Here is a 72,089-nt window from a genome sequence, read left to right on the forward strand (position 1 = left end):
AATCTTGATAGTTTACAAAAATGACTCATAATTTCAAATAAAAATACGTTTCTTTTTCTTCTTATTCTTCTACTTTTTTTACTTTATTGGCAATTTTGAGTTGGCATGAGACAAATACAACAAAACAAAGACCCAAACTTTTTGCTCTTAGGTGCAACTGTTGACCATTACACAATCCAATTCTTCTACTTTTTTTTGAGTTTACTGACAATTTTGAGTTGGCATGGGACAAATACAACAAGACACAAACTTTTTTCACTCAGGGGTAACTGCCGACCATTACACAAATAAAAATACGTTTTATTTGACGCTCTGACGTATAAACTGAACCTATGATAGTTAAGATTTCGATACTCTATTTAGAAATGCATAAGCACTTAAGGGGATGGGTACGCAGTTTCGGCTCTAATGCTATTTAAACGGGATTCATTTTTTTCAAATCCAGAGAAAACTAATAAGTACTTTTGAAAAATTTAAACGCAGAATGAAGGACTACGTTCTTACCGATGGCCGAAAGTCCCTGAAAACTTCTGTAATGTTTATTTTAATAAGTTACAGGGGTGAAAAGCTAGGAGAAAATGTAGTGTGATTTTTAATTTCAAATATCTCGTTCAAAAGAAACTTTTTATTTATTCTAAGGGACTTTCAGCCCTCGATAATAATTGATTCTTTCATTCTGCGTTTAAATTTTTTTAAAATATTTATTACTTTTTTTAGGATTTGAAAAAATGGACACCATGTCCGTGGGGATATTTTCCAAATCGAACATTCGCTATCTTTATCACACAACGTGTGTCATCCTTGAGCAGGTGTCATCCATGGTGGTTGTTTATGTTAATAGATGCACCTTGTGAAAAATATATAGTATGTAACTTATATTTTAAGCCGTCATTTGATATTGAACATGTGTTAAATCTGTTCCAATGTACCCTGAATGAGATAATAAATACTTACTCTGAATCTCACTCCCAACAACGCTAAAATCATTGCAGGGTACATATGGAACATTTTAAAACTCAGAGCGTTTATCTTGAATGAATAATTTTTCTCATATAAATTCCATTGTGCAATTCTATATTTATCGTTTATTTATATATATGTTTACATTTTTTGTTTGTTTGTAATTTTTGTATCACTATTATTTGTCTCTTTGTAATGTAATTTTGTCATGTGTGTATTACTTATTTATTACCTATTTATTTTGTCATACTATCTCTGCTTGTCACTATACGTATTTGTTCAAAAATTTTTATTATAGTATTGTCAATCTCTTGCTATGGACTTATTGTACTTCAAGAAGCAATAAATATTATTATTATTTATCATACAACGCACTGAGTCAAATAGAATATGATGACAAGACAGTGACAATTTTAAATATTTGACATGGCATCGGGAATATTTTGAGTTGTTGATTAAATAATATCGATAGTGTATTTGATAAATAATTGATTTAAGACGTGAACTTAATAAAAAGTTAATTGTTTGTTATTTATGGACGATTCAAACAGATAATTGACCAGAATATATTATGTGATCCAAGTATTTTGTTGTTAAAGATGTTCAAAATTGTAAGCCTTATACTGTATATAAATTTTTATAATCACGGAATATATAATTAGTAAAAAAATTATCATATTTATTAACAGAAATAATAATTTGCAATTATGCAAGTAACAGTTTGTTATCCAAGAACATTCAAAAGCCATCTCTTTCAAGTTAATGATGACATTGTCAAGTAGTGATGTTTACATATCCATACCAGTGAGAATTTTACTACACGTAATTTGCCGTGTAAAGACAGAAAAAGTAGGGATAGCCGTAAAATATTTGCGAAATCTGTACCGATGGCCTTAAGTATTTTATGGTAAAAGATTACAATTTTTACATTTTTTTACAACTTCTACATACTTACTTTACATTCTGTATGATGTTGTTTTTATCCATATGCTCAACCGTAGCTAGACACGGTTTTCTTCAACATACAGATCGATAACAATAGATATTAAAAAAAATCGATATTCGAAAATAATTAAAAAATTTTGAAAAGGAAGTATTTATGAAAATTAACTAAATTCTTACACAGTCTCAATGCAGTCTTCTATCTTTCACTTCCAGTTTTTGACTAAAATTTTCTGTTTTATTCTCTTCGTTACCATTTACTCTTCCTTCCGTTTGCAGGATCGCCATGTGGAAGTAGAAGGGTTGATAATGATGCTGGTGATATTCGAAAATAATTTAAAAAATTTGAAAAGGAAGTATTTATGAAAATTAACTAAATTCTTACACATTCTCAATGCTGTCTTCTATCTTCCACTTCCAGTTTTTGACTACAATTTTCTTTGTTTTATTCTCTTCGTTGCTATTTACTCCTCCTTCCGTTTGCAGGATCGCCATGTGGTAGTGTTGATAATGATGCTGGTGTGGCTTTTGTGCTTAATTAGTAGCTGAAGAGTTTATATTACATTACAAATTATTTATATTTATTCTAAGATTTTTAGTTAATGCTTAAGGGTGAATTACCTCAATATACTCACTGCCTGATGGGTGGTGTTTAAGTTTTAACTTTTAACTAGTCTATCACATCATCAAGATAGTTTAATCATGCAGTGCAATGTTAATGTTTAAAGCGGAAGTGTAGCTGAATAAACACCACATCTTTGCGGAATATCCGACTTAGTCTCGTACTCAGTTTAAACTAAAAATACCGCAATAAGTATTCAAAGTACGTCGGCTCCTATCAAATCATAAATTTATCAACGGAATCAAAAAGTCGCATAAATCTAAAGCGTCCTCGAACGATAACGGCCCAATAGTAAGAAACTTTTCGTTCCTTCGATATGAAATTTTTGTCGCGACGACGAGGATCTATATCTTCGCGGAGATGATGAACTGCATATACGATAGCGGTTGCTGACGTTAAATTGCAAATTGATCAAGACGAATGAAGTTTGCAATGAACTTCAATATTACTTGGGTGATTCCGTTCAGGGCCAGCTTTAGCGATGATCATGTGCTGGATTTATGTAACAAATGTGGTTAGTGATTTAAATTTACTCAAAGGTCAATAAAGAACGTGAATTTAACACCCTCCTATAAGAAAACGTATAATAAAATGTAATTAAATGATAGCATTAACAATAATGATCAATTCGAAATAGGTTATAAAAGAGAGCAATTTTTAATGGTAGGGGAGCCCAAGCGGGGATTTTTGCAGTTACTCGAGCGCGTCAGATTATTACATGGGGGGAAACCCTAACAACACAAAACATTCCAGAAATGTACTATCTAAGTTCTATTAATGTTTGAATGTCCTGGACATTCAAGGAACATTCGGTGAACATCTGATTAAATTATTGGTGGAATGTTACCACAAAACATTCTATGAACATACTACCAATGTCCTATATTTTAAGAGAGGCCATTTACTATTCAATTTGCGTTTATTTTCAAATTTGCCGCGCGTGTATCTATGCAATCCAAACCACGTGACTTCTGGTTGGCATACAAAAAGTTACAGAGGTTATATTTCTAATATCTATTTTTCATTGTTTATCGCCGTATTTTGTCTATGTTGGATTCATTTTGATTTCGTTTGCTGTATTTTGTGAACTTTATAAACTTTACCACAATGCAAAGTGATTATTAAAGGAAATTATTATTGGAAACTAAAGATGTTGGACAAAGGTAGGGGAAACAATTTTTATTTACTGTTCATTTTTCCCTGATATTTATCAATATTGATAAATTTTGCAAGCAATAACATTATTTCTTTTATTGTTTTAGATATTTATTGAAGCTGAAAATAATTGGTGATTTAGATCCATATACAATTCAATCAGAATTGGATTTTACAGTAAAGTGAATTCCAACAAATTACTATTATAGATATTTATACATATCTGGTGGACTCTCACAGTTACTACTCTAAGCAGCAGATGAAAGCATACAAAAGCTTTCAGGCACATAAATATTTTACAGCTGGATTTGTTTTTAAAGTTGGAAGTCAGGAGCAACAACTTCATAAGTACATACCTACAAGAATATTGAGGAAATCCAGCTCCTCGATACTAATGGGCAAACTAGAAGATTGAAGAGGACAAAGCCTTTTAAACTAGTTTGAGTGATAGGTGATAGTGAAAAGCAGAGCATAGTGCTTGTGTGCCTGTGTATGTTTAGAATAGTGCACGATCCTGTTAGATTAGATAAGAGACGCTATGGGAAGGGGTAAGCTCTTCATTTTAAGGAACAGCAGTAATTTAGGTTAAATTAAAATTGCCCATTAGTCAGTTATTACCAGATTGTAATTGTAATGTACAATTCAATACAATGAATTATCATCGTAGTGATGATTATGGAAAAAAATATAGGACAAGATTTTGTGCAATAAAAATGTTTTCCACCTACCTCTACCGAAAGTATACTTTTCCGGACCTGATTGGAGGGAGCAAAGTTCTTTTCCTCCCTAGGGAGGAAAATATTTTTCCTCCATAGGGAGGAAAAGTAAAAGTGACGTCATGGTATTTCATTCATGAAATATAACTTATTGACGCCCTGTACAATATCAATTTTCTATTACGTAAGTATCTATACATTTTAACGTTTATTTAAAAACAATCAGAACAGAATGGCGTAGAAAGCTTGAGAAGGTCGAGGCCCTCTAAGGGCTGTATCACCAAGATGATGATGATGATTAAAAACAATCTCTACTTTGCAGAATGGTAAAAAACAGTAAATTGTTGTTCTGATTTAACAATGTTTACATTAATAATTTGACTTATATTTGACAGTTGACAGTTATATTATACCTACTTGTTAGTTTTAGTTCTAATAAATTTTGTTGGTTAGTTACATAAATAAATTAAGTAAAAATGAAAAAATGACTTGTTATTTGAGGAAGGTGGAAAAACCATATTATGTATAACATGGGAGTAAAGTGCCTTTTCCTCCCTTGAATGATTACTGCCCTCCGCTACGCGTCGGGCAGTAAACTTCATTCTCGGGAGGAAAAGTAGCACTTTCCTTCCTTGTTATACAAATAGCTATTACATATTTATCAAGGATGTATTATTTGGTATGGCCACATATACTTCTGGTATATGGTCGGTGATGTGACAATACCTCCTATCTGCTTTTTCATGAATTTTGTAGGAGACGAAAAACCATTTTTAGGGTTATCTCCTGTTTTCACATGTAAATTTTGACTTGTTTTGTAGTAAATAGATAGTTGAATTTACTACAAAACATGTCAAAAAATATATGAAAATAGGAGGTGGCTGTAAAAAAGTTTTTAGTCTCTCTTACAAAACTCGTGAAAAAACAAATCGGAGGTATTATGTCACATCAGCGACTATATCCAGGGAATGTATAAAAAATATACTGTGAATGTCCAAAGAACATTTGTAGACATTCATGGAATGTTCCAACAAGACATTCAAGGAATGTTCAAAAATGCTGACAGAGGACTTTCCTGGGACATTTAGGGGACATTCCTGTGCTTTTGAGGACATTCCAGGAATGTTTTCAATATCCTGTGTGTACATTCTAGGAACATACATGGAATGTTTGGTGTTATTAGCATAGCTCGGATTATAGGCAAAATGCCCTTTTTTGCCTATTTTGCCTATTATAATTGTTTTTTGCACTTTTTGCCTTTTTTCGTAAATTCCGCCTATTTGTGCCTTTTTTAAAATTTCATGGTACTACCCATGATATTATTCTATTACTAAACCATTCTATAATAAAATTTTGGGTCAATAATAAAATATCAATGGTTTGTTTATATAACAGATTTCTAGGAAAATGTACCTGATCGAGACTTGAGGGTTAACTATTTGGAAATCCCTAAGCTTTATTGGTTTATTATCATTTGTACAGTCGGTTACTGTATCAGAGTTTAGTCACAAATTGCTATATCCTAGTTTAGTTTTGTTGCGTATACCGAAAAGCAAAGAACACGTTTTAAAACGTTTTAGACATTTGTGTGAAAAGATGACATCTAAATTAAGGCTATGGATCGCACCTTTTTCGGAACTTTCTCTAGAAGGAGATGGAGCATTTTGTAAACCATGCGGCAAATCGGTAAGTTTTATTTTTTCTCTTTTTTTCTCGTCCCACAACATAACTAAATTCTAAAGCGGTTTTAGAATTCTAATTATTTTTTTTTAATTCTCAGATTTCAAGTAGAAAAAAGTACTTGATTGACCAGCATTGTGGAACCCCACTTCATAAACGTAATTTGGAAAAATTAAATTCCTCTAAGTTAGCCCAAATATCTCTGCGGGATAGTTTAAGCAGTTCAAAAAAAAAGGAGGGAGACGCATTTAAATTTGATTTATGCCAGATGATGATTGCATCCAACATTCCTCTATATAAAGTTAATAACCCTAGTTTTAAATGCTTTTTCGAAAAATATCTTAATAAATCCTTACCGGACGAGAGTACATTGAGAAAACATACTGTGGAAAAATGTTATGTGGAATGTATTTCAAAAATTAAGCGGGAGTTAGAGGACAATTTTTTGTATATTATCGTGGATGAAACGACAGATGTATGCGGCAGGTATATAGCTAATTTAATGATTGGAATTTTGAACGAAAACTTTGCGAGAAAACCTTTATTTAGTTTGCCGTTAAAGAATTGGAAAAAACAAACAATTTAACAATAAGTCGATTTATACAAGATAGTTTAACAAACCTCTTTTTACTCAACCCTATACCAGTGAATAAAATAGTTTTAATGCTTTCAGATGCTGCGGCATATATGTTAAAAGCTGCTGTTAATTTAAAGATTTTTTATCCTAATTTAATTCATTGCACTTGTGTAGCCCACGGGGTAAACAGAATTGCGGTAGAAATAAGAAATCTGTTTCCGTTGGTAAATAATTTTATAAATTTTATGAAAAAAGTTTTTGTAAAGGCTCCGTTGAGGGTGCAAATATATAAAGAAAGACTTCCCGGTGTCCCTTTGCCTCCTAAACCAGTAATTACAAGGTGGGGAACCTGGCTCGAATGAAATAGAATTAGTTATGTCAGAATTTGATGATGATATTTCCGAAGCCATTCGAGAAGCAAAAAAATATTAAAAAATCCCAAATTGAAACAGGAACTCGCTTATATCAATGACAATAATAAATTAATAGTTACCACAATTACCTTATTAGAAATACAAGAGATAAATTTATGTGAGTCAGTAAAATTAATAGATAATTTAAAGACGAAAATTAAATCGGCACCTGGAAGTAACGGTCAATTAATTTTTAAAAAAATGAAATATGTTTTCGACAAGAATGAAGGTTTTTCGTTTTTATCTAATGTTGCTAAAGTTTTGAATGGGACATTTTCCGAGGAATTACAAATTATGCCAGATTTATTATCCGCTCTGAAATATGCTCCAATTACATCTGTCGATGTCGAACGTTCGTTTTCAATGTTCAAATTAATTTTAAGTGATCGAAGACATAGTTTTAAGACCGAAAATATTGAAAAACATTTAGTTGTTTCTATTAATGATAAAATTTTAAGTGGTTACAATGTTTAATTATTAATTAACAGTTATTTAGTTACTAGTTTATTTATACTAATGTGTAAATATACCTGCCTTAAGTTAATATTACGTTAATTCACTTTGTGCCATAAATAATAAGTTATATTCCTTTATTGCCTATATTTTGCCTAAATGTTAATATTCCTGCCTTTTTTAATAAAAATCTTTGCCTATATAGGCGCCCTTTTCTTCAATTTTTGTTGCCTATAAATCCGAGCTTTAGTTATTAGGGAACCTTGTACCGTGAAAATGTACCTCTACCAGGCGCGGATACAGGGGGAAGGTCAACGAGTCCATGGACCCCCTTATTGTATTTAGTCTATAAGTATTTTTTTATATTAATTTTTTTATTATTAATTTTTAAATTGGCTCCTCTAACAAAAATGCAAGCTACGGCCTAACAAATGTAACATTTCAATGGACTATAAAAGTTCTGAAATAACTATAAAAATATCTGATTTTATTATGATTCTTTCTTCAACACAGACAACACCAGGATTGTTACAATTATTCTCAGAATAATATTCCCTTTCAAATTATTTGTTGTTTCTTAAGTTAGTACTTAATTAAAGACTACAAAAAGACTAAAACTTCGTTAAATAAAAAAAAAACTAACAACATTTTCATACTTTTAAGTGAAGCCAACTGCATCACTGCTCTTAAAGAAAATTATGCCATTTTCTTGTAAGCACAATGCAAAATTACAGACCTTTCGCATTTTGCAGCCGTTTTCATTAACTGCAGCTAAATATCATCTTTCACAACGACGTTATCTGAGGTAAGCAGCGTAAATGTAGGTCAAATTTTCTTAGTTGATTAAGATAAAATTTGAAAACAGAAAACCTACGCTAATAAGGGCAATTCCAACTAAAACTTTCCTTCTGTCAGTCCTTGGGTTGCTTTACAAATTCTAGTTGTATGACGTTGAGAAGGAAGGCGAATTCTTGCCTTTGCAAGATGCTTTTTAATTACGTAATTTTACACTACGCGAATGATGTCACTTATTTAAAAAGTCTTTGTTTTAATTATGTTTGTTATTTAACCTAGACGATGTTTAGTTGCTGATTTTTTGTTTTTCTTTACGTTAACCATTTAAACACTTTGAATAATTATTATTTTAAATCAACTGCCTGCTTGTTGTTTTGTTTTGTTCTGTTTTTCTACAGGATCGATTTATGTGTAACTTTATTATTTTAAACTATATTTTTGACACAACAAGAAGTCTAAGACCTGAAAATCTAAAACTTTTATCGTTGAAATCAGAATTCTAATGACAACCTAAATCCGTGCCTTCTAAAATTCGAAAGGCAAAAGAACGATAAATATTGTAGAATAGAGGGAATCTAGAACTAAGACAAATAATGGTTAAAATGCTATCTCCTTCAGAAAGTTAAGTCCACAAGCCTTCGCAATGGTGATCGCTAACGTTGGGTAATTCCGATATGGCACGTGAAGAAGAAGGGGAATCTAAAATTTCATTTCACAACCCATTATCTAGGTAAGATTCCATCGAATTTTGATTTCTTGTACCCAAAATATGAGTAAGACTAAGAGAAAAAATGAAAGACAGTTAGTATTTCATTCTGTTTCAGAGGCAACCACCATCCTTTTACGTACGTTTCAACCTATTGGTATCTTTAGAAAGGCCTGTGTCTGTTTTGAATCAAAACTAAAACCAACTGTTTTAGTGAGCAAAATTATAAGAAATAATTTGCTGTTAGACTCTGTGGCGACATCTATTAAACACAAAGAGAAGTCTAAGACCCAAAAATCCAAAACTTCTATCGTTGGAACCTAGATTATAGTGACAATCCCAATCCGCGCCTTCTAAAATTTGCCAGGCAAACGAACATAGCAACAAACGAACGATCAAGAGCAGACCACAAGCCTCTCTGAAGATTCCAATAGGGTAAAACGTACCTAATAGGATGGTGATTGCCTATGAAAGATAATGAAATATTAACACTCTCTGAAAATTTCATATTGATCGGAGTAAAATTACCAGATATACAGCGTGTTGAATATTCCTACCTTCGACTCGCTTTGGCGTGGTTTCGCGCCAGCACGCTTGAGCGTAGTGAGAAACGTTCAACAACTGTTTACCTCCTCTTTTGTAGATTACTCCGCGATTCAAAAAACATATTCAATGTTAATCACTTTACGACTTGACAAACAAATAAGAATATGAAAATGAATCTGTCAAATCTTTAAACGAGTTTTTCTCAAAACTGATATTTCAAAGGCGGTGGACATCGTAACTCAAAAACTACTCTACCGATCGATCTGAAATTTTGCAAAGATTTTCTTTAGGTATTTCATGAGGTAAGCTATATTTGTTATGCTTATTTTTTGTTTAGAAATAATAAATATATTGATTTTCACCCTTTTTTTTTCAAATAATTTCGTTTTTTTTTACTTTCGAGTTATACCAAGAACTCAAAAATCGTTAAAAATAAAAAACTCGACAATGTTATCTTGAGAAACTCATAAGCTAATAAAATTTTTTTGAATTTTTTGTTTCAAGTAATCGAGTGACGAGTTTTGATGTCCACCGCAAAACCCATTTTTTTTGAGGTGTCTGTAAAATTTTGCCACTGTTGGCTTATTTTTCAATATTTTTTCTTGAATTTTTTTTTTAAATATTCTGTGAATTGTAGCTAATATGCTTATTTAATTCAAAACTAAAATAATTGTATCATAGTTTCAAAAAGAAAAACACAAAAATGTGCTTGAAATATTGATTTCAAACCATACCGTCCCCTTAATGCAGTTTTATGAGATAAGAACCTAACAATCTGCATGAACAGAGAGGATTGTAGCTGAAATGATAGTAGCCGATATATAAATATATGAATTTAGAAATACTGTAAAGAAATTTAGTAGAAATTTTCCTTAGATGTCTGATGAAAATTAAAAAAAAAAATCGGTAACAAGATGATAAAAATAATCAGATTTAAAAAAATAATCGCAATGATCTCACCAGCCCAAAAAGTATATCAGTTTTTAAAATAGGTTTGAGATAAAAAAAAAGTAGTTTCAGTTGACCATTATTTATCATAGCCATAATCCTAGCCAAAAAAAATGTGTAGGATATTTGATTCATAGAAAAACACAATGGTCTATCAAATACAATCTCAGTAAGGGATCGCGTTAATATCAAATAAATATGTCAATAAATCTTATTCCTTTCTCACCAGTAATTATAAAATGAATCATTCATTGTACCATACACGGTCGAGTCTATTAACAAACTTTAATTGCCAATGGAAATTTTTTTTAAACAAATTAGTATTAATAGACTCTCTTTGAAATGAATCCATTTTATTTGTACTATCTTTCCGACCACCATTTCCTTATAAAAGTAATGGATCAATTCACTAACTTATATCCAATCATTAAAACTGGAGTACACCAAGGTAGAGTCCTTGGGCCTGTTCTCAAGTCAAAACATCACCACAGCCACATATACAGACGAGACAGCAATCTTTGCGGCTCACTCAAACCCGTACATCGGCTCGCAACTGCTCCAGAACAATCTCGATAAAATAAAGATTTGGTTACAAACATGGCGAATTAATGTAAATTAAAGCAAGTCAGTACATATAACGTTTTCTAATTGAAAAGGCAGATGCCCAACTGTCTTATTAAATATCCAAGAACTACAACAAAAGGATGATGCAAAATACCTAGGTATGCACTTGGACCGCAGATTAATGTGGAAGGACCACATATGTCTGAAACTCAGTAAAATGTACTGGTTAATAGGAAAAGGATCACAACTGAATTTGTACAATAAAGTTCTAGTATACAAGTCAGTAATAAAACCAGTATAGAGCTACGGAATCCAACTGTGAGGTTCTGCGTCGAGATCCAATATCGATATCCTGGAGAGATTCCAGTCGAAGACCTTCTGCATTATCACAAAAATGTACCATGGTACATGCCCAATGAATAAATTAATCGCGTTATTCAAATGAAGACTGTCAAAGAAGAAATTGCCAGTTACTCCCAAAAATACGACAGACGACTACAGAACTACCCCAAAAGGCTAGCAGCGAAGAACTTTATGAGGCCCGTCTTTAAGGATTTATCATCAGCTATCCCTCAGGATTGACGAAAAGGGATCTCAGGATTGAGAAAAAGGATTCACGCCTTTGAAATGTGGTGCTGGAGAAGAATGCTTCGAATCTCATGGACGGAACACAGAACAAATCACTCAATCCTCCAAGAGCTTAATATTCAGACTCGACTTTTCTCTATTTGCCTCTCCACCGCCTTAAAAATTTTCGGCCATATTGCAAAAAGAAGTGATGATAATCTTGAGAGACTTATAATTTCGGGAAACGTTGAAGGGCGCAGAAGTAGACGTCGCTCACCTACTCGATGGACGGATCAAGTACAGAAAGCCAGTGGAAATACATTCTCTGAATCCATGAGGGAAGCTCAGGACAGAAGCCGATGGAAAGAGATAGTTGCTCGTATTATAGGGAATCACTACACTAAGCAATGAGGAAACGACTGAGGAGGAAGAGGATCCCTCATATAACATTTAGAACTTTCAAAAACCTAGAAACGTCGTCTTTTATAAGATTTCATAAGATTTTTTCAACTAGCATGTATATCATCATCATCCAGCCCTCTGCATCCAAAGTAGAACATAGGCCTCCCCTAATTTCTTGAAGTTTTGTCGGTCTTGAAGTTCCTGCAACCAATTCCTAGCAACCCTTTTGACGTCATCTGTCCGTCGTGTAGGTCGTCTACCTCCACTTCTTCTGTCTGCTCGTAGTCTCCACACTGTAATTTTGGGAAAAATTCGGACAAATAATCCCGGACAAAAAATCCCCACAAATTATCCCTGGACAAAAAATCCTCAGACAAATAATCCCCGGACAAAAGATCCCCACAAAGAATCCCGGACAAATAATTCCCACAAATTTTTTTGGGCAAAATATTCTCACAAAAATTAAGATAAGACCTTAAGATTAATGAACTCATTCGCAAAAGACTTTGCAAATTTTCTTTTCTCTCTCTCTAACTTATGTAGGTCTTAACTTAAGTAAGTTATGTATGTCTCTCTCTAACTCCCTACACAATGATTTAACTTTAGATTTATTTATATCAATTTACTCCGTTATTATAAAAAATTCAAACTTGTCTCAATGATATGAAATGATCGTAATTTAGAGAGGAATCTATTCGTGTAAATTTTATTGCATTTGAGTGACATATTTTCCATAAGGTGTGTGCGGTGTCCTTTACAAAAAGGAACAGGTTTTTTGCCTTACAATCAAGATGATCGTTTTCAGGACCAGCAGTTAGCATCACCAAGAGGCAATGTTTTGCAGAGTAAGCAAAAGAGAATTCAAAGCAGAGTAAGCAAAAGATTTAAGCGATATTACAACATGATTCTCACTGACTTAGCTCATTCCGCATATCTTCCACGATTACTGAAAAAACTCACACTCTTTTGTCATGTAAAATTTGAAGTTTTCGACATGGAATTGGAATTCAAAATTTGATAATCGAAATTACAATTTAGGCTTATGCTTAATATTAACAGCTAATCACTAATTTCGTGCGGTCTCACGGCGATTGCTATAAATCTCATGCACTGAGGCTGAAAAACGTTTGAGTCGATTGCATTCACGGGAAAACTTTTAGAGAACTATTCAGCAGCAAATATTTTTTGGGGATTTTTTGTCCGGAATTTTTTGTGGGGATTTTTTTGTCCGGGGATTATTTGTCCGGGGATTATTTGTCCAGGGATATTTTGTGGGGATTTTTTTGTCCGGGGATTATTTGTCCGGGGATTATTTGTCAGGAGATTTTTTGGCCCGGGATAATTTGTGGAGATGTTTTGTCCGGGATTATTTGTCCGATGAATATTTGTCCTAGCTTAGTAATTTTTTGGGCATATATATACATTTAAAACTATCGTAAAGGAATTTTGAAAAAAATTAAATTTCCATTAAAAATCTGATAATAATATTTAAAAAATCGATAACAAAGTAATAAAAATAATGAACCAGATTTACAAAAATAATCTTAATGATCTCACCAGCCAAAGGAACACCAGGAATTTTGTTTTAAAATAGGTTTGAGATAAAAAAGAGGTTTCAGTTGACCATTATTTATGATGAAAATAATCCTAGTCAAAAACAAAAAATAAATGTGTAGGCTATTCGATTCATAAAAAACACAATGGTCTATCAAATACAATCTCAGTAAAGGATCGCGTTAATATCAAATAAATATGTCAATAAATCTCCTTCCTTTCTCACTAGTAATTATAAAATGAATCATTCATTGTACCATACACGGCCGAGTCTATTAACAAACTTTAATTGCCGTTGGAAAAAAATTCTAAACAAATTAGTATTAATAGACTATCTTTGAAATGAATCCATTTTATTTGCAGCTGGCAGGACGGCCGTTGCCACAAAACAATATTTATTGATTTCGGACATGCTGAGAATATTTCATTTGCCAGTCCGTAGAGCACGTAACTATAAATTTTAATCACAATAAAGCAAGAATACTGGTAATAGCGTAGACGATAAAAAAATTTAGGTTTTATCTTTCGGAATTAGCCATCTATTATACTATTTTAGATGTGAGCACGATGTGACGCAATCCACTGGGATGTGGCTCTGAAATTGTTTACTTGCAGCATTTTCGTTTTTTATTAACTTCCATCTGTTTCATTTAATGGTAAAATATGGATTTTATATTGCTTTTTATTACACACTAGTGGACAATATTAAGGCATGTACATATACATATTCATTAAAATAATTTCAAAGTGTGTGGACAGTATTACAAAGTATGGTTTGTTTATTACCAGAGACAGAATCAGAGCAATTCGTGGTAGTTTAGCACGTGCTAGTATACGGGAAGCGGTATCCCAGAGAGATTTGTTAGCACGCCTGTTGACGTCAAGAGGAGAAAGCAGAGAAAGTGTCGCGACTGTTTACTTTGACACGAGGGAGTAATAATAATATCCCTTAAAATGAGAATATCAACCAATACCCTACACCTTATCCAGGTATACCCTCCTACAACAGCTGCAAAAGAAGAAGACATCATCAGGTTCTATGGTCGTCTAACGGTCGTGAACTCATCATAATTTTAGGAGATTTTAACGCCAAAGTGGGGTCATCTAATGAAAATATTGAAGGAGTGCTGGACAAAAATGGACTGGGACAGAGAAATGAGAATGACGACCGTCTAGTGGAGTTTTGTGTAGAACAACATGTTACAATTACAAACACGTTATATCAACATCATCCACGGAGATTATACACATGGCGCAGCCCAGATGGACGAACAAGGAATCAAATAGACTACATCCTAATAAGATCAAGATGGAAGTCGTCGTCCATCAACTGTAAAACATATCCTGGCGCAGACTGTGGAAGCGGTCATCAACTCCTGGTACTGAACGTTCGACTTCGTTTTAAAGTCACCAAAAGAAGACCCCAGAGAAAAGTCATGTCTCTAAATCCATCAAAAATCAGTGACTTCCAACAAAACCTAGAAGAAGCTCTTTCTTTAGACCAAGTAGATAGTGACCCTGAGAGCACTAGGATATATCTCAAAGATAAGGTAATCGAGGCTGCAAAATACTGTGAGGCAGCGGTTTCCACTGGCCGTAAGCCATGGATATCCGATAATACGTGGACTGCCATTCAACGCAGAAAAGAACATAAAACTAGATACGAACTACAAAAACGATGAATACAGAGCGTTATCGAAAGAAATCAGAAAACAGTGCCGCAAAGACAAAGCTGATTACATCTCTCAAATATGCAGAGAGAGATAGAGGAACATGGCTGTCGAAATGAACCGAGGGATTTATTCCAGAAGATCAAACTCCTTACCAGAGAACTTAAACCTCAAACGTCGTCTGTAATAGATAAGGAAGGTAATCTAAAGACCGATACTGACGAAATATTGAAAACATGGCGAAACTACTGTGGCGAGCTATATAAAAATAACGAGGTATCAGCAGAAAATCAGTGGCCCTCGTCTACCCTAGAGAACCTAGTGTCCTACTCGCTGAAGTCAAAGATGCAATTAAATCACTAAACAGAAATAAATTCCCAGGCATTGATTCAATACCATGTGAAATACTACAAAGGATTACATATCATCCATTCTATCTGTGTCGCTGTTTGAAATTCAGGAAAATGGCCATCTGATTGGTGTACCTCAATTTATATCCCGCGACACAAAAACGGAATCACTACCAGATGTGAAAACTACCGCACACTGTCACTAATAACACATGCTAGTAAAATCTTGTTACACGTCATCAAAAACAGACTAAAAACCTATCTACATTACGAAATACCTCAGGAACAAGCGGGGTTTGTAAAGGGTAAAGGTACAAGGGAACAAATACTGAACCTGAGACAACTCATTGAAAAGTCTAGAGAATTTCAAGTACCTATGATTATATGCTTCGTTGACTACCAAAAGGCATTTGATTGTGTAAGCTGGATAAATCTGTAGTCAATTTTAATAGAAATGGACGCAGCAATGCACCTAGTGACACTTATTAAAAATCTGTACCAGTCCAAAATGTATAGCGACAGTACGACTAGATCATAAGTTCTCAAACCAATTCAAGACCGAGAGAGGTGTTAGACAAGGATGCGTGTTGTCACCTGACTTATTTAACATTTATGGTGAACATGTCATGAGGATGAGATGGTTTTATAAGGATGGGCCGGTGGAGTAACAGTAGCGTATAGGAAAATCTCCAATTTAAGATTTGCTGATGACACTACACGTATAGCAGCAAATGAGCAAGAAATATTTGATCTCCTGCGAAGAGTTGAGTACGAAAGCAATAAAGTTGGTCTAAAAATCAATAAAGCTAAGACAAAAATAATGGTGGTTGACATATTCGACACTATTTAACTGACTAAATTACAAGAATACCAGATAGTAAACACCTTTGTTATCTCGGGTCTAGTATACTGTATAACATTACAAAACCTCATATTTTAAGAAAGAAGACATCGAGGAGAATCCAAAAATGTAAAAATATACAGGGTGTCCTATTTATAAAAACAAAGTTTTAAGCAACTTCTGGTATAACCGGAAGTGGCAAATTAATGAAAATATTTTCATTAAATAGATCACTTTTCAAAACCCCCTTCATTCCAATTTTCATAATTCTGTTATCTTTAGTTCTCGATATATTTCTAATAGGCCGTTTGTCTGTCTCACCCTATATGCAGGTTTCACAAACGGTACTTGTCCAAATAAAACTAGGATGTCTTTTTCTTTCGCGGGTACACATTATGTACGCGTCACTGTTTGGGTTTTGATCCATTGTACAATGATAAAAAAGTTTGTTTATTACGAGAGACGGAATCAGAGCGATTCGTGGTATTTTAGCACATGATAGTATATAGGAAGCGGCATCCCAGAGCGGTTTATTAGCACACCTAATCCTTTGCACACTAGCAAACTTATCCTTCCATGAGGAGAAAGCAGAGAGAGTGTCGCGTCTGTTCATTTCGCTACGAGAGAGTTATTCGCACGTCTGTTGCCTATAGAGGTCAACACAAGAGAGACCGTCTCTCGTTTGCAGTTCAAAAATGCCTGTCTTTACAAAGGAGCTCGGTAAAATCAGTAGTACGAATTATTAATAATATTAATGAATAGTTTTTAATTGACCGATTTTAATAACGAATAGCTTTACTTAAAGGTGAAATATTTTATATTGCTTTCTATTTTACAACTAGCGATTTTGTCCGCCGCCATGCGACGTAGGTTTCCAATCAATTGCCAGTTACAGTCACTTCCTTCAACCTTTTTAAATTTTAGGATCAACAAACTTTAACAAGAATTAAAAATTAAGTTATTAACATAATACACTTCGAGCATTAAACCAAGTAAATATAAAGTAAAATTATTTTTTTGCTTTATAATGTTTCATCTTCTTTTTTCTCATTGTTCTGTTCCTTTTCTTGTTTACGCTTTTCTTTCCTCGATACCATTTTTAAAAACCATGCAGGGATACCACAGCTATTTTTCAGTTAGAATTATTTTTTTAATTAGTTGGTTTGATTTAGAGCATGAGACATGACAGTTCAAATAAAACACTAGATAAATATAGAGATATTTTATAATGTCAACAAAAATTTAAGTCCCATTTTTACATAAAAATATTAGTTTTGATTTCAGCAGTTTATAAGAACAAAAGTAGGTAATTAATTTAAAAAAATAAACCAGAACCAGCTGTTTCCTTCACATAAATATAAAAACTTGTTATTTTAGTTCCCTTTTTAGACCCATTTAACCTTAACCCAACCTAAATTGTACCTTGTTCCTTCTTGTTTTTCTCCCATAAAAAATAAAATCTGTTACCGTCTTTTTCCTTCAATAACAAATAACTGCAACTGCAATCTTCTTTAAATTTGTCAAAATGTAAAATGGTTAAACGTCAAATGTAAATCTGCTAAATGTACTCCTATTATTGATAGCCCCAGGATTTATATGATACGTACATATAATTGTACTGCCGGAACACCCTAGCAAAAGACAAAAACAATAAAAATTACTGAACTAACCTCTTAAAACTCAAAACCAATAAACTGATCAAAAATGACTTCAGCTTACCTTTAACATGCAAAAGGGTCCATTAAACAACTCTCAGCCTGGCCATTAATACATTAAATTAATATTTGACGGTTTTCCCAAAAATTCTTATCGTGCCTCAAATTTCCAGCACACAAACGGAAACCTCAACAGAAGAATTCCCAGTGCATCCCATCAAAGGATTGAAAAACTATCATTTCAGTTAAAAAACTGGGAATCCAAATCGCCGGCCAGGCTTCAAACGTTTTCTAAAAAATCTTCATTGAAAAAGAATGAACGTTGCTGTTTTGCTACCAAGGCGTTCAAAAACAAAAAAAGACTCAACAACAAAAATCTTCTCTCACTAACTCGCACAAAAAGCATATATATATATATATATATATATATATATATATATATATATATATATATATATATATACAAACTATACATCCCTCCAAGGATAAAATAATCGGTTACTAAATAATGAAAACTCAACAAACGTTACTACCAAATTTTCAACCGTAATAGGGAGTCTAGACGTATTCAATCTTTTTTTTATTAAATTCAGTAGGTCTTATATTATATACCATTTTATATTTACAACAAAATTTTTATTTTTAGCAAGTTTTATTTGACAATACGTTTTATTTGTGTAAAACATATTGATTGATTTTTACCAAACAAATGAAACAGAACAATTATTATACAACTCACTTTTTATTAGATTAATTGAAAAAGGCGGAAGTCGTCAATATTCAATTCCCAATATTTTTAATACATGGTTAACAAAAACGTCCAAGCTTTATTGACTCATTTAGCGCACTGTTTTTAAACAAAAAACAAGGTTTTATTAAAAATGAGGCAAAACTATATAGCGTGGTATGGTGTTTGTTTTTTGGTAAAAACAACCAAATGGAGTAGAGTAAATTGTTAACTTTTACAGATCGATTTTTATACAGATACAGATTTTGTTTAATGTAGTACACAATGGCATATACACAACTAAGATTTTTCTTGTTCAATACTTTTTTTATTTAATTATCTAGTTATAACCATCAGATGGAAGTGCGATTAAAAATATGTAAACCACAACAAAAGAAGACTATTAGACGCATATCCGAACAACTCAATAATGAAAAAACCAAAAAGAAAACAGAAGAATTACCAACAAAGAAGACAGAACACAAGATATAGAACAAAACTGGGAGGAAATCGGACACGTCCTTGCAACAGCAACCGAAATGATAACAGATCAACGACCACGGAAGCAAAGATGGATGACAGAGGAAATATTGGATTTAATGGATGAAAGAAGAAAATGCAAACAGCACAATGCAATGTACAAAGCAATAAGTAGAACTATTAAATAAAAAATAAAAATTGCAAAAGAAACATGGATAACAGAACAATGTGAAGAGATCGAAAACTTATATAAAAAACATGATGACTTCCATCTTCATAAGAAACTCAAGGATTTCACAAGCACGACATACTCACAAGGACCAAATAATCTAATCAACGCAGAAGGCAAACTGATTTCAAGCCCTGGAGAACAAATAAACATGTGGGAAGACTATATAAAGGAACTCTTCTATGACATCAGAGAACCTCCTACATTAAATAAAGAAAACGACGAAGGTCCTCCAATACTGAAGTCCGAACTGGAATATGCTCTACGTCAACTAAAAAACAACAAATCTTTAGGAAAAGATGAAATACCAGCTGAGCTATTGAAGATAATTAACGAGGAAAACTTAGACCTCCTTCTTGGACTATTTAATAATGTTTACAATACAGGGGCAATCCCTAAAACATGGCTTGAATCCGTCTTCATACCATTGCCTAAAAAGAAGAACGCCAAATTATGCCAGGACTTCCGCCTTATAAGTCTATTAAATAACATTCTGAAGCTTTTCTTGCTAATCATACAGAACAGAGTATATAAAAGATGTGACGAGGTCACCGGCCAAGAACAATTTGGCTTCAGAATAGGTATGGGGACACGAGAAGCAATATTCTGTCTTCAAACTCTGGCACAAAGATGAAAAGATCAGCAAGCAGACCTTTTTGTCTGTTTTATAGATTTTGAGAAAGCGTTCGATAGGGTGAAGCACAAGACCTTAATAGATAGATTGAACGACATCGGAGTCGACAAAAGAGATTCTAAAATTATAGAGGCTATTTATTAGAATCAGACAGCAATCATAAAGACCAATGATAACACGTCAAGGCCAATTGAAATACAACGAGGTGTTACACAACGACAGGGTTGTGTGCTATCACTCATACTGTTTAACGTCTACTCTGAGGTAATATTTGCGAACGCTTTATCGCACTTTTTAGGATTTAGATAATCAGGATAAACGGTCAAAGAGTAAATAACATCCGCTATGCAGATGACACGGTATTAATGACTGATTCTCACCATAGTCTGCAGATACTGTTGGATATGGTTACTGAGAGTTGTGAAAAAATGGGGATGAAGATCAATACTGCGAAAACCAAAGTTATGAAAATATCAAGGAACAAAAATTTACCTCTTTCAATATATGTGAAACACCAACAGCTTGAATACGTAAGCCAATACAAATATCTTGGTTGCTGGTTCAACAATCAACTTGATTATAAACAAGAAGTAAGGGCGAGAATAGAGATAGCCCGACAGGGGTTTATCAAAATGAAAAGCTTATTTTGTAACAGTAGCATTAGTATCAGCCTTAGATGTCGTTTTCTGCATTGCTATGTGTGGTCAATACTATTGTATGGAACGGAGGTCTGGACACTCAACACAATACTGATGAACAAGTTAGAAGCCTTTGAACTCTGACTTTACAGAAGAATCTTGAAAATACCTTGGACAACCCATACCACCAACGAAGATGTTCTGAGGAGAATAGGTACAGATAGAGAACTGCTAAAATCATTAAAGTGAGAAAAGTTAGCTACCTGGGGTACATAATGAGAAACGAAAAGTACCGCCTCACGCAACTGATCATCCAGGGTAAGATTGAAGGAAAACGAGGTCCCGGTAGGCGCCAGATTTCATGGCTTAGAAATATCAGAGACTGGACCGGCCTTGATTCAACATCTTTGTTTAGAGCCGCATTAGACAGAGACAGATTTGCCAGTGTTGTCGCTAACCTCCACTAAAGGAGAAAGCACCACAAGAAGAAGATCTAGTTATACCACGCAAATTCTCATAAAAGAAGCTTCCTAATTCTGCAAAAAATCAATGTTCTTTAGTGGTATGTATTTTTTTTTTCTAAAGTACATCATCCTCATCATCATAAATAAGACTTAATAAAATCGATATAAATAATTATTCAAAAATTGAATTCTGCTTAGACTTCATAAAATTTGATAAAAAACTTTGAGCCACAATCCTTTAAACACAGGAAAAGCTTTTTGGTTTAATAGAAGTAACACATAACCTACTCGTAATATTAAAAAATTGCGTAACAATGATTACAACTGTGTTCATAAAATGAATTAGATTTTGTAATTCAATATAGTTTTTTTATCTAATTAGGTAATTATAAGAATTTCTATCGTTTTATTGTGAATAAATGAACTACTCACTAACTACTAAATGACCTACTAAATTAAACGTCAACGTTAAAAGTAGACAAAGAAAATCACATGTCAGGATACTAACCTTTTCTTATTTGGAGTAGACGGACCAAAAAAGGCGTGCCAAAAAACACTTTAACAAAAAAATCATTTTTTTCGCTGTTTAAATGAAATGAAAAAAAAAATAATAATTTAAACTTATAACGTGTGGATATTTCACTAAAAAAACTTAAATTAACGTCACCAGCCATTTAGACCATAAAATGAGAAATGCCATGGAATCGTGACTATTTGACATTTTATAAGTTCTGATGGTAATTGAAAAGTATTATTACAAGAGGGCACTCACAGAAAAGTTTGTAGTTCGAGAGAATTACCCAGAGGTTTTTAATTATAAGGGGGAGGTTTGAAAGTGGTGTGAGTGTGTGTTTAGGCAATAAAAACTAAATAAAAATACTTAGTTAGAAACGTCAAAACCACATTTCTAAATATATTTTTAATTGGTTAATTTCCAAAAAATATAACTATCAAGCTATCAAGCATTTATCAGCATTTCAACCTAAAAATCGTTTTATTTCTCTCTTCTTTTTCGCTAAAATCAAACGCCAAAGTAAATATTTGAAAGCCTCTCTCCGTATCATTTATATACATTACGGTTTGTATTTTAGAGTGCACTTTTAAGTTTTTGTTAACACCCGTTTGAAAGACGCGAATGTCCAATGAGAGAACCGTCCATTCTCTCATTCCGAAAACATTTGTATTCAGTTCAGTGTAATCAATGGTCCGTTATTTCCAGCTTTTGATCGGGGTTTGTGAACGAGCGAGGGTACGTCTGTCAAAATAGTTTAAGTGAAGGAAAATATATTGGGATCTCGAATGTACATTAAAGAATATTGATGCGTGTATCAAACAACAGAGTAAATAATGCTTAAACAGCGTAGCACATACTAACGATCCTCTAAAAGGGTTGGGTCTGGTCCCTTTAATGAAAAACGAATAGTTAGCCGGATTTAAAAGATGCCAGTTGATTCTTTCTTAGTTGACTCATAAACTTTGTAACTACAAATCCAATACTAAAAGTATCAAGCGAATGTACAACAGTTAAAAAAAAAAGAATGTGTGTGTACTTTGTATGCACGTAAGAAGTTATACTTCTATTATATGATTTCTTAAAAATAAATATACTTTAAACAGTTTGTTTCAACTTTTTTTAAACACCAAACTAATTTTGTGCTTACCGCTTTCAAAAAAATAAAAAAAAGTGTAGGATTGTTCCGGATTCGAACTCAAGACCTCTCGATCTCTGTCCGAATGCTATACCAAATACGTTATGAGGACTGTGTCTGTATCGGTTCGGACGTACCTAATGACAATTCACGGTAACAAACAGGTAAGGTGAAGTATAATAAATATACAATAAAATGTTTTAATAATATTCATCTTACTCCTGAGGAAGACAAATCCAAAGAGACAAAAATTATAATAAATATATTTACTAAAAACACTAATATATTCTTTTCACACCTTTTCTTGCACTGATATATTTAACATAACTTGAAAGATAGCAACTAAACGTCATACTGTCTGTGTGCGCATGCGCGCAGTATTATGAAATTTTACTCTCAATCGCGCCTAAAGAAGTATAACTTCAAAAACATAAAAATTTTAAATTTACCCTTATTATACACTGTGCCCACGGATGGGGTGCCCAAGAGGAAAAACTTTTTTATTTTCAATTTTAGCGAAAAATGTCATTCTTGATAAAAAGCTTTGCTTATTATAAAACCTCATAAAACGAAATAAAATTTTAAGTTTTTCAAAACATGCTTAAGGTCATCGGTACATAATTCGCAAATATTTTACGGCTATCCCCACTTTTTCTATCTTTACACGGCAAATTATATGTAGTAAAATTCACACTTTTATCAATATGTAAAAACATTAATAGAATATCATTCTACTTGACAATGTCACCATTAACTTTAAGGAGATAGCTTTTGAATGTTTTTGGATAACTGTTATTTGTGTAATTGCAAATTATTAATTCAGTTCATAAATGTGATAATTTTTTCACTAACTATGTATCCAGTGATTGTAATAATTTATATGTACAACAAAAACTAATACTCAATCGAGAAAAGAGGAAAAGTGTTAAAGTGATTTTTTAATAATATATTGTTACTATTATATGGAACGCTTACAACATTATTTTGAACATCTTTAACAACAAAATACTTGGATGACAGAATATAATCCTGACGTATTCTCTGCTTGGATCTTCCATAAATAACAAACAATAAATAACTTTTTATTAAGTTCACGTCTTAAATCAATTATTTATCAAATACATTATGAATAATATTTAACCAACAACTCAAAATTTTCCCGATGCCATGTCAAATATTTAAAATATTTAAAACTGTCACTGCCTTGTCATCATATTCGATTATATTTGACTCAGTGCGTTGTATGAGAAAGATATCGAATCTTCGACTTGGAAAATATCACCACTGAAATGATGTCCATTTTTTTCGAATCCTGAAGAAACTAATAAATGTTTTTAAAAAATTTAAACGCAGAATGAAAGACTAAATTATTATCGAGGGTCGAAAGTCCCTTAGAATAAATAAAAAGTTTCTTTTGAATGAGATATTTGAAATGTAAAATCACACTACATTTTCTCTTAGTTATTCACCCCTGTAACTTATTAAAATAAACATTATATAAGTTTTCAGGGACTTTCGGCCATTAATAATAACGTAATCTTTCATTCTGCGTTTAAACTTTTCAAAAATACTTATTAGTTTTCACAGGATTCGAAAAAAATTAATCCATATTCAGAGCCGTGCGGTACATCTTTTCAATATGATGCAAGTCTTCAAAATTCCGCCCCTTAAATATAATTAAATTTTAACTTTTATTTTTATTAAATGCAACTGCACAAAATGAACACACTTTTATTTTAACCTTCCGATGACCAACCTTTTTTTGTTACACGGATGACCAAGGGGGGGAAAATAACCCCAGGTAAATTTTTTTTAATTTTTATTCTTTTTTTATTTTTATGGCATGGACTTTATGTCATTCAGCCAGTTACAACATGAGTATTAGTGTCATGTATAGTGTATATGTTGAGTAAGTGCCTTGTTACTTTCCAAAGTCGACGTCATTAGTGTAAAACTACTTGGAATTACATATAATAGACGGTATTTTACTAAACATCAACTTCAGAATATATTTTTTATTCGTAAAATATAGGGAATTTTTTTTATTTCAAAATATGAGGATATCTAGAATGATATTAAAGTCAAATAAAAAAATAATGAGTTAAAAATTGAAAATACTTTTGAATGTATTAAAGAAAAACATACGCTGGGGTCACAATTTCCCCCGCTTGGTCATCCGAAGGTTAAAAACAAAACATAATTTAAATTAAATGAAATACGTATTAACATTAAATAACATTTACAAAAATTACAGTTTTACCCTTCTGATTTTAATTTTGACAAATTCGTCAATCAGATTGGTGTAGTGTAAAGTAGCAGCTAGTAAGGACGCTATTGAAATGAGTGCTAATTTTTGGGACTTTCCCATTGATTTTGTTTTTCTAATTTTTTTAGTTTTGTTTGTCTTATGGAGCTTCGTAAGATTTTTTAATAATTTTTAATTTTGTAAAACTTTCCCCACTAGCTACCGAGACAGGGAGTGTTAATAAAATTCTTAGCGATACAACTACATTTTGGTAGATAGAAATAGTTCAAAACTTCTAAAGACTTCATGGAGTATGTTATCATTTGGGATATATCACGCAATTCTTCTAGAAGATCATTTGCCTGTATATTCTATTCTTTTTCTATTAAAAGTATTGAATGAAGGTTCATACAACATTTTTTTAGTGTTTTATCATTTATTTCCGTCAATTTAAAAATATCATTAAAAGTTTATTTATTTATGAATTTCTGAAGCGAAAATCGACCAATCAAAGAACTAAATGGCAATGTCTAAAAGATAGATGAAAAAATTTATTTTAAATTTATCTTCTTCTGTTAAAAGCTCATCCATAGATTTTTCGTAATCAAATTGACGCTTTTTTCTCCTTGCTCGAATTTCATTTTCCGCTGGAAATTCGGAGCTTATATCAAGATTTTCTGCAATTTCATTAGCAGTACTTTTCGTTTGGTCATAGCCAGATTAGAGACATTTTGCACCTCTTATTTTGCAATTCCGTTATGGTTATCGTTATACTACGTCTGCGCAGTAGCGAATATATGATCCGTTATTGTTATTAAACATAAGGGATTCCGTAATTTACGGAGGTTTAACGTAGTGCTTATCGTTATCGTTATAGTAATGGTTAAATTGCTTTGTTGCCAGAATGTAAAAAAATCAGTAAAATTACATTTACATAGATTCTAATTTTGATGTCCTATAAATTAAAATATCAAAAACTGTTCAAGTATATGCTTAAATTTACAAAAGCAAAAAGAAATAAGTAGAAATCGCAATATTTAAATGTAATAAATGAACCTACTATTTTTTAATTTTTAGTCCTTCATAAAATATATATACAATATGGCATTCTTGCTTTTTACCATATCCCTACCTAACCCAACATTTTAAGTTAGTTTTGATGTCTTGTTTATGTTCATCTAGTGGATAATTTTTATTTTATACAGCCTCTGTTGATACCTTTTTATATTTTTAAATTTAATATGGATGTTAACAGTAGTAAAGTACCTGCTAAATGTAAATAATGACATATTTTACTGACAGATTTTACTCCAGAAGAACCCAATCAACAACCTGTTGACATCAATAGTACTCAAACACAAGAACATTCAAAAGTTTTAGGTAAGTTTGTATAAACATTTGATAATAGTGTTGTTTTTAAAGTTACAGAAAATATTTTAATGAAAGAAAAGTTAATTTCTGTCACCTCTATTCAATGAAAATCCAATTTTTTTTAACATATACCATTGTTTGTAAATATTTTTTATAGTATTTTGTTGTAGGACCTAAAAAAACGAAGAAAAGAAAAATACATGTTCAAAGACAAGGGATCAATTATCTCGAAAAATATGATCAACAACAAAAAGTGCTTAAAGAAATAGAGAATAAATTGGAAGAAAGAAGAATTGCACTGGAAGAAAGGAAATGTGCCCTGGAAGAAAGAAGACTTGTTATACAGGAAACAAAGTTGGAGTTGGACATTGAGAAAGAAAAAAATAAATTAACTTTAGACAAGGAAAAACAAATGTTAGAAATTGAAGAAAAAAAATGTTTACTTGATAGCATCAAAAAACAAAATGATCTCTTGACAGTCCTTATAACTAAAATGATAAATTAATGTCATTTTCTTAGCTATTTCAAATATATATTATCTTACATATGAAACCCCACATAGTGCCTGATAGTTAAGTCATCATCATCATCATTATCTTTGCCTTTATCCCTATATGGGGTAGGCTTCTCTAATTACCTTTCTCCATAAGATTCTGTCATTAGACATATCAATATTAATTCCATTTACCAGCATATCTTGTCTAACCATCTACAACCACATCTTTTTTGGTCTTCATCTTCTTCCCAGGATCTGCAGTTCAGTGATTCTCTGTATTGGATGGTCGACGCTGAACGTGCCCTAACCATCTTAAACTATGCTCTCTCATTTTGGCATCAATTGGTGCCACACCCACACTTCCTCTTATATACCTATTTTTAATTATATCTTTTCTTGTCACTCCACTCATCCATCTAAGCATCCTCATTTCAGCTACATGCATTCGTTGTTCTTCCTTCTTTTTAATTGCCCAACATTCAGTCCCGTACATCATAGCCGGTCTTATTGCAGTTTTATAGAATTTTACTTTAAGTTTCATCGGAAACATCTATCACACAACATGCTACTTGCTTCCTTCCATTTCATCCATCCTGCCCGAACTCTACTAACCGCATCTTCCTATAATTCCCCATTACTTTGTAGTACTGACCCTAGATATTTAAAATCAGACTGAATTTATCAGTCTCTCCTACACCTATCCTAACACTAGTCGTTACTCCATCATACATATCTCTCTTACAATCTTTACATACTCACCAGGAACTCCTTTCTTATTAAGTGCCCACCACAGAACCTCTCGGGGAACCCTATCATATACTTTCTCAAGATCAATAAATACCATGTGAGCATTTGTTTCGATATTTCACTAATTTTCTTGATATTCCCATTTCTAACATTGGTAGCCATAGTTTGCTTCTTTTTATGGAATTATATGCTTGCTGGAAATCTACGAAAATTTGGTGTACATCTTGAGTGAATTCCCAGTTTTTTTTTATAATATTTGTCTGATTGTAAATATTTGATCTATCGTTGACCTTCCAGAACGAAAGCCACATTGGTAGTCGCCTAGAATATCTTCCGAACACAGAGTGAGTCTCTTTAGCAAGATAATTGATAGAATTTTATATGCTGTGCTAATAAGCGATATGCCTCTATAGTTTCAAAATTGTTCTTTATTTCCTGTCTTATGTATGGGTATTATAACGCTTCCATTCCATACCCATGCATTTTCTGTTGTTCCCATACTCTCTGACATGACATTATTCAAAGAGAGAGTATGTTTTTGATTTTTCCTTGCATAAGTTCAAACTGATTTTCAGATATTTCAGTTTCTTCCCATATTCTTTTATCACTCACTCTCCCATATTTTCATAGTATGGCTAAGTAGTTTAATGGCCCTGTAATTTGTACATTGCTGGATGTCTCCTTTATTTTTGTATACTGGTACTAAGGTACTGCATCTCCACTCATCTGGCATTTGTCCCTCTTCCATAATTATCAGTGCCTGATAGTTAAGTATTCCTATTAAGGTGTTACCTAGGTCTGGTGGTTAAAAAAAGTGACTTTTTAAAAAAATTACATCTTGAAAACTAAAAATTGCATTTATTTATAATTGGAACATGTAAAAGTACAGTACTTAAGGTACTCTCAAAAAAAATTTCAGCCAAAATATTCATTTTTGTAGAGTTGACTGCAATTTTTCGACAACAGCCCTTTTTTTGCGGTGGGCAGCATAACTAAGTCCAGTCTCATCTGAAATCAAAAAGTTTCTTGTAAGCAGTTTATACCTCTGGCTAGTGATTGAACGAAGGAATTTAAAAAGAAATGAAATTACAAGATTTTACATAAGTTTAAACACATTTTCGACCCCAATATTTCTCATTTTTTCAAAAATGACCATTTTTAAACAAGTTTTTTTTTTCATAAAACAAAAACGACTTCACCTAATAAAAATTCCTTTGTTCATTCACTAGTCAGAGGTATAAACTGCAAGAAAATTTTTGATTTCAGATGAGACTGGACTTAGTTATGCTGCCCACCGCAAAAAACGGGCTGTTGTCGAAAAATTGCAGTCAACTCTACAAAAATGTACATTTTTGGATGAAAATTTTTTTTGAGAGTACCTTAAGTACTATACTATTACACGTTACAATTATAAATAAAAATAATTTTTAGTTTTTGAGATGTAATTTTTTTAAAAAGTCACTTTTTTTACCCGCAAGACCTATGTAACCCCTTAATTTAAATACCATTTTATGATACAATGTTTTTTTTTGTTAATCAAAAGTTCTAGTTCCTAAGACTTTACTTTGTTTTTGTTAGTGTTAAATAGATAAAATAAATAATACACAAGTCCATGTAAATAAACATTTATTAAAACTAACATATTATAGGTTTAAATACTCCTCTAATGATACTGGTTCAATATTAAAAAATTGTGCTGTTTCACTTCCATATAAAATTGTATGACAGTTACATAAAAGAACAGCTGTTTTAAACATTAACTCAACTTCCTGCAATAATAGTTTTTGATTTTTCTTGAAATCTAAAAATGCAAACTGAGAAATAATTTTCTGGAATCCCCATTCAACTGCTTGTCGAGTTACACTCATACTTAAATTAAAGTTCTGTTGTTGCTCAGTGATTCCTCGGCCAGGGTAAGGGCACAAGAGTAGCTCTCGGATTCCATATGCTTGATCTCCATAAATGACATATATACAATCTGGAAATGTACATTTTCGTTCCAACTGAGTGTACAACCCACTTTGTCCAAAAATAAATGCATCATGCCTACGCCCTGAATATGCCCCCAGAAGACTTACAATAATTCCATCAGGACAAATAAGAGACTGATATTTTAAGCAATGGACTCGTTTGTGTCCAGAATAGTATTCTTCTTGTAACTCTGTTGGCCTACATATTGGCCTAGCTGTGCCATCAATAAATCCCCAACAATTTTGTACTGCAGCTCCCTTTGCTGCAATTGACTACAAATATATAAAAAGCTGAAATATTTTACTAGAATACAAATTAAGTTTACTTACATTAGAATAGGCACTTAGTTTTTCCCTGTTTAACCATGGCAAGTTTCCCAAATCTCTTAACAGATAACCATGATTCCTGTAAATATGGTTATTAACATAATTACTAATTTCAGATATTGATGTAGCGGACCTTCGGAAAAGTTGTTCCAAATCGCAAAGCCTACTTGGATATGCTAATCTTCTTAGTAAAATACATAGTCCTTCGAGTCCTATAAATAGTATAAAAATCTTACTTAATATAGAATACAGATGAGTAAGCAACAAACTTGCATAGGTACATACCTCCAGATGAATGTCTAGACCTTGTCTTTATTTGTTCAGGAATTCCCAATGCCACTGCCAATCTTATAAGATCTTCTCTTTGAAACCTGAAGTTGAGCTTTACATATTTGTCTTCCATATTGTCTAAATCAAACTGTAAAACTGGATCTTGAATGGGATTTACTACTGGATTTACAAATATATCATTTAAAATTATTCCCCTTACTAAATTGTGGTCAATACCATTTCGCCCTCGACCCCTCCTGATAACGTTATCTAATGCATCTTCCATTGTACCCTGATTGTACTAAAATTTCTATTTTGATATTCAAAAATTAAAATAACGTTGTGAAGTGAGGTTATGTTTAAATAACATGACACGAAAAACCTATTTGACAGGCTGCAAAAACTCTTCTTTTTAACGTTGCCGTAATCGTTATGCTTAATAAAGTTAACCATAGCGGAGCCAAAATCAGCGGTTATTTTAAGAGGTGCAAAATCTCTCTATTGTCTGTAACTTTTAATTTTTTTTTATTGTTTCTGACAACCTTTTTACACAATCTGACAAATTTATATGAAATAAAATATGCTCAAGAACTTTACCGCATATAAATTTATAATTTTTAATATTTTTTGCTAATCCTCGTGCTTTGACTTTAGTTTCTGTATCTTTGTTGACTTCTTCTATTATTTCGAATACGGCATCATATATTTCACAAAATTGAAATCTTAAAGGTTTCAATGCATCTATTCGACTTGACCATCTAGTATCGCTTAACGGTTTTAGAGTTAGTTGAAAAACATGGTTATTCAGAACTTAACAACACTTTGTGGAACCAGAAAAAAAGTGTAAAGTTCTTGTATAATACAAAAAAAGGTTGTTGTTTCTGTAGAAGACGCTTTCACTTTTAAAACTAAGTTTGCAAAGTGGCATGGTTACCCTTTAAACTCGAGTGACACACGCCATCGGATATTTTTCAAATATTCTATTTTGCACACCCTTTGTTATCCATATGATACTTTTGATGTATTTTCATTTTACTAATTATGCCGCCCCCTTGTGATGCCGCCTGATGCGACCGCCTCACCGCATCATAGCACCGCACGGCCCTGTCCATATTTGAATAGAATTGCAGCCGAAAATACGTACCCATCCCCTTAATTTTGTAGCCAATTTTATGTAATTCCCTATACATTCTTGCACTAAATTCGAAATCGTAACAATAATCTAGTGTTGTTAAACTACAATGTAGCTTAGTAACTGTCAACTCCGATAAATAATTTGCAAATCGTCATTCCAATTCCCATTCCATAACACTTTACAAGATAAATTCTTTGTTGGATGCAACATTTACTTGTTGAAAAAAAAATGACAATTCGCCAATTATTTATTGAAGTTGACAGTTAAAGCTACATTGTAATTTAACACTAGATTATTGTTACGATTTAGTGCAAAAATGTATAGGGAGTTACATAAAATTGGCTAAGAAATTAAGCAGTTTTAGAAAAACTTGAATTTTATTTCATTTTATGGGGTTTTAGAACAAGCAAAACTTTTTAACAAGAATGACATTTCTCGCTAAAATTGAAAATAAAAAAGTTTTTTCTCTTGGGCGCTCCATCCGTGGACATACTGTATCTTATACTATATCTTATCTTATATATTGCCAAATGATTGTGTGATCATTACATAGGTAGTCGTTTCTTCAATTAGCAAGTAAGGTTCTCGCGGCGAAACGGGTTCGCGACGAAACGGGCTCGCGGCGAAAAGGGCTCGTGGCGCAACGGGCTCACGGCTAATCGACCGCGGCGAAACTTCCTAGACCCAGCAATGTGGACGAATCAGTGTGCACGGTCAACAAATAGAAGGATTAAAAACATACACCTACCTTGGTATGAACGCCATTGAAAATTGGGACCATTGGGACCAAATGTCATGATTTATCAATACCCATGAACATCAGGTTACTACGATGTTATATCTTTTCAATACTGTCGTACGAAGTTGAGTCATGGACTCTCACAGACGCCACCTTCAAGAAAATTGAGGCTTTCGAAATATGTTTTTATCGTCGAATCCTGAATATATCTTATACCGATAACGTTACTAATCAGGACGTTTTATTAAGAATACAAAAAGAAAAAGAGATGTCAACCACAAAAAAACACCCAAAATCGAATAGCTCTATCACATTATGAGGAACACCGAGGGATATAGACTGCTGCAGCTAATTTTAAAGGGAAACGTAAAAGGAAAACGCGGATTAGGAAGGCTAAGGATTTCTTGGCTGAAAAATCTACGTACGTGGTTCAATACAACAACGACAATTCTTTTCAAAGCAGCAGTCTGCAAAGTACAGATTTCCATGATGGTCGCCAACATCCGAAATAGCTAGGCACTACAAGAAAAAATGTGAGTATGTAAACTCCAGAGAGCTATTAAACTTCTTAATAAATTGTATCGTTACAAACGTCACATCTTTAATATTTCATTAATAATTATCTTCTGTATTCGTTTTAACTTGCTCTTTCGTTAAAAACTTGTTTGGCGCCCGTTCTATAGGCAACTCTCTTTTCAACTAAGTCATACTGAACATATAATTTCATAATCTTACATTCTAGCATCTGACCTAATCTTGTGTTCCATAGTCGTTATTTCAAATTTCATGTTTTGTGTTGTGTGTTTCGCTGATATGACAGTGAACTGAAAGTGGAAGGGAAGAATTAATTTATTTAAAGAGATGAGCTTTAGATAAGGCCTCATTTTGTTCCAAATCAAATCTTCTCTTGGGGTAAGAACAGTGGCGTAGCTAGCCCCACAGGGGCCCCATATCAAAGTTTGTCTCGGGGCCCTTTTCCACCACTGATATGGCATAGTGCTAAAAAAATTTTCAACAAAAGAAGCAAAAACGCTTATATAGAATAGAATAGAAATATGCTTTCTTGTCACTGAAAGTTTTACAATTTTTTGGACAAAGCTTACAAAGATTAGGTAAAAAAGAATAACAAATACAGTTTACTGAAATTACAAAAATCGTCAATATTATTACAAAATAAAAGATAATGAAATAAAACAAAACAATACAGGGTGTTTCATTAATAATTGGAAATATTTTAACTGTAGATTCCTGGGTTCAAAATATTAAGGAATAACCGAAATCACCTACTCCGAAAATGATTCCTAAGGGAGCTGGAGTTCTTTGAAGATGGAGACTTTTAATCAGTTTTTTTAAATACCTCTAGAACACTTCTATTTAGAAAAACGAAAACTAGTACGTCTATTTATCTTCCAGAGATGAATCGATTTCATAAATTGTGAATTTCCAGTACCGGCCATATGCGTCCTCTTTGGGTAGGGCAACGGTTATTTTATTGCATAACTTTTTTGTTTTTGACTTTTAAGCATTTTGACACTGGATTATTAAATCGTGAGGTATTCTAATTAGTACTAAAAGTTACTCTTACTTTAAGTCGGTAGGATACACCGTCTTCTAGAAAAATCGATTTGAAAATGTTTTGCTTTTTGCAACATTTCAGAAAAAACGGTGTATTTTACCGATCTAAAGCAAGAGTAACTTTTAGTACTAGAATACCTCATAATTTAATAATCTAGTGTCAAAAATGCTTCAAAAACACACAAAAAATAATACGATAAAATATCCATTGACCTACCCAAAACGAACGCGTATGTTCGGTACTACAAATTTGCAATTGATGAAATCGATTCATCTCGGGAATAAACGTACCAGTTTTCATTTTTTGTTTTTGTTTAAATCTTAATATTTTGAGCCCAGGAATCTACAGTTAAATTATTTCCAATTATTAATGAAACACCCTGTATATTGCAAAATTTAAATAAATTACAAATTGCATAATACAACCTTAGAAACTAATAAGTTCTGCGTATAAAAACCAAATATAGATAATAATAATAAACCTAATAAACTCTAATAAACCAAAGTCGAAAAATATATTTGAATTGTTGAGACTCGTTGTTTTAAAACAGATTCAGTTTTTTCAAGCCAAGGGTAAATGGGCATAGAAAGTGAACGTAAACAAAGAAGCTCTATACTTTAACGGCGAGCGACCGGCAAATACTTCTTAGATACACCTAAATACAATTTATAGATAAAGAACAGATTACACGAAAATATACGCAAACAATACACAATGTTTCAATGTTTCAAATATTCAAAGGTAAAGCGATTACAAATATGGCAATTTGGCATTATACATTATACAATGTGTCACATACAATCAACGGTGAATAGACAATAAAAAGTAGCTTGAAAACAAAAAAGCTCTGTAGTTATAGAAAGGCGAGAGGCAGAAAATAGATAGGTGCCTGTACATAAATATAGTTTATAAAGATAAAGTATCCATTTCAAATAATATATACTATACACTGTTCAAAGCGTTGTAATAGTGAAATAATTGTAGAATATTTTGTTCAATTTTTTGAATGGAATTTTGTTTCGACATGCCGCGCTGGGGCCCCTGAATGTCGGGGGCCCCGTATAATTGATACGGCTGATACGGCGGTAGCTACGCCTCTGGGTAAGAATATATTATCATATTTTAATTGCATTTCTACATCTAACAGTCTTTCTAATATTTTTTTATACCTAACCTTCCATGTCTACGAGCACATGGTCAGTTTTAAATCAAATTATGTATCACGTGTAAATCAAATTTTGACTAGTATTAAGTATCAATCTTAATTCCATTTAATTTACCCTTGCCATCTACTAGTTTTTGAATACTATTTGGCAAAGGTACAATATGGTTTTTTAACTTCTTGATTGTCACATATACGCATTATTCTTCTAGTTTTTGAGATAAATATCACCGTCCTCCCTCTGGGAGCTTCAAGAATCCTCAATCGCCGGCGATACAAGAACGAGAAATATGAAATCTAGACTGCAACCACATCATATAGACTGCAACGACCAACATCTGTAGGCCTGGTAGAATACAGCCTTTAGAACCCCAGAGCCAATTGCAGGACCAACAGCAGTACCATTCGACATCACGAAGTGACCATCGAACCAGATACCAAAAGCCATAAGTATAATCCAGAAATTGTTAGTTTTTGGCAAGAATTTGAATATATTTGTTAATGCATTTAATAAGTTAAATTTTTATTATATCTTCATTAAACAATAAACATGATTAGTTAAAAATACTGTTTTGTTTGCTTCCATTCTAAATTTTCAGACATCATATCTAAGATTAGGACAAGACGAACACACACCCTGAGTAGGGCAGTCAATGAGAGCAAGAACAGGTTATTACCTCCGAATTCTATCCTACTGCATGGATTTTAATGAAATTTTAGGAATAGCCTGAAAATATTTCCTTATTCAAAGTCTACCCTATGCCGATGTGTGCTTTTGTCTTGGGGGCGGTTCCCACCCCTTCTCGGGGGTGGAAAATTTTTTGGTTAAACAACTACGGAAGTTGCTAGAGAACCTAATTTTAAGCACGAATTGTTCTATATTTTTTTTTTCGAAAACTCATTACTTTTTGAGTTATTCGTGGTTGAAAATTGGTCATTTTCATTGAAATATAACACCTTTTCAAACGGTTTTTTGCGAATACCTTAAAAACAATGCATCTAACTAAAAAAGTTATGTAAAACATTTTTGTAGCTCATAAAAAAACAAAGAGATTCGTTCCTTCTTCAATCTTCTAGTTATAACACAAAAAGAGATATGGTAGGTAAAAAGAGTTTGTTTTTTTGGTGCATGCTCAAATCAGTGTATTCAACTTAAAACGGTCGATTTTAGGTGTATAATGCTACCAATACCTTTTATTGTGCTTGAAAAGTCCTTTCAAATAAGCAATATTAAATGTCGATTACATTCAAACTAAGCGAGATATGCTGCAAAAAATTGATGACTAACGAATTCTAAGAAAATATTTGAGAAGTATATCCCTCATCCCCAAGAATTTAAATGCATCGTTTTCCTTCTACAATACCTTTTAGTACAGTGTTAATTTTATGTTCAAAAAGGTGAGCGGGTTTAAAATGAATGGTTTTTGAAAAAAATAAGATCAAATTATAGAGCCCATATTTAAATTTTCTTAAAAATCTTCCTTTTTCTCCATGTAACTTGAAAATGATAAGAGATACTGTTATAAAAATAAAATCAAAATGTTTATCTAGAAGAAACCTACATTTTTGTATGGCATCTTTTTTTGGCATCTCTTCATTTTCGAGTTACATGGAGAAATAGGAAGATTTTTATGAAAATTTAAAAATGCGCTTAATAATTTGATCTTATTTCTTTCAAAAACCATTCATGTTAAACCCGCCCAACTTAAAAAAAACACTATAGTAAAATGTATTGTAGAAGGAAAACGATGCATTTAAATTCTTGTGGATGAGGGGTTAAATACTTCTCATTTTTTTCTTAAAATACGTTAGTCATCAAATTTTTTACAGTTTATCTCGCATAGTTTGAATGTAATCGACATTTAATATTGCTTATTTTTAAGGTCTTTTCAAGCGCAACAAAAGTTATTGGTAGCATTATACACCTAAAATCGACCGTTTCTCTGTTATTTCAAGTTAAATACACTAATTTGAGTATGCACCAAGAAAACAAGTTTTTTCACTTACCATATCTCTTTTTGTGTTACAATTAGAAGATTCATAAAGGAAAGAATCTCTTTGTTATTTTATAAGCTACAAAAATGTTTTATATGGTTTTTTTAGTTAGATGCATAGTTTTTAAGGTATTCGCAAAAAACCGTTTGAAAAGGTGTTATATTTCAATGAAAATGGCCAATTTTCAACAACGAATAACTCAAAAGTATTGAGTTTTCGAAAAAAAATTATAGAACAGTTTTTCGAGAACAGTTTTTGCTTAGTATTAGGTTCTCTAGCAACTTCCGTAGTTATTTAAGCAAAAAAATTTCCACCTCCGAGAAGGGGTGGGAACCGCCCCCAAGATAAAAGCACACATCGGCATAGGGTAGACTTGGTTTCTTGGGCTATTCTCTACTTACTGTGAAAATATCACGTAAATCGATATAGTAGGATGGAATTCGGAGCCACATACCCTCATTGATTGCCCTAGAGAGACTGAGCTAGGCTGTGGGTGAACGATAGCTATCTTAGTTGGTTAAGATATTATTTTCGAATGGTATTTCAATTAGCTGGGGTAGTCTATCGATTTTTTTTCGCCTAAAATACTTCGTTAACTGAACAGTTAAAACGATGTGAATCTCTTATTAAACTAGAATAACCGAACTCTATTGAAAAGTCTTACCCTTTTTTATACAGACACCGAAACATTTGATAGAAAATGGGAATTTCATCGTACGAAACTGTAGGCCATTGTGTAAACAGCGATTTATTTTCAACATTTCAACGATTTAATAAACCCTGACGACGACGTATTGAACCGCAAAAGCAAAATATCGCCCATAAATATCAATTTTCCTGATGGCAATCACCCCGAATCCTGCATCCTGACGGTTTGTGATGTATTAGTTGTATCCAGAAATATTTTAAAGGGATGATATTACTGCTACGTACAGGGGTGTTACCCTACATTTTATTTACAGGTTAAATCATAACTTTCAAAATGAGTAATTAATAAATATATTTATTATTTAAATGAATAAATGGAGACGTTTAAAAGAATGATACTGTTATTCCAGAACATTCCAGAACAAGCAGTGCTACACCAGTCAAATTTTTAATCTCAACCAACATATTGAAGATGGTTTTGAACGGAAAGAAATAATAGGACTAGCTTTCATAGACCTAATTGCCGCCTATGACACAGTTAACCCTCAACGGCTGCTGGCAAAACTCTACAAAACTACAAAGGATTTCCGACTTACAAGATTAATGAACTGTCCCCTCCAGAATAAATTTTTCTATATACCGCTCTAGTCCAAGAGCAGTCGGTGGAGGTACCAAAATAATGGGCTCCCACAAGGAAGTGTCCTCGCAACGATTCTGTACAACATAATATACACCAACGACCAACTCATAAACCAATTAGAATAGAAAAGGCTAGAAGTGCATTCACTAATATGAAACAAATATTATGCAGTAGAGACCTCAGCCTAAATCTTAGAAAGCGAGTACTAAAATGTTATGTATTTTCTGTTCTTTTGTATGGTGTGGAGACATGGACTCTCAATAAACAATGCCTCAATAGATTGGAAGCATTTGAGATGTGGACGTATCGAAGAATGCTGAGAATCTCCTGGACAGACAGAATAACCAATGAGGAAGTACTAAGGAGAATATAGAACAGCAGGGAGATACTGGATTCCATCAAAATAAGAAAACTTCAATACTTGGGTCATATAACACGTGGTCACAGATATGAACTCCTAAAATTAATTATGCAGGGAAAGATTCAAGGAAGGCGCAGCGTAGGTAGGAGAAAAATATCCTGGCTAAGAAATCTCAGAGAATGGTTTGGATGCAGCTCAACTGAACTCTTTCGGGCTGTAGTGTCAAAAGTGAGAATAGCAATGATGATTGCCAACCTTCGTCGCGGAGATGGCACGTAAAAAAGAAGAAGTTTAATGTAGGTATGTAAGTCCAAACATCAGGATTAAACTAATGTCATACACTACACATTAAGATTCTAATAATTCTTCCCTTCCCTACCGTTTTGTTCCCTACCCCTAGACGCTACCCTTGAACATTATTCTCATCATTCCACTTATCGTCGATAGAATGTTCACAATTTTATTTATTTATTCGCAAACTCTGATACATCGAGCGGGGCAGATTTATATTTTAAAGATTTTTGGTTAGTGATTTATGGTTTTTTAGTATGCAAATACGACACAAATGGATTTTCGGAGTAAATTCGCGGGCTTAAAAAGGGTAGACGCTTTTCTGTTTAGATCTATTTAGGATCGCTATCAAATATGCACATTAGCAGCTGATTGACGTGAAATATGGACAGAAGGTATAGGATGGCTAAAAGTAGAATGGTTTAAGTATGTTGTGGTCTTAAAATTTATATTTAATGCTTAATACAGAGAATAGTCCAATTACTACGAGTCAGAATAAAAACCCTGATCCCAAAATAGAATAACAAAAATTTAGGTTGGGATGGTCCAGATAGCTCAGGTGGTAGAATATCTGACAACAACTATATATTTTTAAATACCTGTGGTAATAATAGGCGGTTGAAGCGTAGCACTGGCCCTGATATCTTCCTTGTATATCCTAGGTCCAAGGGATCCGAACAGCAGACTACCCTGCCATAATCCTAAGGCCGCGTTAGCGGTATAGGTCTGGATCCCGCGTATGAAAAAAAAGTTAATTAATAGCAAGCTGAAAATTAGTTAATAGCTTAAGGGTGTCTAGTGTCTAGTCGGATAAACTTTGATATATGGGAACACTGGAACAGGGGCAGTTTTAATTGTGGAACAGGTTAAAAATTTGGAACGGTCAGACCACGAAAACGGCATATTTATTTTGTTTGACAGAATAGACTTAAACTCTCCGAACAGACATTAAACTCTCATGCGAAAATCAGACTGCTATTTATCACCTGTCATAATTCCTGTCATTTGACATATTCTACATGTTCCACTCATTAAAACGCCCATTTGGTGATAAATAGCAGTCTGATTTTTGCATGAGAGTTTAATCCCTGTTCGGAGAGTTTAAGTCTGTTCTGTCGGACAAAATACATGTGCCGTTTTCGTGGTCTGACCGTTCCAAATTTTTAACCTGGTCCACAATTACAACGTCCCCGGTTCCAGTGTTCCCATATATCAAAGTTTGTCCGACTAGACACCCTTAAGCTTTAACAAATTTTCAGCTTGCTATTAATCAACTTTTTTTTTCATACTCGGGATCCAGACCTAGTATACAAGGGAGAGTATTATTATTATTATAAAATTATATATGGTTATTATAAACACAGTTTCAAAAGTTATAAATCATCTGAAATTATGCTTATTTTTATAGTTGATTTTTTCATGAACAGGTTAATGGATTCCGCTAATGTTTTTTTAATTATTTTAGATTTTTCTTTGGTATTTACACAGTTCGGCAAAGATTTACTCAAACCTTTTTTTTAACTTATACCGGGTGAAAGAAAAGATATGTTTTTCTTATATTAAGTTAAAGACACCCTGTAGCGAGTACACGGTACATGTATGGATACACACCAAAATGATATTGTAGTCTCATGTTTTGTGTATATTTTGCTTTTTTTAATGTGCCTGATATCTTTAGAAACAAAGAAAATAGACGGTTTTATTCTTGAACATGTAGTGAAACAAAAGTTTGAGACACCCTGTAGAGAGGAAAAGGTACAACGGTGAACATAGTTTGTGAACATTTTATTGTTTTAATTTCTCTGATATCTTTAATAACAAAGAAACCACACAGTTTTCATCTGTAATATGTATTTTATTAACCGACGATATGCGACACGCGAGGAGGCGATGTCTTATCAGACACTAATATGAAATTATTTCCTTTAGATCCTGCAAAAAGAACAAGGTGTTCACAGAAAGTTCTCTGTGCAATGTACCTCTCGCTCTTTAAAGAGCGTCCACGTAGACACCAAATTCGTACTTACTGTCAAGGAAATTTCACCCCAAAAACATCACAGAGCCTCTCTTAAACAATCTCATCTCTCTAATGTTGCGCTGTACATACCGCTCACTTGGTCGACAACTAAACTCTTAAGGTGTCGACCAGAATTGTTGACGTTATGTGCCTTTTTGTTTTTAAGGTTTATTAACTGGTATTTTTATTGTTAATTTAGTTTTGTTTCAGTTAAAACACGCCATGTTAAAGAATAAAACCGTCTAATTTCTTTGTTTCTAAAGATATTAGTGACATTAAAAAAACAAAATATTTATGAAACATAAGGCTATAATACGATTTCGATTTTAAAGAAACAAATTTCGTGAAAGCCTATCTAAATGATTGCATTTCAAAAGAGCCAGGCATACGTAATATATTGGCTTAATTTATTGCTTGACGCCCATTCTGCGAAAGATCTCGAACCTCGTGTAAGAGGCTTCGTAAAACAGGGATTTTGGTCCATATGAAAAGAGCAAATCTTTTCTCAGTAATATCCGAGGGCAGAACTGTACCATTCGCCGAGAAAAGAACTTATTGAGCCGTGAGCGCTATATTAAGTTAAGTGCGGACACATCGTGCCTTAGCCATCGCGATGGCAATCGACGCGCGTCACAAATACCATTGAGCTTTGATACTGAATCTACTCGCTTCTTCTTCTTAAAGCGTCGTCTCCTCAATGGAGGTTGGCTACTACAATTGCAAACTCTTCTCTGTCTTCAGCTGTTCTTATTAGCTGTTCAAAATTTAGCCCTGCCCATTGTCGGATGTTTCTGAGTTGGATGTTACTCCTCTCTTTCCCTCGATCTTTTCTTTCACTATAAGTTGAGCATATTGATATTGGTACTTACCATTTCTCAGTATGTGGTCTAGGTATCATGTTTTTCTAACTTTCACTGTGTTGAAAATTTCTCTTTCCTTGCCTATTCTATGCAGCACTTCTTCGTTTGAGGTATCCTATGTCCATGAAATTTTGAGGATTCTCCGGTAGATCCATATTTCAAAGGCTTCCAATTTATTTACGATTGATGTTTTAAGGGTCCATGCCTCAACTGCATAGAGAAGAGTCGACCAGACGTAGCATTTGGATAAACATAGTCGAGTTTTGAGTTTTATTCGAGAATCACAAAGCAGTTTTTTGATTTTTTTCGAAAGATTTTCTGGTCTGTTCTATTCTAGATCAGAATTTAGGCTGTTATCGATCCAGCATCCCAAGTACTTACAATACTGGACCTGTTCTAAAATGTGCCCATTTATTGTGCAAAGTTGAGGTACGTTTTGGTTTGTAGACTTAAGTCGGAATCCGCAATCATCAACACTGTATTTTAACAACAAAAGAGGTAAATTTTTTCTTTGTACCAGGTGTCCCAATAAGAATGGCTCTCGGCCATAATATCTCAGGAACCGTTTGTAGTACAGCTTTGAGAAAAAAAATATTTATGACAAAAGTTGCCTCCGGAAAAGCCTGGAAATTATTTTTATAATTGTAGGTCCACCGCTAGAGGGCGTAATTGAATATCAAAAATTAAAAAATCAAAATTTTACAAAATTTACCTAATGAAAGGGCACTGGAAATCCAGTCGTCGTATTCTTCATGAAATTCTGCGCATATTTCATTTCACAAGTTTAAGTCTACCTTTGCAAATAAGAGGTAGGGGTGAGTGGAAACTTCTTATGAAAATGGCTGTAAGTCCGGTTCTGCTAAGTCGAATTTTGCATACTTGGTCTTGTTGAAAACAGCTCTTTTTCGTCAATATAAGAGTCTTATTTTCGAAATAGCCTATAAGTAATATGCCAGCTAGTAGGCGTTATTTAATTATTTCCGGAAATCTAGTTTCCTTTGGAGAATATTAAGTATAAGTATGCATTTTTAATTATGTATTACAAAATAAGACCAAATTAGCAACATAATTCCGAAAACCGCATGTCCATACCTTTTTTCTATCTCGAGGTATCTTAAGAAATGTGTAAATTTTAAACAACTGTTAATGTCACCGGTAAACGAAGTTAAGGAAAAGTAGTGTGCCATGGAAAAAACAAAGAGACATTTTTCAGATGTAAACGTATATAATTAATTAAAACAACAATAAGACAAACAACACTATAAAATATAAAAAAGAAATAAAAGCAACTACTTACTTAGTGACGACCTAAATGTTCAAATTGTTGCCCATCACTTTCGATGCAAGAATTTACTCCAGTAGACTGAACAGCAGTCTCAGTTTCTGATTTTGCAATGCTTTGAATGACGTTTCGCATTTTCTAGGTTCTAGATCATGTTTTCTCGAGTAGTGGGCCTAGCGGCAAAAACAAGGTCTTTAATCCGTTCCCATAAATAATAGTCTAAAACAGTTAAATCTGTTGCTATTCAATCTACTCTTGAAAGAGTAAAAACATTTAGGCAGTCACTAAGACTAATTAAGTAGTTGCTTTTATTTCTTTGTTATATTTTATACTGTTGTTTGTCTTATTGTTGTTTTAATTAATTATATACGTTTACATCTTGAAAATGTTTATTTGTTTTTTCCATAACACACTACTTTTCCTTAACCTCGTTTACCGGTGACAGTAATAGTTATGTTTAAAATTTACACATTTCTTAAGATATCTCGAAATACAGAAAAGGTATTTAATATTTTCTAAAGAAAACTAGATTTCTGAAAATAATTAAATGACGCCTCCTAGCTTGCATATTACTTATTAGGCTATTTCGAAAATAAGACACTTAAATTTACGAAAAAGAGCTGTTTACATCAAGACCAATTATGCAAAATTCGATTTAGCAGAACCGGACTTACAACCATTTTTTCATAAGAAGGTTCCCACTCACCTCCACCTCTTATTTGCAAAGGTAGACTTAAACTTGTGAAATTTAATATGCGCAGAATTTTACTCTTATTGAGACACCCGGTACATAAGATAATTTATCAACTGCCAAATTGTTTCTCTCATATTCATTCTTTCATACTTCATATTTACAATTCGATATATGTATTTATCCCACTGTAGTCCGTTCTTTAACGGTAAAATATTGCAAAATCTCTAAATTTTAAAGAACCGCTTGGATTGACATGAAATTTGGCATACACAAGTCAAAGAAAAAAAGTGGTATTGTGCCGATATGTGCTTTTGCCCTGGGGGTGGTTTTCACCCCCTCTTAGGGGTGAAAAAATATTCGTCCAAAGAAACTCAGGAAATGGATAAACTGGCTAATTTTAAGTAACTTTTGTTCTATAGAGTTTTTCACTAAGTCAATACTTTTCGAGTTATTTGGCAGTGAATATGTTCATTTTTTCAACAAAATAACCACGCTTTTAGACGGTTTTTGGCAAATAACTCAAATAGTAAGTATTTTTCCGAAAAAACATTCTTAGCAAAAATATAGCCTGTAAAAAATTTAAAAAATGGTGTATACATCACGTCTCTAAACCTAGTAGAAGCAGAGTTATAGCTAATGAAAAATAGGTTCATATTCGTCAAATTCCGAATGGAATATTTTAACGTGAAATAACCAAAAATGAAGCACATTTCGGGGAAAACTCAACTTATTTAAAGTGTTTAAAAAAAAGCTTCATTTTTGTTTTATAAAAAAAATTTCTAGCATCAAAATTAAACAAGTTACGCTCAAAATAATGTTAAACCGTTTTGGTATTGGTAAAAAAATCGAGAAAATCACCCCCTAATTAGTATCTTAAATGAACTTAATCGTTACGACTTCACAAGTTTCTTGACTCGTGTATATATTGTTTATATGATCTGTAAGTTTCATCGGTTCAAAGTCCTTACTATTGAAAGGGCTGTACGTAAAAGGGCTGAACGAGTCACTGATCACGAATGTATGCAAATTTAGAAACAGCAAATCTTTTTTTTTTTTTTTTTTTTTTTTTTTCGAGGTGGGAATCTTCTTAAGACCGTCTGGGAAGGTGTCCCAGGTGTGTCGGATTCGACCCGCCCTCTCTGTATCACGAGCCGCCTACCGACTAAACCCACCTCCTCTTTCTCCAGCCGACGGGTCTGGAACCGCTCTTAGCGAGCATATCTGACCCGTCGACCTTACTCATAGCTCCCCTCCGGCACTTCTAGCGTGCATTCCATGGATTGGTTGGCCGCTCGGCCGCCCTCCGCACACGCTCCGCACCAGACAGGCCGGTGAAGCGACCGCCTAGCTCAACCCGTGCGCGGATAGGTCGACCGGGGTGTCCCCAGCCCAGGATGGAACGAACCAGAGAATGTCAGTTGGCAGTTACGAGCAACTCCAGTCATTCATACTTTCATCTATCCACGCTGTCTCATCCACCTATTCATACTTTCTTTCATTTAACCCCAAACATTCCTTACTTTCATCTATGCACACTTACTCGTCCACCCATTCATTCTGACATTTAGATGGGACAGTCTGTGTAGGTTGGATGTAAAAGGTCCTTCCCCACTGACTGTCCCAAAACGATACAAAACATGGTATAACATACAAAGAAAGAACTAGAGTAAAAGGAGATGAAAAGAGAAAGTGGAGATAGAATTAGAGAAGAGAGAAGAAAGAGAAAAGAAAGAATAGGAAAGAAGCAAAAGAGAAAGGAAAAGTAAAGATAGAGAACATAAACAGGGAATAGAAAGATAAAATTGATCAAAAGACGATTACTTGTATAGATAAAATTAAGTAAATAAATAAATAAACTACAATAAAATAAATAAATAAATAAATAAATAAAACCATGTAAGAATAAAAATAGACAGTCAGTGTGGTTTGGATGTAAAGGGTCCTCCCCCCTCTGACTGCCCGCCACGACACAAACACATTTTTTAAATAAATAAATATAGTGGTCATCCCGTCTGCAGACGCCTCTCCTTCTCTTCCTTGTGTTTCATTGTCTTGGTGACAAAAGCAATGACCAGGTCGAAGTCTCTCTTGCTATTAATGGCTTTGTCCATTAGCTCGTGTGGCTCACCTAGAGGGGATCCCAGACCCAGCCGCAGCTCGGCACGCCCCGCATGGTACGCAGGGCACACGAACACGACATGCCGCGCGTCATCAACCACCCCACACTCGGGACACAGATCGTCAGCGGTCTTCCCTATACGGTGGGTATATTTTCTGAACGATCCATGCCCCGTCAAAAACTGTGTGAAGTAGTAGTTGACGCGCCGATGCCGACACCCGCACCACCTCACCACATCCGGGATCAAGGATCTCGTCCAGACCGCCTTCTCGACTTCGGCTGCCCATTCCCTCTGCCAAAACTCTATACTTCTCTTTCTTTCTAATGGTCCTGAACCTATTGCCCCGGTGCCCCGTTGGTACATTCGGACTCTCTCTCCAGCCAGGATGTGCACCGGCACAGAACCAGCCACCACCTGTAACGCAATGGTTGATACGGTTCTGTACGCGCTGCACACCCTGATCAGAGGTTTCCTTTGTGCCCTGAGAAGCATGTCTTTATATTTTTTCATCCGGAGGACCTCGTACCATACCGGGGCCCCGTATAATAGTATCGATAGAATGGATTGTAACATAACTGTTCTTTTCTGTGATCCTGGGCCCCCTATGTTTGGCATTAACTTGTTTAGTACCGAGGTCCTTTTTTCAGCCTTTCGACATGCTTCCTGAACGTGTTGTCCGAATGCTAGTCTATCGTCTAACGTGATGCCTAAGTATTTCACGGTCTTTTGGGGTCTTATTTCGGAGCCATTGTACTCGAATATTATGTTGTTTCTGTATCTCGGTCCCCTCAAGATTATCGCTTCAGTTTTCTCTACTGCAAGTTTTAAATCGTTTTCTTCTATCCATTCCGCGGTTCTCTTTATTGCTTGGTTTACTTTTTCTATTATGCCCCAATCGCCTTCGACTAGTAAGGCCAGATCGTCCGCGTATGCAATCGCTTTTACTCCTCTCTCTTTGTTTATTTCTAGTACCCCGTTATATAATATATTCCATAGTGAGGGTCCCAGGACTGACCCCTGGGGTACTCCCGCGGTCATTTTCATCTTCTTTTTCTTTGATATGCATACGGTTCTTTCAAATAGGTAGTCCTTTATTATGTTGGACAAATATTCCGGAGCTCCACATTCGACTATTCTGTCTACAATGAGGCCCCAGTTTGCTGAGTTAAAAGCGTTTTTTATGTCCAACAGAACAAGGACTACCCACCTTTTCTTGCTTGCCTTTGCCGAGTCCTTTATCCAGGTTGCGGCATCTACTGTCGATCTGCCTTTCCGGAATCCGTACTGTTGATTAGATAACGCTCTCTCATCTTCCAACACGCCCTCCAGTCTCCCCTTGATAAGTCTTTCGTAGAACTTACCAAGGCAGTCCAGGAGGCATATTGGCCGATAAGAGGCTGCCGAATCGGGGGGCTTCCCAGGCTTCAGGAGTAGAACTAAGTTCGCTTCCTTTAAGTCCCTGGGAAACTCTTGCTTCTGCAGTAGGTCATTACATATTCTTCTGATCAAACCTGGTTTCTCTGTTGCTATTATCTTGATTGCCTCTGGAGGCAGCCCGTCGGGGCCGGGAGCTTTCCCCTTCTTCATCTCCTGACCAGCGGTTTTAATTTCATCTTCCGTGAACTCCTCTACCATTGTTGGAAAAATCTTGACAAAGTTTTGGACTGTCTTCGTGGGGAAGAGGAGTTCAGCTGATTCCATCCGCTGGTCCTCGTCAAGTTTATATGGGGCCATTATTTTCAAGGACTTCATGGTAATTTTATATGCGTCGCCCCATATATCCTCATCTAAAGCTTTAATCAGGGTCTGCCACTTTTCTTTTTTACTTTGTTTTATTGTTTTGTTTAATTTTTTCTTCTGTTCTTTGTATATATCATTGAGCTCGAGGTTGCCCTGGCTTCTCGTGTAATTCCTTCGAGCTCTGAGGCATTTCTCCCGTAGATCTTCAATTTCATCCGTCCACCAGTAGGGAGTTTTTTGGTTGTTTTTCCTTTTCACGGTGGCCAACTTTACTGCGCTCTTGAGTACTCCTCTCAGTTGGCCAAGGTCAGAAATCTCTTCCTCATTTATTTTTCTGACCTCCGATAGGTACGTATTTGTGTTAAAATATGTTTTAGTGTGTCCTATCGGCCGCCTTATTCCCCCTTTAACCTTTATTTCATATTTGATGTATCGGTGGTAGGTAAATAACTGATCGTCGAGAACATCCCAATCGTGGACTCTTCTTGATAGCCCCTCGCTTGCAAAAGTAACGTCACGGGGGCTGTACGTAAAAGGGCTGAACGAGTCACTGATCACGAATGTATGCAAATTTAGAAACAGCAAATCTTAATCAATTTGTGTCTAACAGAAAAACAAAAAAAATACATGATATTCAGAAAAGCAAATCTGACTTTTTTTGTTTTTCGAGATTCGAGAAAAACAAAAAAATACATGATATTCAGAAAAGCAAATCTGACTTTTTTTGTTTTTCGAGATTTTTGGTATCTCTAACAATTTTTAAGTTATTTTGAAAAAAAGCATATTTTTAAAAATTTAAATTTTTAAAAATTTTAATTTGAAACAAAATAATTTGTGGAGCGGTAACGATTAATTTCATTTAAGTTGCTAATTAGGGGTTGGTCCTCCCGATTTTTTTTTGCAAAAACAAAAGGGACCGACTTTATTTTGAGCGTAACTTGCTTAAATTTAATGCTAGAAACTTTTTGTAAAACCAGAAATAAATCTTTTTATAAACACTTTAAAAAAGTTATAATGGGTTTTCCCCAAAAAGTGCTTAATTTTTTCGATATTTCACGTCGAAATATTCTATTTGAAATTTGGTGAATATGAATCTATTTTTCATTGGCTATAACTCTAGTTCTACGAGATCCAGGACCTAACGCGTATACCATTTTTTTACTTTTTTATAGGCTATACTTTTGCTAAGAACGTTTTTTTCGACAAAATACTTACTTTTTGAGTTATTTGCGAAAAACCGTCTAACAATGTGGTTATTTTGTTGAAAAATAAACATATTCACTCGAAATAACTCGCAAATAACTCGAAAAGTGTTGACTTGGCGAAAAAGCTCTATAGAACAAAAGTTACTTAAAATTAGTTAGTTTACCCATTTCCGGACTTATTTTGGACATATATTTTTTCACCCCTAACAGGGGGTGAAAGTCACCCCCAGGGCAAAAGCACACATCGGCACAATATCACTTTTTTTATTTGACATGTAAGCTATACGCATGCCAAATTTCATGTCAATCCAAGCGGTTCTTTAAAATTTAGAGCAAAAACCGTGAAAGAATGGACTATGCTCGCGATTTTACTTTTAATTAACCAGCTAATTTTCGTAAGTTCAACGTTTATTCAATTATTATGTTCTTTGATGGCTCATTATTTATTTAGTAATCGGTGTATTCCTGTAAAGAACACACGTTTTTATAAATCAACACCAAAATCCTTAATAGGCCCTTTTGTCTTCTATAAATAAAAATGATTCCCTCGAGGAAGCGAACGACAAGTTTAGACTATACATTAAGACCGTTATTTGTTTGGGAAACTTCTCCATCATCAGGCACATGATATATAGTGTACTCAAAATGCTGGAATGTGCGCGAATCAGATATTTATGGGATACCTATAGACGCGGATGAAAGAAAATAGGAAAACTTTTTTAATATGGATGAAAAATATATCTATTTACGAATCGAAAACTAATATTTATCGGTTTTTTGCATTGTTTATTTGGTTGTAGGAATATACCTTGGAGTCGTGAGGGTTTTTTAAATACGGGAAAAGTTCAGTAGAAAAGTTTATACAGTATCTACATGTTTCAAGCCTTTTTTCATATATTAGTAGAATCTTTCGGAATAAAACTAGGGCAATGTTACGAAACCAAAGAGAGAACATTTAAGTTTCAATGACAAATGAGATGCAAATCTCAGATTCCCAGACGACACGGTACTGATTGCTTCCAATAAAAAGAATGGCAACTATTTATAAACAGGGTGAACGAAACATGTAATACCTATCAACTAATTAATACTTCTAAGACAAAACTTATGGTTGTCAGTAAAATGGACTTTTGTCAAAAAACCGACAAAAGGAGCAATTTTATCATTATTGACGACGACAAAATGAATAGTTTGAAGTCTTTTATTATAAGGCAGTTGATGGAAAAATACAGGAGTAAAGAAACAAACGCTCATATTGTTGTTCTGAAGCTATTTTCTTGTGGCATTTTTATAATTTTAACTATTTATAATGGGAAATAAGCCACAATATTATTAAAAAATGATTTTTATTAACGTTTCGACGCCCAAATCGGGTGCCGTTGTCAAAATACAAAATACTATTAACATAAACAAAAATGTTGTTGCTTAGTAAAAAAAAATTCTTCTAATAATTTATTTAATTTGACTCATTTATATCGGCAATTCAGATACATATGATACATTTTAAAGTAGAAGACTTTAAAATGATATTGCCAATATTTATGAGTTGCGTTCCTGGGACGACTTTACTGAAAGATAGTTCATTCGATTACATGAAATCAACCCCAACTCAAGAATATCCGTCACAAAATATCATAGCATGTGATCTGTCTTTAAAAAGACAACCATATCACATGCTATGATTTTTTTGTGACGGATATTCTTGAGTTGGGGTTGATTTCATGTAATCGAATGAACTATCTTTCAGTAAAGTCGTCCCAGGAATGCAACTCATAAATATTGGCAATATCATTTTAAAGTCTTCTACTTTAAAATGTATCATATGTATCTGAATTGCCGATATAAATGAGTCAAATTAAATAAATTATTAGAAGAATTTTTTTTTACTAAGCAACAACATTTTTGTTTATGTTAATAGTATTTTGTATTTTGACAACGGCACCCGATTTGGGCGTCGAAACGTTAATAAAAATCATTTTTTAATAATATTGTGGCTTATTTCCCATTATAAATAGTTAAAAACGCTCATATGGTATTCATTGATCTTGAGAAAGCATATGATAGAGTTCCTCGAGAGATTCTGTGGTGGGCACTCAATAAGAAAGGAGTCCCTGGTGAATATGTAAAGATTGTGAGGGATATGTATGAGGGAGTAACGACTAGTGTTAGGACAGGTGTGGGAGAGACTGATAAATTCTATGTGAAAGTAGGATTGCACCAGGGCTCGGTGCTTAGTCCGTATTTATTCTCATTAGTTTTGGACCAGATAACAGCGAAACTACAGGGTAACATTCCATGATGCTTAATGTTTGCTGATGATGTCGTGTTGGTAGGAAATAGTGAAAGAGACTTAGAACAAAAAGTGGAACAGTGGAGACAAGCTCTGGAGGAAAAAGGTTTAAAACTTAGTAGGACAAAGACAGAGTATTTGGAATGTTCATTTAAAGATGGAGTTACTACAAATAACATGGTATCTTTGGATGGTGAACTGATTGTATAAAGCAATAGTTTTAAGTACCTGGGATCGGAATTACAGAGTAATGGAGAAATAGATGGAGATGCATGCAGTAGAATTAGGGCTGGATTAGGGCAAAGAAGACGTGGGGGGAGACGATTAGGCAGGACATGTTGGTAAAGGGGATTAATATTGATATGACTCAAGATAGAATTGTATGGAGAAATGCAATTAGGGAAGCCGTCCCCGCATAAGGATAAGGCAAAGAGAATGATGATGAAAATGAATAGGTAGAAGCTAATAAAAGATTATACATATAAGATGACGTGGTTGTTCATAAAAAAGATCTTTTTCTGACCTATAAACCAGGTTTGAGCGATCCTGTCAAGTATACAGGTGACGGTCTGCGACGAACATCGGCAACTCTGCTGGCAGTCGCTGGAGACCAGTATGCCAAAATTTGTCAACGTTGGACCGGCACGGAGGATGGAAAAATAAGTCAGTTGTTGAAGGATATATATACAGAAGGTAGTATATTTTCAAAACTTGAAGTTTCAGGAATGCTGCCAGGCTTACCTTTTCGATCTGGCTTGTCCTTGATACGCAAACAATGAAATATAAATTAAAATTTGCTGCTGGCAATCTACCTGTCACCGGATCTTTCCAGAATTGCCAGATTTATGTGAAATACACTAAATTATGGTACGTGCAAGTGACTGCTGCCCAGTGTTGCCAATCGCATTTCTCTAGATTATCCGATGATCGCTCGAAAAATATTCGATTTGTCACGAAAAGGTACGCTAGGTCAAAAATTATTCTGTTATTAAAATAAATGTTGCCAATATTATCCTTTTAGTCCTCTTAACAACCATCAAATAACAAAGTCCGTTGTTCATACGTCAGTCAGTTGATTGTAATCAATTATCATTATGATAGTTAACATAATTGATTGATTAATGAATTATTAATTATCAATTAACGTAACAATTATTAACATAATTGATTAATTAATCAATTAATCTCATAATTGTAATCAATTATGTTTTCAGCAACCCAATCAAAGTTGACATTGACAGTAATTAAATATTTGATAATAATCAGTTGATTCCATTTTTGATTAGCGTTCGAACAACCGGCCCTTTAATCTACTGGATTCTCTATTTCACAGTTTAAAAATTTTCGTTTATAGATGAAAATCTCGTATCCTAGCTGATTATTACCTAATTCATGTACGTAAATACTATTTACTTACTATTATTATATTATTCGTATTTTGTATTATCGTAAGTGTTAAATTCTAAATAAATAAATAAATCTAAATATTTCATTATTTGGATCGTTATATTAATTTATGATAATTATTTAAGTAAAAAAAAAACACTTTTAAATATTATTTTATTAAAACGTAATAACTACCTAAAACTAGGTACTGAAAAAATAAATAATAAATAAATCAATACAAAATAAACTACAGCTACATTAATAGCATAGGCGCAAACTTTCTGGTCAATGCTTTTAAAATGCATTCTTTTTGTTGAGTCCTGAGAAAGCTAATAAGTATTATTTAAAAATTTAAACTCAGAATGAAATATTACATTATTACCGATGGCCGAAAGTCCCTGAAGACTTCTATAATTTTTTTTCTAATATGTTACAGGGGTAAAAGGAAAAGGGAATATTAAGTGTGAGTTTTAATTTCAAATATCTCATTCAAAAGAAACATTTCGTTTATTCTAAGGGACTTTCAGCCCTCGGTAATAATGTAATCTTTCATTCTGCGTTCAAATTTTTTAAAAATATTTATTAGTTTTCTCAGGATTCGAAAAAAATGAATACGTTTAAAGATTATTGGTCCGAAATTTTGCGCCTACGCTCTTTTAACAACTAAAGATTTATTACAACTAAGACAATAGAAATGTATTTGACAGTCTTGTAGTTATTAAGGTATACTACATTCGCTCTCGCGAGATTTTTTTTTGACACATTCGGAATAGGAAACATACAACACAAAAATTCCTAACTCACACTATTAACTGCTAAAATCAACTTAATCTTTCATTAATAAAAGAAGAATTATTAGAAATAGTGGGAGTGTCTACTAATCTCATAAAATTTTGTGAAGTTTATTTCTACAAAATATTTTTATTTTCTACAATAAATAATTTTCTCATTTGTTATCAATACATTATAATGGTTTAAATAAATAATTATTGATTGGCGTAAGGTTTATGTTATTTTTATGTCTGTTTACTATTAATATTATTAGATATGAGCAGGTGCGTTGGTTTTGTAGTAATTTCCACTCACTTCTGACAACTGAACTTTTCAAAAAAGAAATTACTAACGTCAGTGTCAAAGTGAATCTCGATGGAGCGAATTCAGTATATCAAAGTTATTATCCATAATACCCGTGGTGCGTTCAACGTTAATGCCCGACTAAATAATTTTTATAGGCAAAAAATTTGAAGGATTTTTGAGTTAATTAGTAGATATCTAGATAATACTAGTTTCAAATTAGTAGATTTTCCTACAACCACTATTCCAAATGCATTTTTCTGCACAATTTTATGTTAAAAAACTTAATATTTTCTTACAGAATAACTGACAGTAGTGTGCAGAAAAGTGACGTTTCTGTGCCGGAAAGTTCTTTTCTGCATATTACCATTACATTCCTCAAAAAAATCATAGATATAATTAGGTAAGTATAACATGTTTTGATGAAATGGTTTTGTTTAAGATATTAGATTTGATAGAAGTTTACAAAATGGATCTAGATTTAACTACATCTCATGTCCGAGAAATCTGGAAACGTTTACTTAAGCACTGCACTACATAAAATGAAAATAAAACTAAATCGTGCGTGAATTAGCTTTCATAAGTTTAAAGACTAAAAACTAAAATCTCATAAATAACATCGGACGGCAGACGGTTTTTGAAATTTGAATTGGATTAGTATGCCTTAAGTTTGTGCACTTGTGCATTTAAATTCTAAACAAAAGAATCGGCACATGTCCCTTTTGTCAAAAGATGAAAAGTATCGGATGTCACTAACATTCATCCAGTATAGGCAATTTATAAAAATTTGGGTGGAACCAAACAAAATTAATGTGTTATTGGTGTTGGGAATATATGGATGAGAAAGCTTTAGTCGATGGTAGATACACTGAAAAATATCCGCAAATATCCGATTTATTTAAAGATACGAAGAAGATACGACAACTCTCAAAAAGGTACGCAAATCGGATAATTATCCACCGATTGGCAACACAGCTGCTGCCATACTTTCACCATGTGAACAAGTCAAACCACAGGTCAGATGTTACCTGGGGCATATTAGTAAAATACTTTAAACATTCATGCTTAAGTTAGCATTTTCAACCGATCCTTGATGGATTACTTTTACAGGGCTTTGACCAACATATTTTTGTAAAATTATATCTTGGTGGTTAGCATGTAAATTTCACGTAAGCACTGATGATGATTGGTAAACCAATCGAAAACTAGTTATGTGATTGTAATGTAGCCCTTTTTAATGATTTTAAATATATACCTTTTATAAAGGATTTTACTATTTTTTTTCAAAAATATACCTGTTTTCAAATTGAAGAAAAAAATGTACTAGGTTTTTTGGCTACATGTCTCATAATTTTGAGCTAAACCATTTTAAAGCGAATTTTACAATCTATATGCCTATTGTAACAAAATAATTATTGACCTACCCTCGTATACCAGCTCCCGTCTCCGCACAGACAGAACACTATCGATGTTTCGAGATACGCCGATGCAGCGCCGATGACGTGCAAGCGGTCACATGGACATAGCTGGAGATATATAGATATTTCTGGAATATCTGTATCGCATATATAAATAGGACATATTTGTAAATAGAGTTAGTCTTAAGCTAAAGTTTGTAAAGTAAACTTGTATAAATAAAAAATAAAGTCGTATATAAATTACGAACCGCTAGTTTTATTGTAATTAGAAGTAATTACAGTAAATAACCGCTACAGTTGGTGTCGGTGTTCGGTTAACTTAGTGCGATATAAATAAGTGAATTACAGAGAGACTTTAAAAGACTTTTGAACTTTATTCGTCGGGAATAACCGGAGTGCGTTAATTGTTCGGTATTCGGAAAGACTTTAAAAGACTTTTGGACTTTATTCGTCGGGAATAGTTAAAGTGCGTTGATTGTTCGGTATTCGGAAAGACTTTTAAAAGACATTTTGGAAAGTACGTGTGTGCCGACCAAAGATGTTGCTACGAGAACTTACAGTAAAACAGCTCCGTGAACAGCTCGAGGAACGGGATCTGGACAGCAGTGGGCTCAAGATAGTTCTACAAGCACGACTCGAGGAAGTCCTAACGAAGAACGGAGATGATCCAGAGACGTTCCACTTCCAGTCAGCAGAACAAGCAATCTTATCGAAATTAAAAACTGTTTCTGAAACGATTGATGATACTTCTAAGATAAGCAACGAGAAATTTGAAAGTGTTTCTCAAAAGATCGATGAAACTTCTAGACAGAACAACGAGAAATTTGAAAGTGTTTCTCAAAAGATCGATGAAACTTCTAGAAAAAGCGACGAGAAACTTGAAGAAGTTAGTAGAAAAAGCGACGAGAAATTCGAAAATGTTGCTAAAAGATTCAATGAGACTTCTCAAATAATTAAAGAGGTCTGTAGGCAAAACAACGAAAAACTAGAAGAAGTTTGTAAACAGAACAATGAGAAATTTGAAGAAGTTTCTAGAACATTCGATAAGATGCAGAAAAGTGTAGAGACCGTAGAAGAAAAGATCAAACAGCTAGAGAGCAGGATAACCGATACAAAAGTACAACCATCAGTTAATGCAGCAACGTTAGATCCTTTAGTGAAAGATGAACTACCGAGAGACGAAACGTCGCATAATATGAGATTCAAATTACCACCATTTGATGGAAAGTCCTCTTGGTCCATATATCTTAGACAGTTTGAAGCTATTGCGACCGCCAATCATTGGACCGAACAAGAAAAGGCTGTTTCCTTGACTGCTGCTTTACGAGGTGATGCTGCAGATATATTAAGGTCAATTCCCAAGGGTCAAGAAAATTGTTACCAGACCTTGTTCACTCGTCTAGAAAAACGCTATGGAGATGCCCATCTACAACAAGTATACAAAGCACAACTGCGAAGTAGAAGTCAACGAGAAAGTGAGAATCTGCAAGAATTTGAAGCAGATGTGGCTCGTGTGGTGCGGTTGGCTTATCCAGAGGTGCCAGACAGCGTTTTAGAAGAAATTGCAGTAGATACCTTCGTCAATGGGCTGAAAGATAATGAACTACAGAAAGCTTTACGACTAGCAAGACCGAAAGTTTTAGATGAAGCACTTGCTATTGCATTGGAACACGAAACGGCTAGTCAAACTTCACGAGGCCATAGAGTAAGAACCATTGAAGAAAGTGACGAACACAACGATGAACGTCTGGAGGAAATGATACGGAGAGTATTAAGTAATCAGATGCCAAAGAGACGCGAGCCTAGATGTTGGAATTGTGGAGACGTAGGCCACATTCGTCGTAATTGTAAGAAGATCGTACAGCCGTCGGAAAACTAGAGCGGGTCGACACCAAGGGGCAACTGCCGACCTCGAGAACTAGAGCCCCCATAGTAACTGTCAACCTTACGTCCTCCGGTGGAATCCACAACTTATACATCGAAGGTCGTATCAGTAATAGATGTAGATCATTTTTGGTGGATACAGGTGCAACGAGAACTATCGCACGTCCAGATGTAGTACGAGACCATAATAAATTATCACCTGCAACAGTAAAGCTTAGAACAGCGACTGGTGAGCTAATTAATACATATGGCGAGGCTAATATGTCAGTATCCATTGGCCAGACCACAGTTGAACATCAAGTATTAATTGCCGAGATCTCCGACGAATTCATATTGGGGATGGACGTACTAAGGAAAGTGGGGGCAATATTGGATGTTCAAAATGGAGTTCTCAAGATCAATGGTGAAGAGTTGCCCTTTCACGACGACAAAGAAGATGTCATCCGCTTACTTACTACATGCGACGTAACCATACCCGGTAATAGTGAGAAAATTCTGATGACCATGCTTGATGGACACTGCCGAGAGGGAAGTTTAAGGATGGTCGAAGATGTGGATAATGTCGAGTTCCTAACGGCGAAAACTTTGGTAAAAGTTCGAGATGCGATCCCTGTAAGAGTTATGAATTTAAGGGAAACTGCTATCAAGTTAAGTAGAGGAGCTTTGATCGGGCAGTGTGTTCCCGTGGCTTCAATTTGCTCTGTGAATACCAATGAGAAATCATCGAAGGCGAAGTATCCAAAGGAGCTTGTTGAGATGATCATTGAAAGATGCCAAGATCTTGATCATGAACGAACGGAAAAAGTGACATCTATGCTGATAGAGTATCAAGATGTTTTTGCTATTGACACGAAGGATAAGGGAAAAACAAGCATAGTAACGCATAAAATAAATACCGGAGACGCTCAGCCAATCAGACAACGGCCTAGACGACTTCCATTTGCGAAAAGAGATGAAGCCGAAGAGATTATCAAGGATATGGACAAACAAGGGGTAATTGAACCATCGAACAGTCCATGGACATCACCAGTAGTTCTGGTAAAGAAGAAAGATGGTTCAACGCGTTTTTGTATCGACTACCGCCAGCTCAATGCGGTAACAAAAAAAGATAGTTATCCTTTGCCCAGAATAGACGATACATTGGATACTCTCTCCGGTTCTCGTTGGTTTTCCACACTCGATTTAAAAAGTGGATATTGGCAAGTAGACATGGAGCCAGCCGATCGGGAGAAAACCGCATTTTCGATAGGATCAGGGCTTTGGCAGTTTACGGCTATGCCGTTTGGTTTATGTAATGCCCCTGCCACATTTGAAAGATTAATGGAGGCAGTTTTAAGAGGTCTAACATGGAAAACATGCCTGGTTTACTTGGATGATGTAATTGTGGTTGGAAGGTCCTTTGATGAACATGCCAAGAATCTAATAGACGTCTTTCAACGATTGAGGGCAGCGAACTTGAAGTTAAGTCCGAAGAAATGTCACATGTTTCGACGAGAAGTTAAGTACTTAGGACATATTGTATCGAGTAATGGTGTAACAACTGATCCTGAAAAGATTGATGCAATTAAAGATTGGCCAGTACCAAAAGATAAACATGAAATTAGAAGTTTCCTTGGCCTATGTACATATTACCGACGATTTGTCAAAGGATTTGCCAATATCTCCAAGCCCCTAACAAAGTTGACGGAGGAGGGCAAAGAATATACATGGAGTGAGGAGTGTCAAAAAGCTTTCGAACAACTACAAAGGGCTCTGATCAGTGCGCCGATATTAAGCTACCCGGGACAGGCAGGAAAATTTGTTTTGGATACCGATGCTAGCAACAGTGCCATAGGAGCTGTTCTCTCACAAATCCAGGATGGACAGGAAAAAGTCATCGCTTATTTCAGCAAAGTCCTGTCGAAACCAGAAAGAAACTATTGCGTTACCAGAAGAGAACTGCTTGGTGTAGTGAAGGCTTGCGAACATTTCCATAAATACTTGTACGGCAGAAAGTTCCTTCTTCGAACAGATCACGCTGCTCTAAAATGGCTCATACAATTCCGTAATCCAGAGGGCCAGATGGCAAGATGGTTAGAACGACTTCAAGAATATGATTATGAGATAGAACACAGGGCCGGAAGAGTTCATTCAAATGCTGATGCCCTTTCGAGACGACCATGTAGTGCAAATTGTAATCACTGTGCCAAATTAGAGGAACGATTTTGCCCCGTGAGACGAACCACCGTCGTTAATGAGCAATGGCAGCCACAACAGTTACAAGAAGCCCAAGAAGACGATCCATGTATAAAAAGAGTATTGGATTGGATGCGTCGAGGTGAGAGACCTAGTTGGCAAAACATTAGTGCATGTAGTCCGGAAGTCAAGGCCTACTGGAGCCAATGGAATTGCCTGATACTAAAAGATGATCTTCTGTACAGAACCTTTGAGAACGATGATGGTACAGAATCTAAACTTCAGTTGATTGTACCTAAAAGTAAAGTGTCAGAAGTATTGCGTCAGTTGCATGACGGTACATCAGGTGGACACTTTGGTATTACGAAGACTCTGCAAAAGGTTCGAGAACGGTTCTATTGGGTGAACTGTAAAGATGATGTAAGAAGATGGTGCCGGAAATGTGAACTGTGTGCATCCGGTAATGGTCCAGTTGGTAAAAAGAGAGCACCCATGAGACAGTACAATGTTGGAAGTCCTATGGAAAGAGTAGCAATCGACATTGCAGGTCCATTTCCAGAAACCGATGCTGGAAATAAATACATTCTGGTAGCCATGGACTATTTTACGAAATGGACCGAGGCCTATGCATTACCGAATCAAGAAGCTGCTACCGTTGCAGAGGTACTTGTTAAAGAATTCTTCAGCCGATTTGGTGTTCCCTTGGAGATCCACTCCGACCAAGGGCGAAACTTTGAGTCAGCTCTTTTCCAAAACGTTTGTAAATTGATTGGTGCCAATAAGACCAGAACAACACCCCTGCATCCTCAATCAGATGGAATGGTCGAGAGGATGAACCGAACGATGGGTAAACACTTGTCCAAAGTTGTATCTGAACATCAGCGAGATTGGGACCAACACATTCATTTATTCCTGATGGCCTACCGCTCGGCCGTGAATGAAACTACAGGTCAAACACCAACCTGCCTGATGTTGGGTCGTGAAGTTCGTTTGCCCTGCGACCTAGAGTTTGGCTGCAGACCTTCCGAGGAATATGTTGCAGGCGAAGAATACGTAGACCGCCTGAAGTTACGAATGAACAACATTCATGAACTTGCCCGACAACACATCCAGATAGCCAGTGACAGAATGAAAGATCAATATGATTCTCGCTGCAAGAATGAAAGCTTCGAAGTAGGTGATCTTGTCTGGCTTTATAATCCACAACGTCGTCGAGGCCTGTGTCCTAAACTGCAAAGACAATGGGAAGGTCCGTATGAAGTTAAGAAGAAAATAAATGACGTAATATACAGAATTAAGAAGTTACCAAACGGTAAACCAAAAGTTATTCACATAAATCGTCTTGCACCATATGCTGGCTCAAATGAAACAGAGGAAGCCCGAGTCCTCCAACAGGAGATGAAAGATGCACCACAGCCAAGTTTTAAGGAATTTATGTCAAATTACGCAGAAAGAAAGAGTGCTAGATTCGGCGTGACCACAGAAGTTCAGCAAGATCTGTTTGGTGTTCCAGAAAACGTCTCTCTAGCCCACTGTGTTGCACAAGACCTCGAGATGACTAAAGGAATCTCGTCCGTATTCAATAGAAAGTTCGGCCGCCTGGACGAGTTAACGAATCAACAACCTAAAATTGGAAGAGTATTGCGATTGGAAGATGGTCCTCGATCTTTGCTGTACATAGTGACCAGGAAGTCTTATACGGACACGCCAAGCTACGAGAACATATGGCGTGCTCTAACTAATTTGAAGAAAATGGTCTGTAATTATGACATCAAAGATTTGGCTTTACCAAAAATTGGCCATGCAGTAGAAAATCTGGATTGGAAGATTGTGAGAAGCATGCTGGAAGTGATCTTCAGAGAAACTGGCGTACGGATTACTGTGTGTTGCATGAACCCGAAGATGTCATACCCTTCAAAGACAGTAGACTGTTACTTCTTTTCTAGGGGTGTATGCAGAGCTGGAGGATCCTGTAGATTCCGCCATCCTGGGCCATCTAGAGTTGCTGATCGGGACGCTCAGATCTTAAGAGGGGAGCAGTGTAACAAAATAATTATTGACCTACCCTCGTATACCAGCTCCCGTCTCCGCACAGACAGAACACTATCGATGTTTCGAGATACGCCGATGCAGCGCCGATGACGTGCAAGCGGTCACATGGACATAGCTGGAGATATATAGATATTTCTGGAATAGGCTTGGGCATAATAGTTCATCATAAAGAGCGCTCAATTTAGTTCAAATGTGAGAAGTGAACTAGGTCGCTCTTTTAGTTCACTAGTTCATTAGCACAAAGAGTTACATGAGGGATTTATTTACAGATGAACAAAACATAATAAGATCGAGTTATCGTTTGTGCATAAGTTTATTTCTGATAACGCCGATTTATATTTATTATTACATTAAAAATATTTTATTACAAAATTTATTATTCTTTTTTTTTTAAAGGATATGGTCAAAATTCATTAATAAGAAAATAAAGGACAAATTAAATTGTATTTATTTAAAGAATGCTCAATGCTCACCCACGCCAACTCATCGTTCACCAGTCAATATTAGTTCATAGTTATTTTCTTTAATTCACGCTCTTCCTTACTACCCGCTCGCTCAGCTCCATAGCTCAGATACTTCGTTCGTCGCGTCTCGACTCGACTCGGAAGATTGAACCGCTCCTGACTGATAAACGAACGAAACGCGAAGCTCCGGGCTCCGAGAAATAAACGACTCACTGAGCGAGTGAGCGATTAAAGCCTGCTCTAGCGAACTAGTTCATTTAGTTCACGTATCGGAGCCGGATCTTTGAACTAGTTCGTTCATGAACTACACAAGCCTATTCTGGAATATCTGTATCGCATATATAAATAGGACATATTTGTAAATAGAGTTAGTCTTAAGCTAAAGTTTGTAAAGTAAACTTGTATAAATAAAAAATAAAGTCGTATATAAATTACGAACCGCTAGTTTTATTGTAATTAGAAGTAATTACAGTAAATAACCGCTACACTATGAAAGTTAATAACTTATTAAGATTATTTCATTCATAGGAGATTCTGACCAATAGAAAGCTACAGAAATGCAAATTAAGGTGATAATTTTTGATAATATCTCGTCGTCAAGTATATTACGTCAGATGCCCTTCGTTGCTACGAAAAAATACCTTCAGTGACATTAATGACAATTAATGTTTTAAAAGTTATAAAAGTGATGATTTTCAACCGTAAAATATTTTATATCAACTGTGTGTTTAACAGTACTAATTTGTACTTACATAAATAAATTACAATAAAATTTTGGTTTTGAACAGTTTTATTCATGAAATAATCGCAACAAATTGCACTCGATCTCTAAAATTAATATAGAATTTTTGCGCTTGTGAAATTCGGCTCGTGAAATTAAAACTGTCAAAGTGTCACTCGGGAAAAATCTATAATTTTAGAGCTCTTCTGCAATTACTACTGATAATCTCAGTTAATTTTTAAAAAACACAAAAATTCTCGAAAAAAAATTATTTTTGGTTTGTAGCAAGTTATACGTATCTTTGACAGTTTGGCCTTCGATACACCCTTACGTCCTAACCTTTTAGATTTGATTGTTGGCGCATGATAATACAATCCTTATCTATAGTCTATAGCAGGGGTAGCCAAGCTCCTTATAGGTCAAGCCATTTCTCAAAATTCGAAAATTCTCACGAGCCGCAATTAAATTTACCTATACATATATGCTAAAAAAGATGCAAGATGGTATTAATATTTTTGTACAGAAGATATATTTATTGACAACATAAATAAAATTACAAAAGACGTGTATTAAATTTAAAGATTAATAATTAAAATATTTATTTTATTTTTTTTTCACAATTCTTTAAAATTTGTTGAATAAATTGGTGACAGCACTCTCAGTAATTCTTTCAAATGCTGGTTAGTTATTACTGATCGGCGTTTAATTTTACGAATTTTAAAGTGGAATAATATGATACCCATAAGTATGTTATTCTGAATATGAAATAATAGGCAGCCTTTTTTAATACGTGATACTAAGATTATGGTACAAAGGACACCGTACACAAACAACTTATGGAAAATATAATGTCACTCAAATGGATTAAAATTTACATGAATAGTTCCGTCTCAAAATTACAATCATGTCATATCATTGTGCCATCATATCACTATTTAGAGTTGGCGTAATAATATGAAATGATTGTAATTAAATTTTATTTCATTTGACTCACATTATATTTTCCATAAGATATGTGCAGTGTCCTTTCCAAAATTCAGTAATCGGCTTCAACTTATATTTTAATTATAGAGCTCGATCTTCTTGAATCTCTGCTAATTCTAATTTTCCAGATGTTTTTTGGACCATAATTATATTCGAAATGGAAAATTCACCTTCAATTATGTTAATTTTAAATGGAACCTGAAAAAATCAAGAAATCGGAAAAAATCAATCAACAATCAAATCCTATTCCTTCCAGCTTCTGTATATATACGTTGTTTTTCTTGTTATTGGAACATTTTTTTTAATTCGAAGAAAGTGACAAAAAACTGACAAGGATCTCGGGTGCATCTGTTGAGAGCCACAAACAATCCTTTAAAGAGCCGCATGTGGCTCGCGAGCCACAGTTTGGTTGGCCACCCCTGGTCTATAGATAATAGTTGACTTAGATAATAATTGACTTTAGTCGTCTTGTTGGCTAGATCCATGTATTTTGTTATATGTCTTTATGACGCAAAATTTATGTGTCACTTTTAACAACAAACTTTCATATAAGCCAGTAAGTAGCGCATCTTAAAATAGCCTTTCCATACTTTCCAATAATCTGATTGCTGTTTCTACTTCTCACTCATGCATCTAATCTCTCAGAATGAATACTACATTGTTTTTCTTAATTCCTTCTAATTGTTTATCCAAGCTTTTTTTCTCTGTTCCTCTTTGACGCAGGTATTGCTCTCTGCTCTAGTATTTTTTAACCCTGGAAGATCACACCTATTTTTTTTACATAAACCGCACACATGGGTGTCAGATACCCAATGATTTTTTGTGAAGAAATAAAAAAAAGTAAATATTTTATGATTTCCAGAGACTCTCTAATCACTATTGAATACATACGAATAATTAAATCAATAATTTTATTTTCTCTCTCTTAATTGTAGTAACACAAAAGAACAAAATATTAAAAATACCTAAAAATAATTAAAAAACATTTTCTAAAAAACCGAAAACATAATTCAAAATATTTTAATTTAATTTAACAACAAAATGGTCTTTCTAACTAAAATATAACACCTTTTGATTATAGAACTCATATTCATTCTTAGCCAGGTATTTCAGTTTCACTCATTTTAGTAACTACATTCATAAGACAGTGTGGCTCTATGCTCCATGCATTATGCTTTATAGCAAACCGAGCATGCACGCTTTGCTTTTCCATCTTTGCCTTTGGAGAAATAACACCTAGTTTTCTTTACTAAATTTGTGGGATATTGTGTTGTTAGGTCGTTAACTTGAACGCACACTTGATCGCAAACCTCACACATGGGTGCTACATACCCTAGCCTGTATTCAATAAATTCTCGTGATTGGCAATATTGCTCAAATGAGACCGCAACTACACACCCGTCCTTGGCAGACTAGAGACTGAATTTACATAAAGCAGCATTACCATTGAAATGCAGCTGCGCAAGCTACATGCAGTTAAGTGTCGCGATGGGTATCTCACACCCAAGTGTGAACTTCCAGGGTTAATAATATCTGTCTATTTAGCTCGTTTTTGCGTAGTTTACTGTTTATGAACCAAGTATACTGTCTTCTAGTTGTCTATTAGTTGTTTTAAGTTTCATGTTAAAAACAATTATAATGCCAAAAATCATTCGACTTATGTATTTGATATTTTTGTAATAATTTATTTTTATTGTTAAATCCCTAGATTTTTGGTATCTCCATAAAATAGCACCGTTACAACTACAACTGACTTCGAAAATTCTCCGTAAAAACCCCTAATAGTGACCGGAAGCAACTGAATCAAACTGCAATGTCGGTCACAGTGGTGTCTGTTTTCATTTCCTACAAAGGAAGAAAGTATATAGAAGTGCACCAGATGGTCCTCGCCATTGAGGGACCTACATACATGTAATTTAAAGGAAATTAACAAAAAAGTAGGCGGACCGTATCCTTCCTCTGATAATCCTATTATCAAAAATGGCTATTGAATTTCACTGAACTAACCAGCTGAATTAAGTGATTAGAGTTGCAGTCAGGTAAATTTCGGTTATGTATAGGGTTGGATGAGTTAAACTTGTTACGGCACTTTGTATGCTTCTTGTACAATATATTCTTTTTGAGCAACAAATAAGTATAAGTATAAGTACAAGATGGTATAAGCGTTGATTGATAAAAATACCTCTCTATAATTTATCATGGTCCGATAAGAATGTTCCGATATAAGAATGGTCCGATGTTATATATTCCCAGTACTACTTCACGGGGTTGAAGCATGGACACTGACAGAATCGCTTTTAAAAAACCTAGAAGCATTTGAAATGTGGGTCTACCGCCGTATTCTGAAGATCAGTTGGGTAGAAAGAGTCACAAACGAAAGGGTTTTGCAACGTTTGAATAAAAGTTGCGAAGTAGTGAACACGGTTAAAAGGCGCAAATTGGAATACTTTGGTCATATAATGCGTCACCCAGAAAAATATGACATACTTCACCTTGTCATGCAAGGTAAAATAATGGGAAAAAGAAGTGTGGGCCGCCGTACAACTTCTTGGCTTAAAAACCTACGCCAATGGTTTGGGAAAACTAGCACTGAACTATTTCGTGCGGCTGTAAATAAGACAATGATTGTTAATATGCTGCACAACATGAGAGCCAACGATCGACAAGCGGTCTCGGCACCTTAAGAAGAAGATAATTTATCATTCAACGGTATAAGTATAGAAGACATATTACGGTATTAAGGAATACGTTTCTCGAAATGTAGGAATAAGAATGCGACTAGACTTAAAGCGTTGATTGATAAATATATTAATATTAATGTCCAGTTGCACCAACAAGTAAACGATTTATTATTAACTAATAAATGAAAATAGTTTCTGTCCTTGTGGGATCGGTACTCACAGGAGGGACCGCAGACGTTCGGATACAATTAGCGTCTCTTTGCAAAGACAATGACGTCGACTTTGCAAAGTAACAAGACACTTACTCAACGTACACACTACACATGACACTATTAGGTACCTAACTGCAAAAATTTACCGTACCTACCATGCCAGTGGCCATTAGTTGTCGAGGCATTAGCTAAATATATAAAAAAAAAACAAATAAACGATTGATTTGTATTGGCCGTTTACTTTAAAATATAATTGTTAGAAAACTGTCAAATCAAAAACAGAAATTTTAACGATTCTCCCAAAAAGTATTAAATTTTAACCTTTTTCGAAAGAAAGGAAAAGTGTTCTGTTATTATATTTTTTGATGGTAAAAGATTTAATATTTTTCGAGAGAATCGTTAAAATTTCTGTTTTTAATTAGTTTAGACAGTTTTTTGACAATTATTATATTTTAAAATAAACGGACAATCCAAATAAAAAAATCAATAGTTTATTTGTTATTGAGCAAAAACGGTTCTCGTTTAAAATCAAGATGGCGGCTAACGCAACGGTAATTGAGATTTTAAATTTATACTACTATTGACCCCCCCCTAAAGTTTAGAAAAATCAAATTTGAGATAAAGGTTGCTGAAGCAAGTTATATTGAGGATCTGTATTACAGAGCTCTGGCATCGAGGTTACCATGTTGACAGATTTACTGTTAACTATTTTCTATGGGAAATAAGCCACAATTTGACTAAAAAATGAATTTATTAACGTTTCGAAGCCCAAATCGGGTTTCGTTGTCAAATTACAAAATACTTCTAAAATAAACAAAAATGTTGTTGCTAAGTAAAAAAAATTCGTCTAATAATTTATTTAATCTGACTCATTTATATTGGCAATTCAGACGTATATTATACATTTTAAAGTAGAAGACTTTAAAATGATATCGCCAATATTTATGAGTTGCGTTCCTGGGACGACTTTACTAAAAGATACATTACCCGACGATTACATGAAATCAATCCCACCTCAAGAATATCCGTCGCAAAAAAATCATAGTATGTGATCTGTCTTTAAAAAGACAAACAAATGCAACGATGCCAGTAAAATTCTCGCGTTAAAGATTTCATAGTAAATCACGAGGGAAAACCAGGAAAAACCTCGTGATACTATCCCGACATCGTAAGTATTTGGTCTTACATTTAATTTACCTTCAAAAATCTAATATCAAATTCTGACTTTAATATGTTTAAATTATAAATAATATTAATAATACATAGATATACAATAAGTAATACTAAAATATAAAATTTGTACTAACTCGATATGTTATTGACTTACTTATCGTGGTATTTTCTTTCTATTGACTTCCTCTTTCAGTATGGGTAACCACATCCTACTGCATTCTACCGAGCAATTTGCGACAAAATTGGTTTCATTTAGCATAATTAGAGCCGCTTCTTTGATTTTTCTCTTTTTACTATCAATAACATATCGAGTTAGTAAAAATCTTATATTTTAGTATTACTTATTGTATATCTATGTATTATTAATATTATTTATAATTTAAACATATTAAAGTCAGAATTTGATATTAGTTTTTTGAAGGTAAATTAAATGTAAGACCAAATACTTACGATGTCGGGATAGTATCACGAGGTTTTTTCCTGGTTTTCCCTCGTGATTTACTATGAAATCTCTAACGCGAGAATTTTACTGTCATCGTTGCATTTGTTTGTTTTTTTAAAGACAGATCACATGCTATGATTTTTTTGCGACGGATATTCTTGAGTTGGGATTGATTTCATGTAATCAAATGAACTTTTAGTAAAGTCGTCCCAGGAACGCAACTCATAAATATTGGCGATATCATTTTAAAGTCTTCTACTTTAAAATGTATAATATACGTCTGAATTGCCAATATAAATGAGTCAGATTAAATAAATTATTAGAAGAATTTTTTTTACTTAGCAACAACATTTTTGTTTATTTTAGTAGTATTTTGTATTTTGACAACGAAACCCGATTTGGGCTTCGAAACGTTAATAAATTCATTTTTTTAGTCAAATTGTGGCTTATTTCCCATAGAAAATAGTTAATTATAAAAATGCCACAAGGAAATAGCTTCAGAACAACATTAAGATTTACTGTTTTTCTAATAGCATTAGTCACTTTGGCTTTTTGAATACAACATTCTGCATATTGTATTATTATTGGAATCCTCACTATAACTCTATTTACCATTATTCCAGCTGTTTCACCCCCAACAGTTCTTTCAGGATCTCTTCCAAGTACTTGGAAGGCATTAAAAAGAATTGGCGAGAATGCGCATCACTGTCTCACCCCACGTATAATTTCAATTTCCTCTGACAACTGTTCGTTGACACGTACTTTTGATCGTTGCTAATAGGTAGTATAAATTGGAATGACTATTGTATAAATATATTATAATTTGATATAATATAAATGTATTTTTAAATGAAATACATTTAATAAAAATTACAAGATTACGTTCCTTATCGCAAAACTAAGGACACTTAATTTTTTCAGCATTTATTGGCAATTATATTAAGAGGATAACCTTATAACTTCCTTTATACTTCAAATGAGAACTTATGTCCAGTTATTTATTTTCAACTTTTCAAAAAGTGTAAAAACTGAAATTGTTGAAAATGCGATTTTCTATAATTTCGTTTATTACAATTTTTTTCGTGCGGTCGTTATTTTCCGAGTTATGGGGAATACATAGTGACAGATAGAGCAGAATTATTGATTTATTGTATTATCTCGTTTATTATTAGTTTTACTACAAATTTGAATCTATACAAAAATGAAGAGAATTAAATTTTGTACAATTTTGATTTGTTCCATTTTTTGATAAAATCACTATTTAAGGTAGTACGTATGCGGTAAAGGCGCGAGCGTAAGACCTGATTGATTTTATAGCAATTGTTTTTGTTCAATATCTCCGCCATTTTCACCTTTTCGACAACAAGTGTAAGGAATGAAATTGTTGCAATTACCGAGAGAACCAGTGGCGGTGAAGTTACAAGAGAACCAGTGGCGGGTCTACGAGGGGGGGGAATATAAAAATTAAAAAAAAATTGTTGAAATATTAAAATATGTTAGCTGACATGAAACTCAATTATCGACAGACAAATTCAATCAATAGAACCCGCTAGTTAATAAAATTAAGTGAACTTAATACATATAAGTTATTTTTTTGTCTTTTATGTACTTAGTTTGGTTGGTGTTTCATTGGAAGTTTCAAAAATTGTATAAAATATAATTCTCTCCATTTTTGTTTATGTACAATTATGTCGTAAAGTTAATAATAAATGAGACAATTCAATAATTATGCTTCCCTCTGCTTCCATTATTTTCCCCCTTAACTCGGAGAATATAAATCGCATAAAAAAATTGTTGGAAAAAAATTGTAGGAAATTGCGTTTCCAACAATTTTAGTCCCTACCGTTTTTGTCGAAAAGTTGAAAATGGCGGAGATATTAAGCAACAACGGTTCTCCTTTTAAATCAATATGGCGGCTAATGCAACCGCGGAATTCAATCGATATTTTAAATTTACACTATTATTGATCTCCTCTAAAGGACAGAATTATAAAATTTGGGCAGCTCGGAAACAAGATTCAATTCAGTAATTATGCTCGCCCCACTACTTTTTACTATTTTCCCACTTGAAAATATCAACTGCATGAAAAAAATTGTTAAAAAGAAATTGTAGGAAATCATATTTGGAACAATTTTAGTTGAAAATGGCGTAGATATTGAAGAAAAACAATTGCTACAAAATCAATCAGGTCTTACGCTCGCGTCATTATCGCATACGTACTACCTTAAATTAGCAAAAAAATGAAAGAGATAAAAATTGTGTAGAATTTAATTCTCTTAATTTTTGTACAAGAACATTTTTGTCGTAAAACTAATAATAAACGAGATAATTCAATAATTATGCTCTAACTGTCACTATTTTCCGCCATAACTCGGAAAATATCAACGGCACGAAAAAATTGTAACAATAGAAATAATAGAAAATCACATTTTCAACAATTTTGGTTGTTATACTTTTTGTCGAAAAGTTGAAAATGGTGGAGATATTGAGCAAAAACGGTTCTCGTTTAAAATCAAGATGGCGGCTAACGCAAAGGCGGAATTCAGTCGAGATTTTAAATTTACACTACTATTGACCCCCCCTAAAGATTAGAAAAATAAAATTTGGGACAGCTCCTAATGCAAGGTTAGGCCTGTTATTCGTCTAATCCGACTGGACTATTGTGTAGCCTCCAGTTTCTTAACAACAAATATGTTACGTTATAGAATATTCCGAAATATCCATATTCCTTAACATCGCCTCGTGAATGATGACCATTTGACCATTACAAAAAAACCTCGCTGGATCTATACAAAGATAGCAAGGAAATTTTCAAACAATCAACAAAATTCCATTTGGAAATATTTTTGCAATTACGTTTAACCACAGGTGTCAAACCGTGAGAAATATTTCTTTTGTTATTATAAACAAATCACCAATTGAATCCAAATGACTTTTCTTTCTTGTGTTGTCGCCGCGAATACACCTGTAAAAGTAACAGAGCTATAAACGATTCAGTAATTACTGTGGGAAACTATTTTTTCCAATTACTTAATTCCCGTTTTCCTAATTGAAAATCTGAATCATCATCAATATTAACAGGTTGCGAGGTTGAGATATTCTTCTGTCGCAGAAAAACATGTGCAAAAATCTAATCATCTGATTTTAAATGAACGGAATGTTTAAGCCTCGACTTCTTTACATAAAAGCAAGTGTAGAATAATAGCCAGACATCTGAGAATCTCAGCATCAAACACCATTGTTCCGACCAGAGACGGCGAATGAGAAGAGCGAGGAACAAAAAGTTACATGTATGGTGGAAAAATATTTGTTATATTTAATTTGTTTAAAAATTAAATTATCATGGCAATAACAATTAAACTTAAGTTCACTTCTTCTTCTCCTTTCATTTAGGCATATCCTGTTTTTATTACGCATTTTTTTTATGTTTTCTCTCTTCATTCTTTCTTTCTGTACATTTCTCAACGGTTTATTCATCCAAAAACCTCACTGTTAGCTCATATCTTGCTTCTGAATCCCTGTTGTCATTCGAAAAGGAACTAATTCATGTTTTTATGGTTTACAAAAAGAAATATGGCGCTTTATAAGAGGTCAAAGAGCGTAGGTGAAGAAATTAATAGACCCAAAACACACCGAAAGGGATGCATGGATTGACTATCTAAAGAAGGTATATATAGGTGAAGAACTAATGACGTTAGAACCACAAACAGAAATTACCATTAACGAAGAAGTTCATATAAAAAGTATGAAGTACTTGAAAAATTAAAGAATAGAAAAACTGCGGGTAAAGGTGGTATACCAAATGAACTGTTGAAAAAAATATGATGAAGGAGCAATGACAGATCAACTGACAATTATTAACAAGATTATAAAACTCAACAAAATAACAGAAACATGGAGGAAAAGAGAGTTAATCTTATTATTTAAAAAGAGCGATAATAAACAAACAGAAAATTATTTATAGAGTTATCAATTTGCTAAATACTACCCAGAAACTTCGAACTAAAATTTTTCAAGAACGAATAAGGTCCAGCACCCACAGCGCAACTGTTTTAAAACAACAGTCTGAAACCGATTTCACTTGTTTGTTACTTTTATTTTTTGGTACAAAAATCGCGAAAATCGCCCCCTAATTAGCTTCCCAAATAAAATTAATCGTTACCGCTTCACAAGTTACTTTACTTATGTATTATTTATATTATCTATAAGTTTCGTTGGTTCAAAGTGCTCATTTTTGAAAAAAATTGGGTTTAAAATAAAACATTTTTGGAATTGTTGGAAAATGGAATAGTTTATGGAATTAAC

The 72,089-nt window shown here is 33.9% G+C and overlaps 1 protein-coding gene and 1 long non-coding RNA gene across 2 annotated transcripts; one reads left to right on the forward strand and one right to left on the reverse strand.

The window, feature by feature from the left end:
• The first annotated feature begins 25,903 nt into the window (after positions 1-25,903).
• Positions 25,904-29,435, forward strand: LOC126887917 (uncharacterized). The gene is made up of 2 exons (XR_007699284.1): positions 25,904-26,562; positions 26,724-29,435. It is a non-coding gene; the product is annotated as an uncharacterized LOC126887917 (long non-coding RNA).
• LOC126887916 (uncharacterized) lies at positions 29,406-30,857 on the reverse strand. Its single transcript, XM_050655846.1, has 3 exons — positions 30,379-30,857; positions 30,097-30,305; positions 29,406-30,039 (listed from the first exon to the last, which is right to left on the reverse strand). The coding sequence occupies exons 1-3, from the start codon at positions 30,647-30,649 to the stop codon at positions 29,440-29,442; spliced, it is 1,080 nt and encodes a 359-aa protein (XP_050511803.1). The 5' UTR covers positions 30,650-30,857; the 3' UTR covers positions 29,406-29,439.
• Between the last annotated feature and the right edge of the window lie 41,232 nt (positions 30,858-72,089).

This window comes from Diabrotica virgifera, chromosome 7 (genome assembly GCF_917563875.1).
Source record: "Diabrotica virgifera virgifera chromosome 7, PGI_DIABVI_V3a".
Classification (NCBI taxonomy): Eukaryota; Metazoa; Arthropoda; class Insecta; order Coleoptera; family Chrysomelidae; genus Diabrotica; species Diabrotica virgifera.

Coding starts and splice junctions, on each gene's coding strand:
- LOC126887916 (XM_050655846.1), bottom strand. CDS start 30,649: ATGGAAGATGCATTAGATAACGTTATCAGGAGGGGTCGAGGGCGAAAT. Junction 30,306..30,378: donor GTCTAGACATTCATCTGGAG/GTATGTACCTAT, acceptor TACTATTTATAG/GACTCGAAGGACTATGTATT. Junction 30,040..30,096: donor AACTAAGTGCCTATTCTAAT/GTAAGTAAACTT, acceptor ATATATTTGTAG/TCAATTGCAGCAAAGGGAGC.